A 72089-nucleotide genomic window follows, 5' to 3' on the forward strand; every position below is an offset into this window, starting at 1 on the left:
AAGTGTAAAAGTAGAACAATCATTCGTGTGATGTAAATTGTCATGACACGTGGCATTGATGACTCTTATGTGAGCCTCGATAATCTCAGACAACGTAACATGTACACACATCTAAATAACAAATTAAATTAACGTTACAAATCTAAAAACTGTTATTTCTTTTTTTCATATTTGCGCATAACGATTGGTATATGTGAACGAGCAGATGTTTTTTCTAATATGTAATAATCCTAGCGGGTTATTCAATATCGAGATTTCCGTATTCAGAATGGCATGTTATTTTCATTGCACAAAGTCGCATTGTTATATTAGAAATCATTCTTTGCGTTCTACTTAGCCTATAATTCTACTGTCAGAAATGTTTACTTAGTAAAAAAATGTTTGTATTTAAACAAAGTAATAAATTTAGAACAATCAACTAGTGAATTGCATATTTTACGTTAAAATTATCTCTAACATAGTTTGGAACTTGCAATTGCTGTGAAAAACAAAAAAAAAACCACTCTCTGTAAAAAGAATTGTTTTCCGGCAATGATAGAAGTAATGTCGTGTGCTAGTAATAGTTGCTACGCGACGCTTTATTTTAAGCTATCTTTTGAAGCAAAAATATTGAAAGGAAGTTTTGTTCCAATAAAAGCAACTTCATTTGATAACTTACCAATAATATAAAAGAACATAGTCGTGACATATAGTGATATAACATGGCTGGTTAAAATTAATATCCTATATTGCAGTGTTGTATATCCATCAATTACATATATATCGGATGAATCACAAGTAATTTGACTACCTGAAAAATGCACTTCTGGTGCATAAAAAAGATATCGTTTATTCTATAGATACAGATTTATGACATTTATATAGTCACACAAGTTCTTAGATTTTTCACTACTTGTACTGTTTTGTAAATAAATTTTAAATCAAATAAAGCAATGACATAGACATATGCATACAATCGTGTATACTATTCTCAAAACAAACAAAACATTTCTGTTCCCTATAGTGCTTATTACACAGTATAACCAAGATATTTTAAAATGCCTTTCGATGACAAAGATTGCCAGAGCAAATATATTGCGCTACATGCGTTTTGTTATTCCAGTCACACATTAACGTTAGTGATGGCCGTAAACATGAATGACAGATTATTATATATAAACAGTATCTCGTCATGTCAACAATGATAACCTAACTGATATGGGAAAGATCATATACTAATATGTTTTATATTATCAGTAACGGTATGTGATACTGAATGCGTACAGCAAAAACTAACGATGAATATAAAGTGAGTGGAAACAAACGGATTTCCTGATCTGGTATCTTTCGCCTCTATTTAAATACGTTTTTCCTGCTATCAAAGATCCGAAACTATCTCTGTTGAAAATGAACCAATCGTTCTTAGAATCCAAAGACTTTTTATATTGTAAAAACAGCATATTTTCAGCGTTTTCTAGAACTAATTTACAAATTCCACAACTTGAAATTATCAATTTGAATGACAAATGTTCATGAACTCTAAAAGCAAGCAGTAAATTCGAATCAAGTCTAAAAATTGAAGGCTGTTTTTTGTATATCAACTCTTTAAGTTCTACAGGTCAGATTGCTTTACAACTTTTCTAGACAAGATTCAATTTAAACAATTGATATGTTACATGTATATTAAAATTGGGAGATGTTCACATTGTCACAAGTATTGAAATTCAGTAACTTTCTGACTTAATTGCTTACCTAACTTGAACCAGTCATGTTAGCATGCGACAAGTGCAAACAAATCACATGATTGAGTACTAAGTCCTTTCATTATTATCTTGATATGTAAAGATATCGTGAACAGTCAATAAAGCAGTATATATGAATAAACTATTTTACGTTCAATCATATCAGTATAGCATGTAATTTGATATAGATGTCCGTCAACAATGATAATCTCTAAGTGATGCTCTCCAGGCCAAAATATAACAAAATTATAAAAACTTAAAACGTGTCTACATTTTACAGTACATATCGATTTTTTGTTAAATTATGAAAACTACACTTTATAAATTTTAATATATGCATCCGAATCGTTTTATTTTTTTTTTATTTTACCTGCATACGGAATGCGCAAAGCCGAATATGGTAAAGCCAACGATGTATAAGTACTGAAATAGTTGAAAAGCTGACAAAAAGGACCGTAACAATAATAAAATGTTTTAATCATAAATAAATTATATTTTCGTTCAGACGAATCGTTGATATTGAATTTCATTTTTAGACGGAATTGGTTAAACAATTATGATGAGCAAGTCAATTTTGCCTTTCCAGCTGAACAAGGCATTTCTGTCATCTATAGTAAACATCATGACTATTATGAAGATCGCTAATGGGCTATAGATTGTTAACGTACTGGTGGACAACGCTCTCAATCTTGTTTGACAAGTAAATGTCTAACATCTTATTAATCAACAAGTCTAAAGCAGACATAATATTTTATTTCATTAACAAGCATGTTTCAGTTTTGCCATGGTATATAGGGTCGAGTTTTCAATAAAGTTGACCGAGATCTATACCAAGGCAAATACAAAAACTGCCAGTTAATAGCAAGTTTATTAGGGGATTTAAATACTTAAAAAAAAACTAAGAAACTTATTGCGAAGAAGGTAAAAGAAATTATAAGTAAACTGTTTTCCCAATACAAAATATGACATATGCACAAAAAAAAATGTTCAAAGTTTAATTAGGCGTAAAAATATAGAAACCGATTCCGAATAGAATATCATGTAGAGCCAATGCAAATGGCTAACACGTTTCTTTTTGTAAACGGATGGAAATACTGCTTTCAATAACAGGTACGAAAATGGGCTTTCATCACTGATTTTTTATAACACTTTGTTTTCAACTAACACAAGAAGAACTGCGTATGAAAATAGAAAACATATGTAAGCAACTTGTATAAAAATACATTTCACACGATTCAGAAGTCTCAACTGTCAGTACTACAACTGGATTGCGAGAACTGATAATTGAAAGTCAAAGTTTCTGTCATCTATACTTCTGTACATCTATTTTTTCTAAATATCAAATTTGCTATATCTTGAAAAGTATAAAACTTTCGCATATGCTATTTTCGATTTATATATGCAGTTCATCATGCTTTGTTTGCATGCATAATTGTTTAAAAACACCCACAAGATCGCCCAGGCCATTAACGTACTTGTCATAACTAGTTACAAAAGGGCGTCGACATTAGTATTTCACATGTTGATTAATCCTTATAGCGGCTGAATTGATCATATCATATTTAATGAAGTATACAAAGTATTTGAAATGCATTGTATCGTTTTCTTGTACCTCTGTAAGATGGTTTGGTGTTGTGTTCTTTATTTTGTTTTTACTGCACATTTATGGAGTTTGATGTTAAATGGACACCTATTGAAAAAAAATCAGTTTATATGAATAATGCATTTATAACATTTTATATATTAGAGTTAATTATGTGAACGACTGGGATAAATTCTTCAACTTTCGATGCAGCAATAACGGATTCATAAGTGGAATGGTGAGAAAACATGATAATGACTATGAAGACAGAAGGTTCAAGTTTAAATGTTGTTAAATGTCTGGTAAATACTTATAAGATTGATTATAGCTTCGGTTCTAGCATGATTTAAACAATGCATTTTCAATCAGAATTGTTATTTTGAATTTATGATAATAGCAAACAGCTACTTTTGCATGCGGAAGTTCTTAGTACTATAATTTTATAATACTTGAAAGGTACCTTAATAATGCAGTGGTGATTTAGGACTTATTTTTTAAGTTTTTGAACGATGATTTTACAATCCTAGATATAGATAACTATGGATATGTATACAAAAGATAGATGGTGCATCTTTTTTACTTAAATTTGATTGGAAGACTGATACTTTAATAGTTTAAAAGTATTGGATTGGTACGAAAAATTGTATGTACCTAAAATATACTACGCAATAAAAGTCTTAACTCACTGAAATAGTTAATTAATTTCCAATTAATGAAAAAGAACTACATTATTTATGACCATGTTTTATTACTTTATATTCATAGTACACGTGCATACGTAGCTGTGTATAACTGAAATGTAAAACTTTTGGTAAAAAATAAGATTATCGGTACCGGTTGTACTGAACCAGATCCACATTTCGACAATAATTGTCTTGTCAGTTATGCCTTTTCTATATAAAGATTACCATATGCCTTGTGCTATAGCTTTTATTTAAAAAAAAAACTAGAGTCTTTTTCAAGATTCACACCTTCACATATTGTTTATGAAACCATTATGGTGGAGGGGGAGGCTATGGGCTGCTTAAATATATTTTTCATATTTAGGAAAGGAACTAAGTCAATATTGGGAAACCTCTAAGAATGATCTTGACAAACCAAATAAAGTTTAGTTTTTTTAAGAGTATGTACCAAATAGTTTCTTTCCTAGAGATGTTGTTACTACTCACAACGGTCACTATGAGTAAGTTTTGATATTTTTAAAGAGTATGTATCAAATTGTTTCTTTCCTAGAGATGTTGTCAATACACACACAGTTAATATGATTAAGAATAATATTGCCATAAGTATGTACCAAATGGGACCGTTTTTCAAGTTGTTGTAAGGACACACAACAATTTCTTATTGTAAATTTAGATATTTCACGAGTATGTACCGAGTTGCGTCATTAATACAGGTGTTGTCAATACTAACAACAGTAAACTGTTACTATGATTTTGCTATGAATGATTGTGTCATACATTATTAAGTACGATATGTATAATATTAAAATTTGAATTGATTTCCAAGATCGGCAATTCAGTTGGAAAATCTGCAAGTTGCAAAATGGGCATAAATTGTCAGCTGTGCTCTGGAAATCCAATAACAACAAATCACAGGAAAACATTCAATAGTATATTAATGTACGTTTTTTGATTGAGTTAAGTCTGCCAATTGATATTTTACCGTGTGTTTTTCTATGTTGTGAAGTTATGCTATTGTTTCAGAAAAAGGGAGAAGGTTTGGATCCATTAAAACGTTTAATCCCGCTTCAAATGTTTGCACCTGTCCTAAGTCAGAAATATGATGTACAGTAGTTGTCGTTTGTTTATGTAATGTATACGTGTTTCTCGTTTCTCGTTTTTTTTTAAATTTTATATATATTAGACCGTTGGTTTACCCGTTTGAATGATTTTACACTAGTAATTTTGGGGCCTTTTATAGCTTGTTGTTCGGTGTAAGCCAAGGCTCCGTGTTGAAGGCCTTACATTGACCTATAATGATTTACTTTTTTAAAATTGTTATTTGGATGGAGAGTTGTCTCATTGGCACTCACACCACATCTTCCTATATATAAATCGTCAGCTGTACCTACTGGAAATCCAGTAATAACATATCGCAGGAGAACAGTCAAATCATCAGCCGTTACTGTAGTTAATCCAGTGATATACACATCTAATCCTGCGGATAACTTCCCCAAGAATCAGCATGAATTGTTTGTGGTTGTGGCATTGTATGTCTCATCATTTTGTTGACACTATTTAATACATTCTCTCAAAATAACCGATGTTTAACTGTTCATTAGTTTTATATATATATTTTACGGTAATTCTTCATTAACCTGAACAGACACTTCTATTTATTCGTTATATACACGTGAAGACTATTTTTTTTATGCTAAAAATTCTGTTCAAGATATGTTTTTACATATTTGACGCAAAAATGAAAGCTTTAAAAGATCATTGTAACAAATTTCAATGTAATTTTCTTAGTAAAAATAATAAATTGACGATTTAACTTTGTTTGTATATCTTAAAAAAAACCAAACAGCATAACACATGTAACAGTAAATAAAAAAAGTTACACAATTTTTATACAGAAAATCAATGTAACTACCGACGGATAAACACTGTAAATAAGTTTTATCGTTGCCAATTCAACAGATTTTGTAATGGTTTGAACATTTCATTTAAGGAATCATAAAACAACTCCTTATAACTTTGGTTGAAAAAGACAAAACGCTGTAAACAATTCAAGTTTGTACATTGTAGAAACTATTTTCCATATTTTAAGATCCTGACATGAATGTTAAAACTTAGATAATATCCTATATCATATAATATACTGATATATAAAAACAAGAAGATCTGGTATAATTGACATTGAGACAACCCACCACCAGAAACTAAATGACATAGGAGTTAACACCTGTAGATCACCGTACAGCCTTCAGCAATACGCAAAACCCACACCACTTACAATAGTAAGCTATAAAAGGCCATGAAATGACAAATGAAAAACAATTTAGATGGGAAATAAAACGGCCTGATTACACAACATCAGATTGATACATATCACATAAATACCCTAACAAAAACTCAAAAGACACAAAGTACAGATCGAAGAGTACAGCAATTGCTCAATATACGTAAATCATTTGGTGTAGGCGATAATGGTAGTCTTTTCTTCAATCCATCTGTCCATATTGTAAATTAAAATATATTTGATGGATTGTTTCAAAACTGAGACATTATCACAAATGTGATTCAATTTTCGTGATACGAAGTAAAATTTATTTTTTGACAAATTTGGAAACCACAAAAGGACCCATGCGATGCGGCTTCAGCAAGGACAAACTCATTATTGTCACACAGTTTAAATCTTTAAGAAGTCAGTTCAGTTTATAGTTCCTTCTTATGTTGTACTGTTACACCATTGTCCCAGGTTAGAGGGAGCGTTGAGATTCCGCTAACATGTTTAACCCCGTCACATTTTGTATGTATGTGCCTGTCCCAGGTCAAGAGCCTGTTATTCAGTGGTTGTCGTTTGTTGCTGTGTTACATATTTGTTTTTCATTCATTTTTTAGTACATAGATTAGGATGTGTTTTTTTTTTCGTTTGAATTTTTCTACATTTGTCATTTCGGGGCCTTCTATAGCTGATTTGGCGGTATGGGCTTTGCTCACTGTTGAAGGCCGTACGATAACCTATAGTTGTTGATTTGTATGTCATTTTGTCTCTTGAGAAGAGTTGTCTCATTGGCAATCATACCACATCTGCTTTTTTTATATTGAAGGTAAAGTAAAACAAATGTTGTGTCGATTTATCTCGTAATTCGTCATAACCCTGTTGAATTATGCGTAATATGCACAACCCTCTTAATAAAATCCATATAAAGTTGACATGCATGTGAGCAGTGTATAAATGAAGATATGTAAATGTTATACGATTCTGCAATGGATACTAGTATGTTTCTACTGAGAGAAAGAAATATACAATGAGGAAAATAATCGTCATTCGTGTCATAAATGTTAGTTTTAAGTCACCAATCTATGTCAATTTAAAGACAAATATGAAACGATTTTTTTAGACTAATTTTTGTCCTGAATGTCAAGTTCGTTGAGATTGCTGGGATGCACGCACTTATATAATGGTTGGTTATTTGACAACATGACCTCTTCAACACTGTATTCACTGGTACGATACTAAACCCCTCACGGGGAAGATTGTGCCTGCTATTAATATGATGAAGACATAATTTTTCAATCAGTTTAATTGAAGTCCGGAGCTGGCATGTCAGTTAAGTGCTATTAGTCTGATGTTATTTGTGTATTATTGTCATTTTGTTTATTTTCTTTGGTTACATCTTCTGACATCAGACTCGGACTTCTCTTGAACTGAATTTTAATGTGCCTATTGTTATGCGTTTACTTTTCTGCATTGGCTAGAGGAATAGGGGAAGGGTTGAGATCTCACAAACATGTTTAACCCCGCCGCATTTTTGCGCCTGTCCCAAGTCAGGAGTCTCTGGCCTTTGTTAGTCTTGTATTATTTTAACTTTTAGTTTCTTATGTACAATTTGGAGTTTAGTATGGTGTTCATTATTACTGAACCAGTATATATTTGTTTGGGGGTCAGCTGAAGGACGCCTGCGGGTGCGAGAATTTCTCGTTGCATTTAAGACCGTTGGTGGCCTTCTGCTGTTGTCTGCTCTGTGGTTGGGTTGTTGTCTCTTTGGCACATTCCCCATTTCCATTCTCAATTTTACTGTAATAAAAGGGCATTAGCCACGAAATATAAAAAAAATTAAAAATATGATTTTTTCAATCATAAATGAAAGTGAAATAGTGAAGTAATAATTCATGTGACCTTCAATTTAATCCCTTGGGTAGAGATAGGTTGCACATTAAGTAGGCGTGTTCAGCTATTAAAAGGAAATAATATCAACATTGAAAGTGAAACAAGGATAAACCATTCGGTTTACATATTCCATCCACATAAACGCATTTTTTACAGGCAAAAACGATGACTTACATATTGTTTTTAACATATAACATGTAATCAAACAGAGCTAGAAAAATCCAATTGCACGAGTTCGCTATCTATTTATATATGATCCAGTCTATGCGAAAAGGTACAAAAAGTCCTTTTGATAACCTTTACAGGACACGTTATCAAAGTTTGTTATGATATTTTCGATAAATGATTTTATCCGAAAAAAATTACATAAATGTAAACATTCATAAGACTGTCAATTCTATCCCGATTTTGTCAATTAAAACAGCAAAAGACGTAGAAATATCTGAATTTTTTGGTATTTGAGCAAGTGTGAAATCATTTGTTCCCCGGACTAATGCTATACCGACTAGAAACTTTAAATTTTACGACACTAGAGAGACAAAAGTCAATAATTTTCTTCAGTTTTACCGGTGGAAGGAAAGTATGACAACATTAAAACATGAGGGAACATACAAAAACTATGACCTCTTGTGTTTTAGAAATTGAAATTTAAGTTAAGTTAAGTTATTTAATATTATATAAATCAACCGTCGATGCACGGGATTCGAACCGTTGCCCGGTCTGATTGCATTGATATCAGCATCGTAAGCGAGAACCTTATCCCCACTGCTACCGGGGTTAACATTATCAATTGGCAAATCAAGCCATTTAAACTGTACTTTGAAAATGATTGAAATATATGAAATAATTCATTAAAAATCTTGATAGAACTAAAAGTGTGTGTGTTGGGGGGGGGGGGGGGTCTCAACACTTGCAGGTGCGTGTAGCTCACAGCTTAAGGATATGAGGAAAAGTAAATGTGTTTTATAAATAACAAGTCTACTACCTATAATTATGCACACTTTTTAGAATTTCGTAAAATTTTCGTTTTTGTACCTTTTCGCATGGACTGGCTCGTATATAAATATGAATGTTTATATCGGTTTATATGACCGTCGGCAGGCTTCGTAGGTCACCTTGATTGTTATTTAGATGGCGTCTAGACTAAAAATTTAATACACACGAAATGCTTTTATGCTATATTCTTTTTCATTGTGCATATATAGCAAACGAAGTTATTTAAAAATCTGTACAGATAAAGCGTTTTAGTATAAAAATAGTGAGACAACTATCCTCCAAAGTTTAAATGAAGTGGATGTAAGCAATTATGAACAACTGTATGACCTTCAACAATGAAAAACTCATACCTTGTAGTCAACTATAGAAGGCCCCGACATGACAAATATGGAACAATTCAATAGAGAAAACTAATGGCCTAATAATTACCTAAACATTTTACAAAATACGCATATGAAAGGCATGAACCAACGACAACCACCGAACTACAGGCTCATGATTTGGGGCAGGCACAATAAGAATGTGGCCGAGGTGAAGCATTTTATAAGGCGCCAACACTCCTCAAACCTGGCCATTGGACAGTGGTGTAGCGACACAACACAATAACAAGCTTATTTTTTCAACTGATGTTTCACTACTTACTGCATTACAATCATACTTAGCAAAATGTACATATTATAATATAATTAAGGAGCTTCATATTGCAAATAATTGCTGTTCTCCTCTTATATTTGATGTGTTTCCCTCAGTTTTACTTTGTAACCCGGATTTGTTGTTAATTCAATCGATTTATGAATTTCGAACAGCGGTATACTACTGTTGCCTTTCCTTATCGACACATTGAACCAATTCTGGCGGAAATCTTTGAGGCCATGCATTTTTGTGCATTTGTTCTGCGAGAGGTGGTGTTCCTGTTAAGCAGTCTTTAGTTTTCTATGTTGAGTTTCGTGTACTATTGTTTGTCTGTTGGTCTTTTTCTTTTTCGGCCATGCCTTTGTCAGTTTTTTTTTCGACTTATGAGTTTGAATGTCCCGTTGGAATTTTTCGCCTCTCGTTTATAGTTTCTAAATTGCAACAACCGGACCATGGTCAGGATGGAGGTCATATGTTGACATTAAGGTGTCGCTTGGTTTCTTATTTCAATAGGTTGCTCTCTCACTAAAAATAACCCTTGCATGTCATTGTGTTTATATTTTCAATATAAAGCAATACTTTTTAATATAACGCTATCAAGTATGCAATACTTAAAGATTAATAATGCATAGTTTACTCTATTTTACGTTTTTTGTATACTGAATCGCCCTATATTGTTTCAAAATAGGTATTGATGTCAAATTCAATAATTATATACCAAGTTGTTCCTTGTTATAAGTCAAATGTTGAATAATTGATAGTTTATGATGACTTGAAATTTTTCTTTTGATCTACACCTTGAGGACATTGCTACAAGTAAAATAAAGAAACAGATACATTTTGTAAATGAAAGCTGTAAAATAACGAACAGGATTAAAATAAAAACATGTACGAAAATCAGATGTTTAATGCAGATTTACAAGTAAGAGCTAATATCATGTATTCATACCCTTGACTTTTAATGAATGGTATATTGATCTGTAACTACGTGTGTGCTTTAAGCTGTCACTTTGAAATTTCATGTGAACAATTTTAATAATATGTACTTTTTATAGATATTAACTATGATATTATATGTTATTCGGGATCTTCACATGGAATATAGGCTCAAATTAAGTTTCCTTTATATGACCCGTGTACCATAAGTGTGATTTCGTTACTTTTCATGTATTTTTACGACAAAACAAGGGTCCGAGACCCACAGGTTTTTAATTGAAACCCTAGGTACATTGAACTAGAAGTCATTTACAGAAGTTTAAAAAAAATCTATGGTCGAACATTTGGACACCCCAGCTACCTTAATCGTTTGACATAAATCACATTTTTTGGTACACTTACTAACCTTAAATTACAGTTTACCAGCATTATTTAGCCGATTCGTATTTTATTTTCATGTAAAATGTTTCATCTTCTGCTTGCCCCTCGATGTCCTTTTATCTTTTATACACAAACTTATATATATGACATTATATTACACAACTTTTTTAATAGCAGATCACTTGATTTATGTAGCAAAACTATGGTGTAAGATACATACATCAGAATGAGTGTCTTGGCATGGAACGGACATGGTCCTCTTTTCTCTGAATGCTTTTGCCTTCTGCGATGGCGTTAATGGGATATCAGAACTGTCTTGATGTTCTGCATAGTACACTGCTGTTTGTCGCTTTAATGGAGCGTGTTGAGGTAAAGCTTCAGAGTTTGCTTTCCTTAGTGGTGCATGGTCATGATGCCTTACTTGTTCTCCACTCTGGAATTCGAAAACATCCATAAGGCAATTATCAATATTTGTAACAATAAAACTTTTGATGTAAGGTAGATATGATACTGTCGATTTAAATCTAACAGCTGATGTTCGATAGTCTATATTCCATGTATACATTTCTTTTTGAGACCTAGGATGATAAACTGTTCGACATATTGCATAGACAACTGTCTATTGCTTGATTTTGTTTTGACCTACTGGTCATAATGCATTGGTTGTGTGTTTTGTAGTACATTGTTCGGTTGTTGTTTTATTAACACAATCTCAGGTCTCATTTTACTCATACGATAAATCAACTGCAATGCCTAAACAAAATTCTGAGTAAGACAAAAATGAAATGCGTTTTATGATCTAGTAAAACCTTTGTAATTGCAACAAAAAAAAAATCATTTGAAAAGTTCAAATTATTGAAAACACAAACAATGACCTGTACCTTAAGTATAGTAATGTTAATTGTATTTCAACCAGTAATTTTGTTTGAAAAAGCAACAGACAAATCATCATGATCATTGTTAAACGTTGTCTTCACCTTATAACGTTTTGGTTTAGTTTGTTATTAATTTGTTATTGATTTGATGTGGAAAATGGATCTTTTGAATGAAATGGAGCAGTTCCTTATTTATCAAATTACCAACGTTTGGCACTATTCATCGAGAAACTTATGAAAAAGTATCCAATACGAGATAATAAAAATCATTTGTGCATTTTTACATGAGGGTAAACATTCCGAATGGTTTAACATTTAATCTGGAGTCAAGCAAGCTTAAGTACGTGTTATGTCAGGAGTTTTGTCTAACTGGTAATAGATTTGACAATGAAAGAAACAACACAGAAAGGCCGGGTATAAACACGAAAAGATTAGGTGTGAAATAAGATCTTGATTATGCAGATGAAATAACTCTCCTTTCAGCAACAATGCCTATTTGCAAACCAAAACAAATAATATATAAATGAAAGCTGCAACAACTGGAATAATTAAAAATAAACAAAAAGAAAACTAAAGAATGTATGAAAAAGGTACACAATATCGAGTCCATTACTTTTGAAAACGAAGGAATAGAGTTGAATGTCAGTTTCACATACCTTGAGCAGTGTTGTTATATGTGGCAGAATGTTAGAAGATAAGCCAGAGAGATGGAGAAAGGCTAAGTACCAGTAACACCAGAAACCGGTTTAGAATTTTAGGATATTTTGAACAGCTACGATTTCCAACACAGACCTACTGCAAAGATACAACATTTGCAGCATTATAAACACCATTACGAACAAGAGAAAGGAGTTGGATATGTAACATACTGCAGATGGACCCAAGGAACGATTGTTGAATCGCCTTGACGTGGTCACTACAAGGGAAAAAATGACAGAAACCAAAGAAAACATGGAGACGAGTTCAGAAAGATGAGACATGGGAAGAAGTTGAACTACAAGCAGTAGACAGACTTAGACGAAAGGCTTCCGTTTGGCACAATGCGACACAAGGCGCAAATATGAGTTGTAAATTGTAGGTAATGGATCATTTGAAGTCTATGGGGGACTGTATTGAGTTAACAAATTATAGATAGTTGATAAAGACTAAAGCAAAATAGACAACACATAGGAAAAATAGAAAAAATAAGCAAAAAAACCCTAAAAATAGAGAATAAATAGAGAATAATGGGGTGCCTCAATATAAAGAATAAAGTATAATGGGTAAAGTAAATTAAGAATTGAACAAAATGGCATTACATATTTAACAAAAAAGGAATGAAGACCCATCCCGTCTATAGTTCATTTATATACAACTTATTAGAATAGAAAGGATATGGGGTATCAATCCATGAGTCAAAATCAGTATATGCACAAAATACACAAAAGCAAAGGAACTTTGCTTGTATGGCTTTAATTTCAATGGTACATTTATACCTTCAACACAGTGCAAAAAACCCTATCACTATAAGTTAAAGATGATATCTAGCATTGGGTTGAGTGGAATTCTCTGCAAACAGACTATCACGCCATAAATGTGAATTGAAGAACAAAGTCATGGAGTAATATCAATAAGATAAATCTGGCAAAGAAATCGAACTTGTATCTTTTCTAGTTCTCGGTCTATTTCAATTGTGAGAAATTTTTATAGACATTTAATATCCGTGTAGTTTAGGTGCTTTGTAGAGGATGAGACATTTACTGAAGACAATTAAGACCTTTCGATGTTTTAAGCTTAAAAGAAGATGACCTAGTTTTATAGATATGTAAGACATGCCTAGAATCTGCGCTGTTTATAGGTTGACACATTGGTATAGACATGCGAGACCTGTCTAGATTCCGAACAATGGATTTGGTGATACATTCTTTTAAACTTTATGCATATTTTGTATTTATTTTTCCGGCTTCTTTTCTCTCCAACTTTGTTCCTCTTTATTTTCATTGAAATATAGCTATAGAATAGATAAATGCCATTTGACATTGCTATGGTAGTTGTATCGTTAATATTCATGTGTTTTATGTATTTAGTTTTTGTACGAATCGTACTTACAAACGTATTACGAAGTATTGCTTTTACATCCATAGTGTCGCCAGGAATTGTATCGTAATCCTGTAATAAAATTGTAAAGGATTTCATATATTAACATGCGGTCCTTCAATAAATATGTTTATTGAATTAACCAGATAGTGAATAAATTTACATTACACTTAGCTTGACCCTAATTGATATTGTTTTTTTTTTGTAAAGGTCAAATACATTCAAAATAAATAGTTATGTGTAGGTTTTTTCATCAAATATTCAATTCATTTATGCTCCTCAAATGAGTTAACCAGAAAATTAGTTTAAGTCCTAAACTATGATTTTGATATTAACATTATCTGAAAAGTCGGAAACCAAAATCTTAAAGTTTTGTTAAAATTTTAAGTAGATATTTTCCTGTAATAAATTATGTTTAGACATTTTGCTTGTGCATTACATTATGCTGTTGTTCTGTAGAGGTAATTTTCAGCTAACAGTCTAAACATACAGTGAACACATCGTAACTGACTGCAAGGGAATTATCTGACCTGTATTGAATTTACCGCAGTAGATATATGTCGTGTACAAGTTTTGAAATATTTTACATATTATTACTTGTACATTGCACAAATACAAGTTATAACAGTAACACAAGTACCTCGTACATGTTATAACATGTTCAAAATATTGTGTATGCAGGCAGCAATAGATCACCTTGTGCTCTTCAACAATACTATGCATTATTTGTACATATTGTTGGCATGTCATTCTCCGTACCTTTGATTCTATTGGTTTGTAGAGAATAAAACATTGGTATTTATATTAACAATGAGTAAAACTAGTATCCTAGTATAGTTAGCTACTAAAGACAGCTGCACCATTATAAAAAGCGATAAAAAGATTAAAAAAAAAAGAAGATAGAGGCTCTGAAGAGCCTGTGTCGCACATCTATGTGCATATCAAACTCTCCGACATTGTAAGCGAAAATAGACTTCATGACAAAAATCTCTATTTTGTTGATCTTCTATTACTGATCTTTAAAAAAAACTTGGCCCAAAATCAGAAATCTAAAAATATGTTAATAGACAATATAAGCTTAGTTTTTAAAGGAGTTCACGTCATCAAAAAAATATAATATATATATAGCATTCAGAAAATTAGTATATACACCATAAGAAACATACCTACCACAAAATTCTTCAAACAATTTACCAAAAAAGAGAAAAACAAATCCAAATGTCAATTATCATTAATAGTTGTAATGTCTTTTTGAAAATCTATAAAACTAATCTGTGTAATCAGACTGTATATAGATAATTAACCATTTCTGTTTAAAGGGAAACAACTCAATCACATAATAAGTACCACATTTGACTATTGGAAAGGGATATAACTCAACAACGAGAAAAGCTAAAATTATGAAAATTGAACTTGACCTTCATTTAGTCAGAGAAAACAACATATTTAAATCTGACAAAAATTCGTCAAAACATTTTCATGTTTATGAACGGACACACTGTTTGGCAGCCGCCCGACCGATATACATCCTTAAATCATTAACCGATTTTTTTTCCTTCGAAAATCCAGTTAAAAACTGCAAAATTTCCTTAAAATTACAAATTCAGGGGCAGCAACCCAACAACGAGTTGTCTGATTAGTCTAAAAATTTCAGGGCAGTTGATCATTATCTGATGAACATTTTTATCTAAATGCTTTAGTTTCAGAGATATAAGCCAAACACTGCATTTTACCCCTATGTTCTATTGTCAGCCGTGTCGGCCATGTTGGTTGGCAGGCGGCGTCATCGGACACATTTTTAACTAATGATGATTGTGGCCAAGTTTGGTTAAATTTGTCTCAGTAGTATCAGAGGAGAAGTTTTTTGTAAAAGATGCTGTTTACAGTTTATCTCTATCTATAATAGTATTGAAGATAATAACCAATTACCAATTCAAGGGCAGCAACCAAACAACGAGTTGTCTGATTTGTCTGATAGATCTAGACCTGATGTACAATTTTTACCCCATCTCAGATTTTCTGTAAATCTTTTGGTTTCAGATATGTAAGCCAAAATTTACATTTTATCCCTATGTTCTATATTAGTTGGTGGGCTGGATCATCGGACACATTTTTTAAACTAGATACCCCAATGATGATTGTGGCCAAGTTTGGTAAATTTGGTCCAGTAGTTTCAGAGGAACAACGACGGACGTTGGACGCCAAGTGATGAGAAAAGCTCACTTGGCCCATTTGGCCAGGTGAGCTAAAAAAAAAACAAGCGCCGGATTCATACTAAAACAATAAACGAAAAAAACTATGACAGCCAGTATAAACAAACGACTTTTAATGATTTACAGTTATCTAGCTTTTGTAAGGTTCATTAAGCCTGCAAATGGTTTAAAACTCTTTGTCAATTTTATACCCTCTACTAACCCAGTGAAGTGTTGCACTTGACTCTTTAGGTTGCAATGAAACACTTGTCAATTATTGAGATCCGTAGGTGTGCCTGGGGGTTGCTATTATTGAGAACCGTTAAGTGTGTCAATGTGGTAGTTATTATTGACGTATGTCTCTCCTTTCTATTCATATCGCATCATCATAATACTGTTAGTTTAAACAATGTCGGTTGGTTGGTATTCAATCTTTATGATGATTTTCTAATATAAACATTCACCTATAACAATCGATTGTTCAACTAAAACACAATAAACGTCATTCTCATGTCTCTTTATTTCCGGAATATATTTATCCTGTCAAAATACTTACAGGTTCTGGGACTTCGGAATCGGCTCCACTCAATAGCTCAACACCACCTGCATAATTCTTTTGAACTGCTGTAGACGACAATGCATGTCTAGAACTGAGTTTTCGAACAGGTGATAAAACATGTCCCGGAGTAATAATCTCGGCATATTCCGACTTCACAAAGAACGATGGTCCGGGAGTATCAGTAATCTCCCACCAATCACCCACTTGTTTTATCAAGTAGTAAATCTTATCTTTCTTCATCATGGCAACTTGCTGTTTATCAACCGTATGAGTATAATTGGTTAAGGCTTTTATTTTGATAAGAGGAAATTCTGCATATAAAATTTCCGTTTCGTCAACTTTTTCATAAAAAGTTTGCTGAAATTATTAAAATCTAATTACAACTGATTTATATTAACATAGTTTTCAATCCAGTTTATTCTTTTTCATTTAGATTATGTAATAATGGTCATAATAACTATAATAACTATAATACAAAAAATAATAATAACAATAACAACAAAAATTAAAAAAAGCCACAATGTTAATAATAATAATTATAGTTATTATAAATAATGTTATAAGGATAATACTATAATACAAATGAACGGAATTTTGAAATGTAAAAATTAAAAATTGATAAAGTTTTCAAATAAAAAAATCGTCTTGCAAATGATATTAAAGGAACAGTCGTCATCTCATTTAAAACTGAAATTAATTCTGCAACTTCATTCGGTACACGTTTTGTTCTGTTCTGTTTTTGTCTTTTAGGTTTAAAATGTCAAATAAAGGCAATATAATTATACCGCTGTTCAATAGTCATAAATCGATTAGGCAAAAACAAATCCGGGTAACAAACTAAAATCCAGAGAAACACATCAACTATCAGAGGAAAACAACAGGACAATAGAAACAACTGCCATATTCCTGACTTGGTACAGGACATTTTATTTCATACCATAGATGTAAAGCGAAATGTCCACATAATGTTATTCACATATCTAAATCGCATCAGTGAACATCAATTAAACACAACTGAATACGTATATATAAATGCTATAAACGCTGGAAGAAAACTATGATAATAATTATATAGTATGATTTAAAGGAGGAGATTTTCATTTATACAATAATGACAGATGTTCAGTACTTCAGTAACCAGCAATTATACACAAACACTTATAAATGCAGGGTGTCTATTGCATATGTAAACGATGCCAATTTACTATGATGTATCCTGTGGTTATCTAAACTTTAGTATGTTGGCTGTGTTTTTCGCTGAGATCGTTGGACAATTTTGTTTACATTAATTATTTTTTTAGCACGGCTTAGTTTTTACCCTGCAGAGTTTTGATGCATAGATGTAGAAGTTGTGTTTCTGGGTTCATCTTTGAAGTGCTGTTTTGCATTTTGTGAGGAATTCCGTTAAAATTCGGGTCGTCTTGGACTTACGTTTAGTAAGGTGTTAAGTACATTTCCACGGCAATACAATCACTGTATTTTATAAAAATAAGGACACGTGGTATGATTGCCAATGAGACAACTATCCATCAAAGTAAAAATGAAGTATATGTTATCAATTACAGGCAACATTACGGCCTTCAACAGGCAGAAAAACCCAAACAGTATTGTCTCCTATTAAAGGCCTCAAAATAAAATAAAAAAATATTCAAATGAGAAAAGTACCAACTTTTTTATAACAAAACAATTTACAAAGAACAAATATGATAGACATGAACAAACGACAACCACTGAACAAAAAACTCTTGACTTCAAACAGGCAAATATAGAATTGGCGTGGCTAAACATGCTTGCGTCTGACAACCCTCCCATAACCTGGGACAGTGATGTAACAGCACAACATATGAGCAAACCTTAACAATCAGTTGAAAATGACTTAACGGGTCTGATATTTATACATCCACACAATCAAAACAAGTCACTAAGTACAGATCGGAGATTACTCTCAGTTACTGACATCTTCTTTAAAGCTCATAACAAATTAAAAAAAATCATGGCTTTGTTTGTTATTGTTTGGAAGGTAAAATGTATGTAGTGAATTTTTGCTATTTTGAACGTTCAATACCACATACAATTTGTTCATCATATGAAAAATGATAAAGGGAATGTAAGCTATACCTACTCATTGGTAGAAAAATCAATATAAGTAGATAAAATTAATATTTTAGACCAATAACCAGATCGCTTTTTTCTGCATATTTATTACATTGCCGTTTAAAATCTACTCTAAAAAGTGTACATCTGGCTATTTTTCAATGCAAGACGTCATATGTTACTATCATTATGTATAAACTTTTAGATTGCTTTCAATTACACCAATCATTCATTCATCGTTTTCATATTGTATGAATAATTTTTTGTTTGATTGAATTTTTCTTTGTATTATACCAGTTTTAGATAATTTACTCTGAAATATCAACTGAAATATATTTTACATTATGCTGTAAATTTTTGTTCGTGAAATAAATTCAAGGTGGCACTTTTTGATGGCTGTTTAAACTCGATCAAACATCGATGGTTGTTTTCCTTATTTCATAATTATTTTGTCTTCCTCTTTTTCTTGTTTTACAGGAATTAAGTTGGTGAGTTCAACTATACATGTTGAATGTTTTCACTACTTCTCGATTTAGTGCTTTTCCTATTTGCATTAATATTTGTTTGATGTTAAAGACCGTATGTGGAATTCAAGTTTACGTTTGCTTATATTGTATTTTTCATTTTAGATTTTTATAAAGTTGCTATCCCCAACGAATAAGGTTAGAATATCTTAATTAAATATTCATTGAAATAGCATTTTGTATCCAAAGTATTGAACCATCTGATCATTTTTATATTTTAAGTTAGTTAATGAAGTATATCTCAGTTTATACACATATAATGTGCAACAACCAAGGTCTTACGTTTCCAATTGAATCAACTTTTAAAGACATCATGTAATCCTTTACAGTCGATGCACTTGAAAACATCTTCACATAAGCTGTAAAAAAATTACTTTAATGTGAAAATGCAGGTGCTAAAAAATTAAACAAATCAATCAAACTAATATCATCTGCGATCTTGTTAACTCTATGATACCTTTGTTAAAACTATATCTTACTAATTTGATTGGTTGGACATTCCTAATTCAACCTAGTTATCAGTAATAAAGTCAAACTATGACTGATTCGCCTTTTCTAAACATACAAAGTCGATTTGATAATTTTAGTGCCAGATTGGTCCATATCACACAATTTTGATAGGTCATTTAGCAAATTTAGTAATATTGAGAGACGCAAAAAAATAATAGTGTTATTTACATTTACAATCGGATATCACTGGTTTCTATCTGAAGTAATACCTACCACTCCTTTTGGATTCCGAACCATACGTCTGAGTGCGCTTCTCGTCACTTTTCATGACTCCAGTAGATGGAGACGATATTTCTTGTCGTACTTTCTTAATCGACAATTCAGTATCTTCAATGATTTAATAATGATAGTTAATTCGAAAAAGATGAAAAGGTACCTCAGAGTAAATTGCAATAAATCATTCTTCCATTTAATGATAAAAAGGCTAGATAATATTATGTTTTGATATCTTATCATAATGACCAAAACGTGATGCATAATTCCAACGACACAACTTAGGGTAAAAATAAACAAATTTTGAAACATTGGTCGAATGTAAAGCAATACGGTAAACGAAAAGATATATGTTTAGGCATCGACACATTCAAATAAAAACAAATAACTTGGGAATCTGATTATGAAGTCTTACAACATCTAAAAGACAAGACTATGTTAGTTTCCTTGATCATGTCCAAGTTTATTTTTTTTTTAAATCTATAGTTACTAAATGAACAGTTCAAATTTGTACTAAGAAACATGTTAATTAATGTTAATTTTATCATAAAGACTTAGTAATGATGTATGTGCTCGAAGGAAAAATTGACTCGTTAGATTCTTTCTCTCTCCTAGTTTTTTTTACTCTTTTGATCTGTATGTTTATTTTAAATTATGATGTAGTAAATCTGTGACTTTCCATACCATACATTAATTCTCAAAGTTATCTTTTAAGGCAAGATATAACAGAATTTTTATAGTAAAACACGTTTTATACCAAGGATGAATATAGCTCCATCTGTGCATCTGATTCTCTGTCATCCATGTAAGCTAATTCATTGGCATGTTGTACATTTTCCCTTTGATCTTACTGATTAATATTTTCAAGATCATGAGACAATGTTTTAAGTCTATCCGCGTCAATTTATCAGCGAAATGCACGCAACTTTATTCTTACAACCGAACAACTATTCCAACGTTTTTTACGCGTAAAAAGTAGTTTTACGAACTATTCGAATTTACTTCAAATTCTCAACAAAAACAGCAGTTATATTTTTTTTATTAAATTGTCGATAAACAGAATAATGGCATTTTATTTTTTGATACTGACTTCATCGGCCTCGCTTGATATTCTTGCTGATAAAGTCAGTATCAAATACAAAAATACCCTTATTTTATATGTATCATCGATGTCATATAAAGAGCGCACATAAATCGGTTTTAGAGGATGTGTTAACTTTTGAGGTTCAATCCTAATTGTTCCTTTGAGAACGAAATAAAACATGTTCATTTGATTTGCAGTTTGCAAATAAAGCATTCGTAATTTTGATATCACTCCCGGTTTTTTGTGGGGTTCCTGTTGCTCTTTCCTAAGTTGTTTATGTTGTGTTCGTTTGTCTTTTGATCTTCGTCTGTTTTTTGACAGGGAGTTTTCAGTTAATTTTTGACTTAAGTATAAACCAAGTGACACGGAAATTAACAATTATAGGTCACCATACAGATTTCAACCATGAGCAAAGCCCATACCGCATATAAAGTCAGCTATAAAAGGCAAAACAATTCAAAAGAGAAAAATAACGGTCTAATTGTTTGCATGTTCTTTCGTCTCTCTTTTACTCACCTGAATTAATTAACCAACTATATTGTTACTTTTTCATTAAATGAAACGCTTCAAATAGCATAAATCGCTCACCTGTTAAATTTTACCCCTAGTAGCTAAAGAAAAGAGATAATTTTGATTTTTTTTATAAATCCAAACGGTTTACTTAAAACATTTTGCGATGAAGTTATACAGGGAAATAACTTGAAAACGGTATGGATTTTCTTATTCCAGGCATAGATTACCTTAGCCGTATTTGGCACAACTTTTTGGAATTTTGGATCCTCAATGCTCTTCAACTTTGTACTTGTTTGGCTTTATAAATATTTTGAAATGAGCGTCACTGATGAGTCTTATGTAGACGAAACGCGCGTCTGGCGTACTAAATTATAATCCTGGTACCTTTGATAACTATTTACACCACTGGGTCGATGCCACTGCTGTGGACGTTTCGTCCCCGAGGGTATCACCAGCCCAGTAGTCAACACATCGGTGTTAACATGAATATCAATAATGTGGTCATTTTAATAAATTTCCTGTTTACCAAACTTTGAAATTTTCGAAAAACTAAGGATTTTCTTATTCCAGGCATAGATTACCTCAGCCGTATTTGGCACAACTTTTTGGAATTTTGGATCCTCAATGCTCTTCAACTTTGTACTTGTTTGGCTTTATAAATATTTTGAAATGAGCGTCACTGATGAGTCTTATGTAGACGAAACGCGCGTCTGGCGTACTAAATTATAATCCTGGTACCTTTGATAACTATTTACACCACTGGGTCGATGCCACTGCTGGTGGACGTTTCGTCCCCGAGGGTATCACCAGCCCAGTAGTCAACACTTCGGTGTTAACATGAATATCAATAATGTGGTCATTTTAATAAATTTCCTGTTTACCAAACTTTGAAATTTTCGAAAAACTAAGGATTTTCTTATTCCAGGCATAGATTACCTCAGCCGTATTTAGCACAACTTTTTGGAATTTTGGATCCTCAATGCTCTTCAACTTTGTACTTGTTTGGCTTTATAAATATTTTGAAATGAGCGTCACTGATGAGTCTTATGTAGACGAAACGCGCGTCTGGCGTACTAAATTATAATCCTTGTACCTTTGATAACTATTTACACCACTGGTTCGATGCCACTGCTGGTGGACGTTTCGTCCCCGAGGGTATCACCAGCCCAGTAGTCAACACTTCGGTGTTGACATGAATATCAATAATGTGGTCATTTTTATAAATTTCCTGTTTACCAAACTTTGAAATTTTTGAAAAACTAAGGATTTTCTTATTCCAGGCATAGATTACCTTAGCCGTATTTGGCACAACTTTTTGGAATTTTGGATCCTCAATGCTCTTCAACTTTGTACTTGTTTGGCTTTATAAATATTTTGATATGAGCGTCACTGATGAGTCTTATGTAGACGAAACGCGCGTCTGGCGTACTAAATTATAATCCTGGTACCTTTGATAACTATTTACACCACTGGTTCGATGCCACTGCTGGTGGACGTTTCGTCCCCGAGGGTATCACCAGCCCAGTAGTCAACACTTCGGTGTTGACATGAATATCAATAATGTGGTCATTTTTATAAATTTCCTGTTTACCAAACTTTGAAATTTTTGAAAAACTAAGGATTTTCTTATTCCAGGCATAGATTACCTTAGCCGTATTTGGCACAACTTTTTGGAATTTTGGATCCTCAATGCTCTTCAACTTTGTACTTGTTTGGCTTTATAAATATTTTGATTTGAGCGTCACTGATGAGTCTTATGTAGACGAAACGCGCGTCTGGCGTACTAAATTATAATCCTGGTACCTTTGATAACTATTTACCTTAGCAATATTTGGCACAACTTTTTGGAATTTTGAATCCTCAATGCTCTTCAACTTTGTACTTGTTTGGCTTTATAAATATTTTGAAATGAGCGTCACTGATGAGTCTTATGTAGACGAAACGCGCGTCTGGCGTACTAAATTATAATCCTGGTACCTTTGATAACTATTTACACCACTGGTTCGATGCCACTGCTGGTGGACGTTTCGTCCCCGAGGGTATCACCAGCCCAGTAGTCAACACATCGGTGTTAACATGAATATCAATAATGTGGTCATTTTAATAAATTTCCTGTTTACCAAACTTTGAAATTTTCGAAAAACTAAGGATTTTCTTATTCCAGGCATAGATTACCTTAGCCGTATTTGGCACAACTTTTTGGAATTTTGGATCCTCAATGCTCTTCAACTTTGTACTTGTTTGGCTTTATAAATATTTTGAAATGAGCGTCACTGATGAGTCTTATGTAGACGAAACGCGCGTCTGTCGTACTAAATTATAATCCTGGTACCTTTGATAACTATTAAAGAGTAGCTTAGGTTGCCTTTGATGGTTATGCGTCCAACCGAATAAATCCAAATTAAGTGCATGTGCAGCGCACATTATGTAACAAAAAAGGGATATTCTAACTCATAATTCGAAAATAAACAGACAACACTTTGACCAAAAAAGAAACAAAACTAACAGACACCCAACAGTGCACAAAAACCAACATAAAAGACTTAAGACTGACCATCAAGAATCCCAACAAAAACTTGCAGTGATCTCAGGTGATCCTTAATAAGGGTAAGCAGACCCTTCTCAACATGTGGCACCCGTCGTGTTACTCATGTTATTACAACTCAGTTATAAGTCGAATTCGTAAGGTCACATTTGGGAAAGTGGGCGGGATTGCAGTTACGTCAGATTTGAACATATTTGTTGTCATCTGTGAAACGAATACTCCAGAACATTCGACCAACTCATGATGGCGTCCGTAAAATTTTCAAAGAAATGAATTCAATTTCATCACTTTGGATCTTGGATAAAAAGCTTCCTTGTGAGCAGCTACTCTTCATCAAGGAAATCTTGATTGGAAATACAAGCCATTAGAAATAAGATGTGGTATGAGTGCCAATGAGACAACTTTCCATCCAAGTCACAATTGGTAAAAAGTAAACAATCTAGGTCAAAGAACGGCTTTCATTAAATATCGTATCAACTGCGAGATATAAACTCCGTATGCAGGCTTTGCTTGATTGTTGCTACTGTGATATAGAAACAAAATTTCACAATTTGGAAGTTGAAATCATCTCTTTTGTTTTAACCTACAATCATTGTCAACATCTAAATGTAAACAATATATGAGGCAGATTGAACTGTATCTGTTGTATTTTCATGGTAAAATCTGATTAAATTTTCCATGTCTTTTCAAGAAGAAGATTAAAAAGATAATGCGCCACATGGTTTCTATTTGTAGGGTTTTTTTTGTAAGGCGACTAACATTAATTTAGGAACAGAGGAGAGATATTTTAGAATAGAAAGCCTCTAACTGACCTTATATTATCTGATCGAACACAGTGGTGACGTACGTAAGCGGTCCTTCTTACGCTAATTGCTGTTAATAAAACATACATATGCAATGATTATTCCTTGTCAGATAAAGATGAACATATGAATTCCCGAAACTAGGTGCCAAAAATTGAGCCTCGTTTGTCACCCGATCAACATTAAAGTGTTATAACCAGAATCACAATTGCATCCGGCAACCATGCTAACCATTTGATCAAAACAAAAAGGGGGTTATATGATTGAAATATTTCAAATAACAGTCATGCAACAATTGGTTCGACTTTGTTATGAGATAAAAAAGAAGATGTTATTACATAAGTGTCATTGAAGTTGACCACAACGGACGCCAACGGATGACCATAGGGAAAACGATAAACAAGCTTAAAACTAAATAAGCGAACCTGATTTTTTCAACTTGACTTTTTACATCTACTTACATTCTATTGATGGCTTGAAAGTAACATCAACTTCCAAAACGTGTTCATATGAAGTGTCAACACTACACTTATCAACTATCATCCGTATAAACCGTCGAACTATTTGATTGAAGAAATCGGAATTATCTACAGTATTTGCGGAAATTAACGTCCCAATTACAATTGAACCAATTCGAACAAATTTTATCGTAACATTTCCATCAAGCACTCTTTCTAGCTCAATAGATTTTGCTATTTTTTCTAGTTCCTCTTCATCTGCGTCGTCTGGTGTTTTTATTTTCCATTCAACGAAGTAATATTTCTGCTCTGAAATAAGAGATGATTCGGCTTCGATATATATTATAACGTTATTTGGCGACAAGACCTTAATAAGAGACAGAGTATACAGCGATTATTTCTTTTCCCTTTTTTAAACATGTATGTAGACTTTTGTTTTGACATGTTAAGAATAAAATATTTGTGAAAAATAGTTAGATTAAATTTGGCAAAAGCAGTCCATTTTCATGTATCATTTTCGGGTAGTTTGAAATGAAAATCGAATAGTTTTTGACATTTTTATAAGAACTCAGCATTCGTGTACAATATGTTAAAAGATAAGAATTAAAGAGTTTGAAAATGTTGCGTCTTATGTGAAGCAATATGAACAATATATAACATTCCCATCCCAAAAAATCAATAGAAGGTATTTTGGTTACCTTTTGTTTCATCTGATCTTTGTGTTGCCCCTTGCCCTGTATCCATACCATTATCATGTCTATCTGTCTTGAAAGATTGATCTAAACGAGATATTTAATTATAGTTGAATTAATTTCAAAAGTAAATCTTGTTCTTTTATATGTACAATGCCTTGTTCTTGTGCAAATAATTATAAACATTATCGGCGGTACAAGTAGTGCACTAGCTGTTTAATACCGCATAGTTTTTATTCTCAACTAAGGCTTTCAAAAAGGGATTCAATAAAAAAAATTATACCAATTGATTTGGTTCATCCGAAGCGCTAAAAAAAATAAAAAAATTAGGTTAACTATTACACGACGAATATTGAATGAAACTATGATTGAAATGGAAAGGATACAAACGAATTAAACAAAACAAATAATGAATAAAACGGTCATCAATGGTATTAGAGAAAACTGACGACATTTGAGAGGGACCGTTGAATTTATGTTCAAAATGCTAAGGCGTTACTACATTCGAACAACAAGAGGTTGAAAAACAAGATCATTTGTTTTTTATTGAATATACAAGTGACCTTTATAGCAGATTTGTCGATATATTTTTTTTTCTTTTTTAAACATACCCTCGGTCCCTGTCATATGTTTGATGTTTGTAATCACACACAACTGTTCAACTTTCTCTACCAGTACTCCTTAAATGAAATAATGAAAATATTATGTTTCTCTAAGAATTTGTATATTTCCGGTATTTCTATTATGACTTTTTTTTGGTAAATTAAAAAAATATGAAGATGTGAATAATTGCCAATGAAACGTCGATAGCAATTAGAGGTGAATTTTCGACCTTGAACAGCGAGAAACCCATACCGCTTCACAAACTATAAAATGTCATGAATGACAAATGTTATCAATTTAAACGAAAAAACTTATGGCCTGATGTACAGAAAAAACCGGAACACCAACATATGAATGATAGTCTTAGACACAAATATTCCATAACGGACAAGCAAATCAGGATGGCGGCTTTACATATTTCATAGCGACTTCAATTTTACCATTGAAAAAAAAATACAATTATTTCCTTGTAGGCAGTTACTTTTTATCAAAGCAATCATAAATGTATATATAAAATGTCATATATTTTACTTAACATTGTGCCAGTTACTCGTATGGTATACAAGATTATCAGTTTGTTAACGTTGACGACTTTTAATAAAACTGTTAAACTATTGTTTTAAGAAATAGATGCAATTTACAAAATTAAAAATTCTAGCCATTATTATACGGACTTTCGTGCTGTCTCTGTAAACTTTCACGCTGCTGTCTTTCTAGTCGATCACGCTGTTGACCTTCCAAAATGTCTATAATTAGTCGTTTAACAGTCGGATCTGTAATGCTGTTAATGACCTTGTTATTATCTCCGACAAAAATATTGTCTGTTTGTACATTAACTGTTACTTCTTTTTTATGATTGTTTTTTATTTCATCTATGTTAGTAGGATGATTCTTGCAAGGTGTAGATACAGTGGTGCCAGGATGAGGTATTAACTAAAAAACAGAAATAACAATAATAACTATTTTTGCAAGCGAGTTAAACTTTTGCAAATAATCATTTAAAAAATATGATTGTTAATCATAAATTTCATGTTATACAAAATACAAAATTGTCAATGAAAATAATCCATACAATTCAGATATTCAAATGTCGTTTTTTTAATTGTCATTCTTCATATTTAGCTTTTTCTGTAATGCATTAAAGTTTAATTTTTAGAAAATGAAAGTAACGCTTTATAAATTGCATGCGTCCGAATCGCTTTTCTAGTTTAAATAGGCCTTGAAGATTGGTTGACCGTTATGGAATAACCGTTTCACAAATGATATCGGATATGTTCCTTACGTCGTAACTACAATCCCCTTCCCTTTCATGAATATGACCTACCGAATTAGACTATTTACCGGATTTGTAATCACATAAGCAACACGACGGGTGCCACATGTGGAGCAGGATCTGCTTACCCTTCCGGAGCACCTGAGATCACCCCTAGTTTTTGGTGGGGTTCGTGTTGTTTATTCTTTAGTTTTCTATGTTGTGTCGTGTGTACTATTGTTTTTCTGTTTGTCTTTTTCATTTTTAACCATGGAGTTGTCAGTTTGTTTTAGATTTATGAGTTTGACTGTCCCTCTTTTTTTAAACCATGGCATTTTAAAGCCAGAAATATAAATACACGTAGAAACGTGAGAAGCTGAATCATCTAAGGGTAAAAAATGTAAAATAACAAAAATACCGAACTCCGAGGAAAATAAACGGAAATTCCCTAAGCAAATGGCAAAATCAAAAGCTCAGACACGAAGTTTAAATCATGTGACCTACCGAATACGATTATCATCGGGTGTTTACTTACACGAGCAACCTTACAGGTGCCACATGTAGAGCAGAATTTGCTTACCAGTCCGAACCACCCGAGAACATCCCCGGGTTCTGGTGGGGTTCGTGTTGCTCAGTCTGCTGGTGGACGTTTCGTCCCCGAGGGTATCACTAGCCCAGTAGTCAACATTTCGGTGTTGACATGAATATCAATCATGTGGTCATTTTTATAAATTTCCTGTTTACAAAGCTTTTAATTTTTCGAAAAACTAAGGATTTTCTTATCCCAGGCATAGACTACCTTAGCCGTATTTGGCACAACTTTTTGGAATTTTGGATCCTCAATGCTCTTTAACTTTGTACTTGTTTGGCTTCATAAATATTTTGATATGAGCGTCACTGATGAGTCTTATGTACTAAATTATAATCCTGGTACCTTTGATAATTATTTGATTGTTGGTTTTTAAACAGTGATAGCACTGGAAATATTTTAAAGAATTTCATACCATACTATCATGAGTATGGTAGATCTGCAAACTTTCAGTATTGGATTTTGGTCTTTCTCTCTCTTGGACGGCGTGACAATTAAACCTACTGTGTGTTAAGCGCCTTTGACCACTCCGCCAACAACATTACAAAGCCTACCTTTTGTAATTTAATTCGTGCCTTCCTTGTCTTCATTGAATTTTGAAACAAACCCGATACATACTTCATTGTGGCATGTTGATGAAATATTTAGGAAATAAGTTTTTTGTTGGTGTACGTGTGGTAGTGTGTTGTAAAAATAAATAACTTTATGAAAGAAATTACCCCTCTGATGACATATGATCAAATAGGGCTGACAACTCACAACGTGTATTTGTCTAAAAAAAAGGTAGGAAAATATTTCCTAGTTTGACTTCACACCGAAACCATTTTCAAAAAGTCTCTCAATACTTACTAAAATTTAAGGTTTCACTGGATAATGTGTGTAATTGAAATTCCTAATAAAATTTATCAATTATTGACTTTTGACGAGGTCAATACGTTATATATAAACCTGTTCAGATTATATTGACTGAGGACGAAGTCCGAGGTTCAATATAATCTAACAGGTTCATATATAACGTATTGACTGATTGAAAGTCCTTAATTTATGAATTAAATATGTAAATCAGATAAATCTGAAAATGATATTGACTCTATGTCACCATTTTTGGATATAATATTTACTAAATGCTGCTATGTTTAGTAACATGGATTCAATATCTATTTTAAAACTAGTAACGTCGAGTCAGTATTTCACTTCGGGGTATTTTATAGCTGATTATAAAAGTAAGGCGAAATGTTCCAGAAGGACATCCAAACTTATATGTCGAAAATGAACCGACATCTACATGGCCTAAAAAAGAAAAAGAACAAACAAACAACAGTATACAAAACACATCATAGTAAACTAAAGACTGAGCAACACAAACCATACAAAAAAACAGGGGCTGTTTATAAAGAATTGGTTTTGATCATAGCTAAAGGCATCTACGTCATTAGAGTTCTTGTCGATATCTAAAAGACAAACAAGATACACATCTTCTTTATTCCAAATGATGGAAAATACTTAATTGTACCGCATCATTTACTTATCTCCCTCATGCAAAGCTCTGATTCCTTTCACGGATTTGGCTATACTTTTTGGACCTTTTGGATTATAGCTCTTCATCTTTTATATAAGCTTTGGATTTCAAATATTCTGGCCACGAGCATCACTGAAGAGACATGTATTATTAAAATGCGCATCTGGTGCAAGAAAATTGGTACCGTTAATTTTATTACTTAAGCTAAAGACAATGAATGAAGTGCAATGCCTTGAAAGAGGAATTTAAAATAGCAAGTTTCTTTATTTTGTATTTAGCGCTCTTTAAATAGTAGGGTGTTTTTAGCTGTAAAAGCAGTAGTGTGGGGCATATAATTATCGAACGTTATGCTATAGCTACAAAAATTGAAAATAGTGTCATTGAATATTTTAATGCCCCACACGCAACGAAATTGCGGAGGGTATAATGTTTTTAACCCGTCCGTCTATCCGTCCTTCCGTCAGTTCGTCAGTCCTGTTTCTTGTCATCGCAACTCCTCTCAAACCACACAACAGAATTTCAAAAAACCTTTTTAGATAATAAGGACAAATTCATACTATGTAGCTGTGCATATCGGCAGGAAATTTCGATTCAATTTTTTTCTAGGAGTTACGCCCCTTTGAACTCATTTTCTTCAATATACTCCTCCAACAGTTTGTCATCGCAACTCCTCTGAAACCACACAACAGAATTTCATGAAACCTTTTTAGATAATAAGGACATACTCTGCAGATGTGCATATCGACAGGATTTTACGATTCAATTTTTTTCTAGGAGTTACGCCCCTTTGAACTTATTTGCTTCAATATACTATTGCAACAGTTTGTCATCGCAACTCCTCTGAAACCACACAACAGAATTTAATGAAACTTTGTAGATAATAAGGACATAATACATAGATATGCAAATCGACAGAAAATTATGATTCATTTTTTTTCTAGGAGTTACGCCCCTTTGAACTTATTTGCTTCAATATACGTCTGCGACAGTTTGTCATCGCAACTCCTCTGAAACCACACAAAGAACTTCATGAAAAACTTTGTAGATAATAAGGACATACTATGTAGATGTGCAAATCGAGAGGAAATTATAATTATTTTTTTTTTCTTTTACATTTTTTTTTCTTACAGTTATTTTATTTCTCCAGTGACAATGTGGGGACGTGGGGTATGTGAGCACTCTCACTAAGGTTCTTTAATTAAGTTGATCTTTAGAATGTTTAAAACTTCACTTCTGACTGACACATTTGGTAACTGAAACCATAATCATTGTAAAATGAATAAATTAGAGCTTAACAATGATATTCGAAACTTCTGTAAGTTTCTACTTTTCATTATTCTCTATATAGAAAAGACAGTTTGATAGATCATATACGATTGTTACTTACATCTTCAATGAACTCCTGTTGCATCATACACCAATATGACTTATAGCTAACAAATGGAGGATCTGTGATTTTTAGAAATGTAAGTTGTTTTACAACAGCCTTTTCGTACTGTGGATTTTTTAACAACCGTACAAAGTTTAAAATTATTTCCCTTGTTGAACTCCATATACTATTAAACTTTTCATCACTTATTGTTTCAAAGCGTACATAAGAAACTTCTTTTCTTTTTTCGTATAATGTCCAGATCCAATTATGTTGGTTATACTCTAACTCGTATGCTAATAACAAATACTGAATTGTCCATATGTCGAGATTGTCTAATTTAATGTCCTTCAAAGAAACACTGCTTATATCTGCCATTGAACGATCTTCTGGCAATGTAAACAGAGATTTAAATAATCGTTTTCTTCCTTTGGCGCAGTTGTATATGTTGTTTAAAGCAGAACACTTGTGGCAGATGGAATATTTCATATGATAATATAGTTTAACTTTGTTATCCACCAAATATGTTGTTAATTTGTCATCTGTTGGATCATTGCCTAAACATTTGTACTTGAAGAATTCTTCCATACTTTCTTTACACACATCATATAATAGGCACAGCAGCTGTAATATTTTTCTATCTGCCATTTTCCTAAACATAAATTTTGAATTATAGATATTCCTGTAGTGTAAGATGTCACTCTATTCGAATCATTAAAACTTAATCAAGATTTGACGAAATGATGTTATAAAATAATAAAATAATATCCTTACATTGTAGTAAGAAAACAAAAGTATGGTGGAGAAAATAAAATAGAAGTGGGGGTTCTGGATACTTTCTGCTTATGTTAACCCTATGGAGAAAAGGTAGCCTCCTGAGACTGAGGTAGCCTTCCGAGGTGAGGCTAATTTCTATGACGTCATTTTAGGTTTTTATGTCATTAATTAATTAAACTAATTAATTTCTTTGGATATAAGGTCATTATAAAGTGTTACAAATTACGTTTGTTTTTATTATGGATACGTATATATCTACTTTTTCTTTAAATTTGATGAAAATTTCCCGTCTAATAATAGATATACAGGAAAACCCCACCTTAGTGTGTATTACACATCTTTTTTTGTATTAAATGTCCTTGATATTAATATTTATTTACCTAAGGCTTTATTAATCTGTGATAACAGTTCCCTCAGTTTTAGTTTGTAATATCACGATTTTACATGAAGTAGCTAGAAAGTTTTTTTTTTCGTGCGAACAAGTCGTTGTGTTTTTATGAATGAAAACGCGCGAATTTCCTTTTTTAGTTGAAGCTGGATTGACATGAAAACAGGATATTTTCGAAAATCATGCCCAGTGTGTGATTTTAAAACATGATATAATAGGTTCAAATGGAAAATGTACAAATTGTCGAAACAAAACATATCGAATCTGTCGAGTATTGCAGTGAGTGTGGAATATCAAATGTTGATTCGTCAAACCTATGATGGGGGGGGGGGGGGGGTCCTTTGAATCCCTGGTTTTTGTAGATCATCTACTTTTGAGTAAAGAGGGTCTACAGAACAGTATAACTAAAGGAGTAGGTCTGGTGAGGACCGATTTTGGCTTCAAATTTCAGGTTCATCTGACGAAAGATTTTGATCACTTTTTAAACACTTAGGTGTCTATTTCATTTGAATCAAATAGTTTATGTGAAAGATTTTAATTGATTTAGTCATTAAAAACTATCCGATTCAAGCTCAAATATGAAAAATCTACCAAATATGCCGAAAAATGTCACTTTTCAGATGTTTTTTTTTTGTCAAAAATGAAAGTGGCCGCATCCGTGTTCATCCTCAACCTTTATATATGTTATGTATTATCATAAAATACAACTTACATTTCAATATAAAGGATGAACACGGATGCGGCCACTTTCGTTTTACACGAAAACCGTCTAAAATTTAACTAAAATGCTAGAAATGTGAAGATTTCAGTAATTTGGCATGACTTAATGTGCAAGTATCCGATATATGTGCATTGTATTGTCAAAAACAGCCCATATTTATGAAGCAGAAGCATTCTTCTGTGTAATAAATAACTAAAAGTTTACATTTTAACAATTTTGTAAAACCTCTATATTTTCGGGCGGAAAAGGGGTCTTACTGGACCTACTCCTTTAGTAGTTTCTGTGAAAATTGGCAACTTACTATAAATGTAAATAAAACTAAATCCATGATTTAAGAGCCACATATTGCCAAAAGTGTAGGTTCATTTCTTAACTACAATGGAAAACTATATATGTTTCCCTTGTGTTCATTTCTTTTGGAATTGTTATTTCTTTGCTATAGTATGTTTGTTTTTGTTTTTGTTTTTTGCACAAACTAATTATGTTTTAATATATGACAATTAAGATAGTATATGATATAATGGCCATATGTTTTCCTTTTTGTAATATTAAGAATTGTTTGAAATAAATTTTTATGTATGAGGATACAGGGAACATTATCCCCATATATACATGTAAATCAAAATCGAACAATTCTTAATATTACAAAAAGGAGAATATATGGTCAGGAATATCTGATCAGGGTAGGCATAAGTCCATACTACCTTAACAGAAACACCTTTTTAAACAGAGTTGAGTCTGTATTCCGTATTGCATAAATTTTAAACAATAAGGAACACAGACTCAGCTCTGTGATTCTTTTCTGAGAATACACATACTATTTAAATTACAAGCATGCATGAGTTTTTTTAAAAACACCCCAAAAAATGATGAAAAAAGTATTCCATAAGAAAAAATAATTATATATTGAGCAAAGCAATTCTAGGTAACTCTAAATACATGTTCATCGAAAATAAAATTTATTACAAAGGATTATAGTAAGATATACTGGAATGGTGCTGGACCCGACTGATTTTGATATGTTTATATGATGTGTATGTAACTGGAATCCTCCGAATAAGGACACACCAGTGGTAAGACCGAAATGTTCAACAAGTTTCAATTTCTACCGAAGATTGGTTGTCAACATTCCAATTTTCAATAACAGTTAACAGCAAATACATTCTCACAATAATAGACAACAACAAAAAATAATAGTCCTATAACAGCTAACAAGAAATAAGACAATAACAGCTAACAGCAAATATATTCAGAATAACAGATAACAAAGAATTAAATTGCCCCAAAACAGCATAAGAGTTAAACCCCTTGCCCCCTATGATTTTACACGCGGAAGCCGGTCATACTCTATTTAATTCAGATATAAAAAATAGAAAATGTTATTCGGGAGAAAATTAAACATCTAGACAACGTATATTAATTATCATTTCGCTGTTAGACTGTTCCCTGTTGTTGCGTATGGTGCTTTGGTTTACATAATATTCCAAAGTCAGTTTTATTAGTAAAAGAAAAAAACCAAAATGAACAATATCAAAATTCTGTAAAATCTTAAAAGATGCATTCACTTTCAAAATATAACACTTAGTTGTTTTGCCTTTGCAATAATAATAAAATCTAGTCTCACCTTTTAGTCATTTTACTTCATTATCAAATACCAAACACATGAGTATCACTTTACCACTTAAACAAGATTAATGTCGTTGTATCCTTACCTGTAAAAGCTAACTAGAGTGCAAAATATTTAAATGGTAGCATTAAATGTATGCATAGATACAGTAATAACACGCAAATTTAAAGTTCAACTATGTACCATACGATAAAATAATAAAATAAGTGTGAGGAAAGATTCATTAAAAAGATCAATATCTGTAAGACTTTAAAAGTACTATATTATGCAAGAATAATTCATGCGTGCTGCCATATTTTTAACACGTTAAATATGTCTACATGCTTTCATCATCCTGGTATCGTAATAGAATGGTAATATTTGCGAACCAGGTGTATAGTGTTGCCAGTTTATTCTGCATGTTGCAATAAACACCATTTGAAAAGTCCGACCATGTTAAATGTTAAGTCTGGTTAAGTTATTTTAGAAAATATTTTCCTGTTGTAATTTCGTTAATGTTAAGACATTTTGCTGTCGACCCTGAAATGTTCCGTGGTATGTTTTACTGTACATGCAAATATCAACTAGTAATTTGTCTAAAATACACTGAATTGATCTAAATTGATTCCGAATGAATTGTCTAAACAGAACCAAATATAACGCAGTGGATAATAATGAAAATTGACTGAGAGACTGAACAGAACTAAATAATTCATTGTTCAGTCGTTTCGTATCTGTTCAGCTCAAAATGACTGTTTCATTACAAAACTGATCCTTCAAAAAATAATGACAAGAACTCATAGCTTTTGTAGGGGTTTAGTCCATGTCTGTCGTAAACTAGTTTAATATTCGGTATAATAACTGTGCTGTGTATTTATTCGCTAATACGGATAATTCTTGTAAGATACAAAAGCTCTGTAATATCGTATCAAATTTTGTGATTATATAGTATCAACATATCAACGGAGTAGAACTGGATAGATTAATCTTTAATATATGAACCAACGTAGTTAATGTTTCCTTATTTCGTGTTCGACGAAAACAAATGTCAGCATTTTATAGCATATTCAACAAGGATTTGATAAGTACATATTTTTTAATTAAAAAAAAAACCTTTTTAAACAAAATACTTGAAATAAAAGCAATGATAGGTCCATCAGGATCACCGATTGTCAAATTACAGATAAATCTATCAAATATTCCATTTGTGACGATATTTAATATCAAGAATCTTGATATATTAAAAATATATAATATTATTGGTTTGTGAGTTATACTCGTATTGTTATTTTACAAAGTAAACACTTCAATCTAACTTGGCTATATGCTTTCTGTTACGAGTATAAAATTAATAAAGATTCTTGTGAAAAGAGTGCCTGTTCAAAACACCCTTACAGTAGGAAGTTCCATATATTCATGGTAATATAACATTTTGATTACTGATAACATGAAAGATAATCGTTTAGCATGTTTAGCAGAGAGATAATATGATATTTTATAAAGGGTCAAATAAGAATTGATAACAATCACATGATGAGTGCTTATAATACAAGTTTTTTATTGGACCATAACACTCTGCGGTAGAGAAAAGCATGCTTCAAGGAGTTTGTAGGACTTGACGTTGATCTTCAAAGTTTGTGTTTCCGGTAGCAAACACATACTGCTACATTTATAAATACTGTGAGACCAAATGGTTGATCATCTTTGTATTGCAATACAATATTGAACATAGCATGATAACTAAAACATGTTAAATAGTTGAAAAACCTTATGTTGGGAGATGAGAACATTGCTTTCGTTTTTATTGAATTGGTTGATTTAAAATCTCTTGAAAAATACAATTGTATCAGAATAGAATTGAAAATACAGGAAAGAATAAAATCAAGATTAATTGAAAGGACTTTCATTTACAAGGAAATCATCATGTACGTACATTTTTCGAATGACAAATCTAACATTCAGGAGACCATCTATAATAGAATTTACGGTGTCCTCTTAAAACTTTAACTGTAAATCTATAATTGTCTATTAATGTGGTTCTCGGTATCCAAAAATACAGGCTTCAAACTGCTCCAATAGTACTTATCACGTTTTCTGTAACACCGAATTAATAGATAATACATTACATTCTGTTTCTTCAGTAAATTGCTGAATTTATTTCAGAGCTTTTATTATAAAAAGAAGATGTGGTATGATTGCCAATGAGACAACTGTCCACATGAGACCAAAATGACACAGAAATAAACAACTTTAGGTCACCGTACGGCCTTCGACAATGCGCAAAGTCCATACCGCATAGTCAGCTATAAAAGGCCCTGAAATGACAATGTAAAACAATTCAAACGAGAAAACTAACGGCCTAATTTATGTACAATGAACGAAAACCAGATGTGTAACACATAAACAAACGACAATCACTGAATTACAGTCTCCTGACTTGGGACAGGCACATACATAGAGAATGTGGCGGGGTTAAACATGTTAGCAGGATCACAACCCTCCCCTAACCGGGGACAGTGGTGTAACAGTACAACAAAAGAACGAACTATAAAAATCAATTGAAATAGGCTACACTCATCAGATCGATAAAAATACAAATACTACAAATACAAGTGGACGTGGCCAGTACATTGACATTTTTTTGTGTGGTAATTGTGTTGTTTTTATAATAAATTGTTATTCCTCCTAAACTGAGTTGTTGTTACTCTTTTAAAACAGAGAGGTGTAGTTATAGTCTCCGATGCCTTTCTAATCATGCGCTATTAAAATTGCACAGTCTATTTAAAGATTAGACGAGTAGTGTTTTTTAATAAGATCTAAAATAAGGTAGTTACTTACTGCAAGTTATTTATTTTCAATCGATGAGAATAGGGACCCCTCTTCTTCAAAATCTATAAATAGGTGTACGTCATATATAATTGTTATTTGGTAGTTTTACATTTTACACTATGTTAACATACTTTTCGCAGATATAAACAACAAATATGATACAAGTATGCACTGGGTGATATTCGAAAGCCATTCATTGTTTAAATAAAACTGATCTCTTTTTAGACATGTAGATATATTTTTACCTTTGAAAATTGATATTTGAATAAAATTTTTCATTTATCTAACTATGTATTGCTACCAACAATCATAACACAGTTATGTATGACAGTCTTTTAAGCTTTTTCTATCATAATTTTTGGTTGTTTTTTAGTGATGGTCTGTTTTCCTAACATATCAAGAAACAAGTTGTTCAGATCAATGGGGTGATATGTTGATTGTCTTGGTTGGTTTAATTGGCTGATAAACTGAATGGCTGACTGTTTGCATAACGTAAAGACGTATATGTCATGATGAATAAATGTTTTTTTTTAGAGGCAACAGCAGTTTACCGCTGTTCAATAATCATAAATCGATTAATCGAAAACAACTCAGGGTCAGAAACCAACACCGAGGAAAAACATCAACTTTAAGAGAAAAAAAACGGATCAACAGAAACACTGCTACAAAAACACACACCGACATACATAGAAAAGAACTATTTGCTAACAACTGCCATATTCCTGATTTGGTGTCGTACATTTTATGAAAAATTGGTGATAGACCTGGTTTTATGACTAACTTCCCGCTTATATGGCATTGTTAAAATTCTGCTAAAATGATAACACTACGTGACAGTACAAACAAACGTCAGAACACTTAGAACAGAGAAAGACATAAATAAATAGAATAATAGTACATTACAACATGTAAACTGCAGAATAACAACAGACACCTCCCATTAATTTACGCCACCAAGACACCACAAACGAAATATAAACTGCGCGTCAAATGAATGGATCAACGTCACAAAAAGTGACGTATTTTTGTGACGTTTATATTATCACAGGTACATTTTTAAAACTTAGATTTGTTTTATTTATAGACACGTATACGAATATTGAATTGGGAATGAGTTTTTAAAGGTGTTATTTCATGTATTTTCTAATCGTGACCAAAATATTAAAATGAAACTTTGTTTGTAATGGTGTTATTACTTGTATTTTCAGGAACAGTTTCTATGTCGTAAACATGATAATAGGCAAAAATCCTGTTTAGATAATTTGATATATATGAACGTCAAATATTGCCATTATAAAAGTTTTACGTCAATCTAAGAGGTAAAAGTGAAGTTGCTATGAGAACAATATATCAACGGAGTTATTCAAATAAAAACATAAAGATGGAAGTGCAAATATTATCAGTTATATCAACAAATATGCGAAGTTTATATGAATAAATATATGAAGCTTGTGAACTGTTGTATGATAATTTTTGTTAAAGATATTATGTATTGAGAATTACATAAAAGGTATCTCCCTTTTTCCAAAGTCCGATATATGTTTCCTTTCTGTTAAATTCAATTATATTCGTGTTTCTGGCCTACGACCACAATTACTCTTCTCCTTTGCTACATTGCTTCTTTTGGTAAAAGTTAAATCAAATTAAAAGTTTGCACCGTTTCAAACATGAAATAAATGTAACTGCTTATATATAGAACATTATTAGTCTAAAAAATATGCTTCTATGACAATCCATCAGTTCTTTTTTTGAGAGCCTTTTTAACATGCCAATGGTAGGATTTGAATCATGTATAAATGACTAATACCGACTAAGGCTAATTTGAGAGGTTGTCGATCGGAGGGGTCCTGATCCCGAAATCCCGTGCTTAAAACCATGAAATCCCGAGATGCAGAATTTAAAGAAATTCTTATCCCGAAATCGAAAAATATATTCCCGGATCCCGTAAGGATCAATCCCCTAATCCCAAGCTTAAAAACACCCGATCCCGACGCCCCGAAAAAGCTCCTGCCTACCTCTAATCTCTACCTTACTTTCATTTTTGCCAAAATCACTATTTTCCCTTTTAACAATAAATTGTTATGCCCCAATTATGGGCACTATGTATTCTAGTCTGTGCATCCGTGCGTTCGGTCGTCCGTTCGTCCGTCTCGTCCGTCTGTCCCACTTCAGGTAAAAGTTTTTGGTCGAGGTAGTTTTAGATGAAGTTGAGCATGTTTTACTTATTTTAATATATATGCAAGTGGTATGACCCCTTCAACATTGTTCAATAGTAAACATTTCAAAGAAAACAGTAAACAGAATCAGGGACTTTCTATACTAACATAGAAATGGTCTGTCAGAATACCGATAGTCTCTATATATTAAAGTAGTATAATCGTAGTTTACATGTAGATAAACCCGAAAAATATTTGTCCTCACTAAGGAGGTATAATATATGTGATTTTTGCGATCTAAACACCATGATATGGAGAACGCTCTACGATTGGTTGTACTTGTGTCACATGTTTTACTTATTTTGATATAAATGCAACTGGAATGACCCCTTAAATAGTAAACATTTAAAAAAAAAAACAATAGACAGAATACAGAGAGTCTCTATATATTAAAGTAGTATAATCGTAGTTTACATGTAGATAAACGCAAAAAATAATTGTCCTCTCTAAGGAGGTATAATAGTTGTGGTTCTTGCGATCTAAACACCACGATATGGAGAACGCTCTAATTGGCTTATCTATTTTTCATTTTTGTTATCTATCATACGATTGGTTGTATTTGTGCAAGTTTCAAACCGGAAGTCTTATCTATGACTAAAAGTCAGTCTGATGACGGAATCATATCCGCACTCCTTTTTGTCGTTTTTCTCCAAAAATAACTCAATCTGAATAATCATAAGAATGGATGACAAATGCGACTATTCATGTTACCTATAGGACACAGAGGCATGATGATTAATTTATTGTGGAAGGAAGAGAAGCGACACACAAAATGAGGTCTTCTCGTTTAATAGTAAAGATAAGTGACGCCGACATCATTTATACATACAGACAAAGTTGCCACGATAACAACATGCCAAATCAATTGGCATTATATCGACATCTAAGGGAAATGCCTAAGATTTTTATGTGTTTGAAGTTCCACGACTTTCATTTAAAAGATTAGAAAGATTAAATTTTACTAGGCAATCAGATGTGAAGTAGCCAGAATCTGAATAATAAAAAAAACAAAGGATATGACATCAAACCAGTATATGCACATAAAAAACACAAAAAGCAAAGGAACAGTTCATGTACTGCTGTTATTCATCTCAAAGTCACAGTGATGCCTTCAACACGACGCAAAAAAAAATACACCGTACTGCAAGTTTAAAACGTTTAATAAAATATTTATTTGACTATGACTAAATCAGAATATGCTAGTTTGTAAATTAATGTGACAGTGCCCCAATTTAGATCATCTGTTAGATTATATACATATATATGTGATTTATAATATATATCTAACATTATTTAGGTTATCAGAAACAAACATCACCAAGATCACATCTCTGTCGATAGAAGAAGAAAACAATGTCAGAATGGGCTTGCTACCTACAGGAATATGTCCACGTGCGGCACGAACTTTGTCCGATGGCGAATTTGTCCAATCATGCTTGGATGCCTCACTGAAGAAAGAACTTAACAAACTGAATAACATGAACAAGGAAAAAGTCACAAACCAGCATCAGTGGAATCTGTTGTTCTCTTGATTGCCCGGTTAAGTTTCCAGGTATTTAGACATATAATGCACAATTAACACAATAGAAACCTGATTAATATCGATATACTGATACATGTAATATTTTACCAGCTTCAATACATCTCAATACAATTCTTAAGACACAGTTCTCCTTTTAAATTTCCTGTAACAGCATATATCTTCAGAGATGTTAAATTAAAAAGGATCCATAAGCAATACAAACATCTCAATATTATCTCTAAGACACTAAATCTTTTATTTTGAAACAGTATATATCTTTAGAAAATCAAAGTAAAATATCATGATCTCATCACTTAATACATACATTGTATATTTTGATATTCTTAAATATTTGAAATCGACGGTCAATTTTACTATCAGTTTCGCTTCGAATCTATGTAGGCAAATAATTATTATTACTTAAATATCTAAATAATACACACATAGATGTATTGGAAAGAAATAATTTATTTGATGATGTAGTTGCATGCTAAAACAAAACGTATGGTTATCATAAAAAAAAATGTAATTAAACTTTTTTTAAATCCAGTACACAGGGCATTTATACTAACGTTAATTTCTCGTGAATTTAGATTCATTTGAATGACTGGTTTTGCTAGATTGTTACGTAATTAACCTATATTTTCAAATAATAATTATTATGAGAGCGCATGTTTATAGTTATCTTTATTTCATATAAAATTTGTTTGCACACTAGTACTGTAAAACAGCTCATTAAAACTATTTGCAGTCACGAAATGTTTGTTCTTTTTCTTAAATCATTGGATTTCTTTTTTATTTGTATTTTATGCTTAAATTTTATAATGTTTAAAATTTTAACCATTTATTGAGAACTTTTGTATTGTCTTTTTTTATATATAGTCCTTGATTACCTGCTTCCAGTGTTGATATTAATGTTATACACCTGTTTTGTATCAACTACTTTCCCTTTTAAGCATACTTCACTCTGCAACATGTCATAAAAACATAAAACGTGTATTTAAAGAAATATCTAACTCCAAGTTTAATTGACAAATTTAAGCGCTCAAGTTTATCAACAAATAGAATCATTGGTTAAGTGTCCATATCTAAATGTTTGGAAGTTTAATGTTACCTACTTTTATCATCTTAAAACAGTGTTTACGAGAAAGAATATATGATGCAACCTCATGTTTTATTATCAAATAACTGATAATTTTCATTGGGTGTAAAAAGAGGAAATTATGATCTCATCGATTGTGTTTATAAAGAAATATGTTTATTTGTGAAAGACCTCTGCTGTGTTTGGAAATATGTTTATATATTTATTGTTTTAGTCACCATCACTACATTTGTTTTGATGTACCATGATGTTTGATATTCATCACTGCTATTATTCAGAACTATTCTTTAGTTTTAATCGCGTGTTTAATTACTGTCTTAAGTTTAGTTTTATTTAGCTATATATTTTTATTCAAGCAAGCGTTTATTCAATCATTACTTTCAATATAAATATATTGACAGATAAACCAGGATATTCTCATGTATTCATAGTATCACTGTGTTAAATTAGAAAGGTATATCTTAATTTAACCTTTTGTTTAATTATTGTGAGTATGTTTATATAACAAAATGATTTATTAGGTATATGAATCATAACTGCCAATATATTTATATTGACTTATAATTTGAAATGACAGTTTAAATAAATAATATTACTGTTACGTAAATTTATTAGAATATATTTTGTATTATTTTCCTAAAGTTTTATTCGTGTCATTGTGTTTTCATAAAAAATATCTATGTAATATGTATTTAATGACTGTCACCGTCTTTTCAAATACAGCAAGCTATATTCGTTTAAGCGTGCGTTTAATGAAGATCAATATGTTTATATTGACATTTTTAAAAATTAACTTTTGTTTAAATATTATTATTGTTTGTAATCACAAATTGTTAATTTTATTTTACTTTATTTCTAATGAAAAAAGTAAAAAATACATAAATACTGAACTCCATGGAAAATTTAATCGGAAAGTCCGTAATCAGATGGCAAAATAAATGACAAAACACATCAAAAACAAATGGACAACAACTGTCATACTTCTGACTTGGTACATGCATTTTCAAATGTAGAAAATGGTGGATGAACCTAGTTCTACAGCGCTAAGCCGCTCACTTGTACGACAGTCGCGTCAAATTTATTAATATTGATAATGATGCGTGAACAAAACAAACAGACACAATCGGTAAAAATGTCACAAATAAAGGTAAAGAGTCTAATTCGGTAGGTCACATTTTTGTTTATAGAAACATCACTAATGTAACTTTATATTTCATGACTGTCATTGTGTTTATATTGCGAAATATTTTATTCAACCATATATATAATGACTGTCAACATATTCCAATGACTGTAAATATGTATGACTCCTTCTGTTAAAATACTGTCAAGGTATTTAGATATTTGTATAGTTTTATCCAAACAAAGGGCTGTCAATAAGGGTTTTGATGTTACTATTTTAATTAAATTTAGTATTGTTTGCTGTCAAAATGTTTTACAACAATTTATATAAAGTCTATCTAAGGTTGAATTTTAACTATCCTGACTTCTGTTTTATTATCATAATTGAGTTTTTTTATTCAATTTTGAACTTTAGAGAGCGATTTTATAAATTCAGCAACTCATTGCTACAACCTTGGTAGAAATTATAGAAACAAATATTGATTGGACTGCATTGGCTTATCCATAGAACTTTAAATTGTGTAAAAGAAGATTGAGTCTGTGGTGAAAATCAAACAAAAGATAATTCAGGTGACAAAATAAAGGTCCGTTAATGACTAATCTGAATATTTTTCGTGCAACTTACTGAAATATGTACATTCTACTTTCATAGATAATGCAAATTATCTCCAAGTTAATACAATATTAAAGAGCTTACATTTCCTATCATAATTTTCATGATAGACGGCTGTTGCTACAAGGACGCTTATAAATGCCTGTACCAAGTCAGGAATATGACAGTTGTTTTTCATTCGTTAGATGAGCTTTTTATTTTGCCGTTCCATAAAAGGCTTTCCGTTTTGAATTTCCCTTGGAGTTCTGTATTTTTGTTTTTTTTTACTTTGAATATGGAGTTTAAAGTGATAAAGTTGAAATGGTCATTTTCACAATTTAACTACTGACGCCATTACAAGTTAGTTGAACGTTATGGAATATCTGCTTCACAATTGACGACGGGTGTGTTTGAATTATAACCGCAATCCCGTCTTCTCTTCCTCGAATTTGATCTACCAAATTAGTCTTATTATCGGGTGTGGGCAACACGATTGGTGCCAAATGAGGAGCAGATCTATTCACCATTCCGGTGCACCTTAGAACACGCTCGGTTCTTGGTGGGATTCTTGTTGCACAGTCTAATTTATTTGTTGTGTTTTATAGACTATTTCTGTGTCATTTGGTCTCTTGTGAAAAGTTGTCTCATAGGCAATCATATCTCATCTTTTTTTTTTATATTGTTTCTTTTCTGATTGTTTGATTTTTAAAATTTTTTTTTTTTTTTTTTTGCATTGTCAATTCATATTCGACTTTTGACTTTGATTATCCTTTTAGTATCTGTCGACTCTCTTTTACAATTGAACGCAAAGAAAATGTTTGCACTTATGGTTTATATGATATTTCGAGCACATCCTTCACAAATATATATCTTCCAAGTGAGCCTCCCATTTACATGAAAATCCGGCAAATTCGTTCTTTATTATTATTGAGGTATGCATTTTTCTGTTTTCCCGCTGTTTTTTCGAGCAAGTAGTTATTTTCAAATTATAATTAACATATCATTTTAGTGCATTCCTCAAGATACACTCACTAAGCTATCTTTTTTCATGCATAAAAAAGGAAGAAATGATGCGAAAGAAATGTATTCGTGGTATTCTCGGTGGTATTATATCTTTATACACTTAAACAGTGGTCAGATGCTATTCCTTTAGGTTTTTATAAATATGTATTCATAAAATTTAGAACATTTGAGAACTACTATCGCGTTTGATTGAATTCGAGTAGGTATCTCATAATTAAAATGTTGTGATACATTTGAAAAAGACTAATGCACTGTACTTGCATATGTATCAATTGCATCGAATGAGTCCACGAGTGAGTATCTTTTATTATGCTCCGGAAATGATTCAACATGGCAAGATCGTCTCTGGTAAAATGAAATAGTGTATGTATGAGCGTAGGTTAAAAAAATGTACCTCTAGAGTATTTCTAGTAAAGTGAGTTTAATATTGAAGGCCTCACAACATTAAAACATGTTTTTATTAAACGTCGATAAAACGTTTTATATAAATAGCATTCCTATAATGGAAAAAATAACTCAATCTTTGTTTTGCCATTACGGTGTGAATTAAACAAAATGTTGGATACACATCAATGATCAGGCCAAAGACATTTAATGATTAACATACAATTTTCAACAATTGAAAATAAAATTTGCGACAATTGACTATACAATATGTCAACAATTGACTATACAACATTTCAATCTCTAAATTGAGTCTAAAACAGTTGTAAATAAATTAGCAGATACTACGAAAACTTTACTTTTAACAACACATTATCAAACTTGCAAATAAATGCATATTACAAAAAAAGTAAAATAACAAAAATACCGAACATAGAGGGAAATAGAAAACGGAAAGTCCTTTATAGAACGGCAAAATCATAAGTTCAAACACATCTAACGAATGGAAAACAAATGTCATATTCCTGACATGGTACAGGTATTTCCTGAGGTAGAAAATCGTGGATTGTGTCTGTTTTATGGCTAGCTAAACCTCTCACTTTTATAACAGTTGCATAGAATTCCATTATATTGACAAGTGTGAGCGAAGCAAACAGGCTTTGCTCATTGTTGAAAGCCGTACAGTTACCTAAAGCTGATAATTTCTTTGTCATTTGGTCGTTGTGGAGAATTGTCTCATTGGCAATCATAACACATCTTCTTTTTTATATATAATAGATAAAAACGTAAACAATTCGGGGGACAGCAGTCAACTTGTAATATAATCTTAACTGCGAGTACTCTCAGATCTGTACCTTGCGTCTTTTTGTTGTTGGGATGTACAAAACCCGACTACGTCCACTTGTATCATTGTCCATCTGTTGAGTTAAGCCTTTTTCAATTGATTTTTATAGTTCGTTCTTATGTTGTACTGTTATACCACTGTCCCAGGTTAGTGGGAGGGTTGGGATCCTGCTAACATGTTTAACCCCGCCACATTCTGTATGTATGTGCCTGTCTCAAGTCAGGAGACTGTAATTCAGTGGTTGTCGTTTATTTATGTGTTACATATATATGTTCCAGACCATATGAATATTTGGACCGTACGCGTACGGTCCGGACCGTATACGTATACTCGTACGGTCCGACCATACGCGTACGGTCGGACCGTATGAGTATACGCGTACGGTCCAGTACGAGCTGACCATACATGTTATTTGATCATATGGGTTAAATTGAAGCAAGCATTTATCACAATCTTTATTTTTAGTTTTACAAATTGTTATTGATAATTTATTACAATTAGATCATGATATAAAATGAACAAACGAACAATTGAAATTTAAAAGTATTTGTTTAATTTTATATCTGAATCCCATTTTGGTACTCTCGCTCAAGGTGACACAATTCAAGTAACGTAATAATTTTTACATTTTCATGTATGCAGTTCATGCATGTTCCTTGCATTTGTATTTTTGGTAAAGTTGCTAAATATTCTAAAACAATTGACCTCCCACATTATGTTTACTTCCGATATCTTCAATTTCAGTGATCATAATTCAATTAATGTGTTACTGATCGACATGCTTAATACAAGAGACTAACAGATTTAATTAGCGTGAATTTAAAAAATGTTAAAATATAAAGTTTTTGTTTCAATTACAATTGAACTTTTTTAGATTAATTTGATAGTTAAGTTATGTTGATCTGCTATTTGCATTTGTAACTGATAAACTTGACCAACTTTTTAATATTAGTCAGACCGTACCCGTACGGTCCGACCGTATGAGTATTTTGAAAAAGTACGCATACGGTCCAGACCGTACGCGTACGGTCCAAATACTCATACGGTCTGGAACATATACACGTTAATTATGCTCATTGGGGTATGCTAAACTTTAAAGGTTTTGAGCATTACAAATATCCATGTAAACAATGGTAAAGGTGATTTGTTTGTATTCTATTTTTTATATTAAATGTCTATTGTTTGAGTTATACAATCGATCGTCCATCATAAACATCTGATTACGGTGTTGTCAAAAGGAGTGACACATATGTTAATCCAACTTAATTATTATAAAAACAGGTATTTTAATTGCTTACGATCATTCTTGTGATCTGTCGAACAACACAAAAGACTCAAATGGGGTCAAATTTTCGCGTTTCTTTACCTTCGGCAAAAATTAAACACACGCGAAAAAAAACCGATATACGGGTATTTCTTGGCGATACTTTCTTGAAATTTAATTTCCAGTTAAGATTTTTCCAATTAGGCATACTCATCTCCCGTTATTGATTTGATTTATAGAAAATGAAAAAGATAACAGCGTAATCTACCAGAAAACAACTTTATTGGAACACTATTTTCAAAGTTTGTCAGGTTAAGAAAGCATGCAACGAACATGATGGACTAAAAATATTGTGAATTCAATATATTTCCCACACAGACTCCTAGGGATTACGAGAACAATATAACATAATTAGCCTTGTAGCCAAGCCAGTAGGTTTGGCCTTATAACTTTTTATTTTTATTTTTTATATTTACTAGTATACTGATGAGTCTTTTATATAAGAAACATGCGTATGGCGTTCAAATTATAAGCATAGTATCTTAATGAGTTTTGTTGGTTACTGTACTGCTTTTAATGATACGTTTCCTCTCTAATTTCCTGTTAAAAAATATGTAATTGTTCTTAAACCAAAGACACCATTCATTCATTCATGCGTGTCTTTATTTCCTTATAATTAAGATATACTGAATTTGCAACATTAATTACATATCACACAACAAAAGAAATAAAAGAAATGAAAAAAGAAAAAAAAGAGCTTTATGTATATACAATATGCTATATAACAGTTAAGTTATTCGGCATAAAGTCCCTATGCAATCATTTGATATCATTTTTGAATGGTTACTTTGGAAATGAGTTACAAACTCCTTTGATCCAGGACGGTGCTATGTCTTTTGGATAACCTGCAATAACCCGTCGTTTTCTTGGATCCATTTTACTATACCTGAAATTATATTACATATGATTTAGTTAACGATTGATGTGACATAACTTATATTTTTATATCATTTTAAGTCCATTACTCATCGTCTTCCTATTGAACAAATGATTATAGCAGGGGTGTTATTTGTAAGCTAACTGTTCAACCTGTTTATTTTAATATTTAAGAACGAAAATACAAAGAAGGCGATATAAAACGATAGTCGAAGAATTGCAGACAACGCAATTGGTCAAAAGAAAATAGATGAGCAGAAAAAAACATTCCACAAAGCACTATACAAAAACTAAACATTTAACAAAATGATCCGGTTAAAATTCGGGCTGAACTCAGACGCTCTTGAAATGATGATTGAACATTGAACTTCTAAAATGTATGTAACTGACAAAATACTTTTATACATGTAGTAATTTATTGTGGATTGTGACACGTGCGCTATAACATCTTTTTCTCTCTATGTTTTTGGAAACAAATAACAGAATTCAGTATGATGGTTTCATTTACACAACAAATACATGCGATTCTTATAAAAATTTCTCTGTAGAAAGAAATCCTTTACTTACTTTGATCCTTTGAATAAATAGATATAATTGTCGTTCCATTGTATCCCAGATGAAATTGGCAACTGATATCTTAGCAACACATCATCCGTATATTTATTGAATTCCCAGAAGTGTGTATCCTATAAATATGTGCATGTACATCCATTATTTAATATACGAACATTAATAAATGCTAAACACTATAAAAGCCAGTTTACAATCTTCGGCTAGCGTTACAGTTAAATCTAATTTAGCCATTAAGAAAGATTAGAAAAAAGGATAATACCAGTGCAAAGTGGGTCAGATGTTAAAATGTTCACGGTCAAACGAAAAATAATATACAATCACATGAAAGCTAAGACGGTTATTTAGCTCTGTACTTTAAGGTGTCCGACACAAACGTTTACTGTATATGTACGATCAACTACAAAAAAAAACTTTTTGTTGAGGTCTTTGTCAGATTTATTTCTATATTTTTTGAAAATTTAAGTCAGTTGTGTTGTATGTCTTTGATGTATGTTTACAAAGTTTTGGTTGTTGGATACCAAGTATTGTCACATTGTCCTATTATTTATTTTTGGGTTGCTATAACGGAACTAAAAACAACTACCATACACTTGGGATGATTAGCTAGCTAATCCACAATTTTTTTCTGAAAATGACTGTACATACCATGACAGTTGTTTTCCGAATCTGTACCATGACAGTTGTTTTCCGAATCTGTACCAGGGCAGTTGTTTTCCATTCTGATTTTGTCAGGTTTTACGGACTACCCCTTTTTGAATTTAACTTGTGTTTGATATTGGTGTTAATGTGTTTTTGGTTATTAAACTCAAACTAGTCTCAGTTCCCGGTAATATGACTAGCCCAGTAGCAAGTTCTTGGTACTGGCATGAAAATACGGACATTGTTTTATCGAAATATGCAGTATTAATGCTGTATCAAGCACTACTGAAAAGCCATTAATTGTCAAAATGCGCATATGGTGCACTTAAATTGATGCCGTTAATATTATCATTTCTAGAAATAGATATACTTACACCAAAAATGTAAATCTGTTCGTCTCCCCAGTGGTTTTTATTTGTGAATGCAAAGTTAATATGTTGACGTGAAGGCATGTTTCTCATTTCTTTTGGGTATTGATCATCCAACTTGAAATTAGTATACCTCCATAGACGTCTTCCTATATTATTCTTTCCCTTTCTTATCAGTACAACAATGCACGTCTTTGGGACAGCTGAAATGTTAGTTTACAAAATTATATGTACAAAGATTACTCCCTTGAGCCCTCTTTTACGTAGGAGGTCAAGGATTGCTCTGACGTCTGTCTTGCTAGGGATAAGGACAGTCCTAAATTAGACCGTAAGACGTCAGATCAACTCGAGTTAGTTCAGTGGGTACATATAAGAAAACAGGAAGTGATTTAGACGTTTATTATACTCCTGAGTAAATATATAATCCAGAATATGATTATCCTGACGTAAAGGTCAAGTATTTTTTTCGTAAAATGTCAATTTCTGATTTCTATTAAAAATTCAATGGTTTCTTTAACAGAAAATACTTTTTCCATCCAAATATGCTCTCAGAAATTCCAGTTGCACTTGCTACAGGTGAAAGAACCTTAATCACAACTCGTAAATGTGAATGTCCGTCATTTCAGTCAGTCATAGATTGTGTATATATATAGGGAAAACGGTAGTATTACATTTTCCCAGCATTAGGTTGGCCTTTTGTGTACCCAAGACAGGTGAAGGAAGTTAACTTAGGAGCGCTGTGATTTGATGCAAGGGTACAATATATTTTTTTATTTAACTATGAATAACTGCAGTGTGCAAATTTACAATATAAATTTTAAAACCTATTGAAATATTTTCTAGAGAATTATTCGAAAAGGCTTCCAAAATTTCATAAATTTGGTGCAAAATGACGCCATAGCCAGAAATTAGTAGTGGTTTTGCTAATTAATATTCATAATATGTAAATGAGAATTGTACCACGTGATAGTAGTTTGAACTGGACTGGCTTGATAGGCTTGATATCATTAAAATCTTTAAAACACGGATATTATAAGTTGCCCGTCACAGAGTCCTTATTTACAATCCCTTTGATATTTCCGTAAAGTTGTCAGGCGGTCAAAATCAAAACAATGAACGCAAATTTAGTGAATTTTTCGTGCTTTCGTGAGTTTATTCTTCTTAAAATAGTGACATTTTAATTTTACGTGGGAACCTAAAGTTCAACGACTACACATACAAGGTTTGGACTTGCTTATTCTTTGGAAATTCAAGTTTCAAATTTCACCCCGGCAAACACAGGCACTTGTTTCTATCCATACGAAGGTCGACTATCCATATAAATAGAAGAAGGTGGCTAACGAATTTTTTTTTAGGTCACGACAGTCTCCGCTTGGGACGCTTTTTCTACCCTTCAACTTAATGCTAAAAATCCCTACCTTATATGAATCGATTCAGTGAATATTTTCCTTTAACACTAAACTAATTTCATAATCCCCACGGTGTTCCTCTTCACGGTAATCTACTCTCAATTCACTAAACCATGTCCAAAAGTTCAACTACCATCTTTCCAATGTATCTACTTCCGGTTGTGGGCAGAATGCTATCTTTTTAAAAACGAAATGATTCTGTAAAATTACCAGTTTATTATTTTCATTATCAATATATTTTTAAAGATGAAATTTCACCGAAACAAGTACATTTATTGTTGTTATTAAAAAAATCAGAAAGTCAGAAACTAATTTCAATGAATTCGATAATACTAGAGAATTCCGAATGTATATGGTAACTCTAAAGAATTTCATCGATCTTTTATTTTGGAGGTAAAAAACGTATCAGAATAAGGGGAAAGAAACTGAGTCAATGAAAACAAAATAAATTTACTGCGATGTCAACCGGAAGTAGATACATTGGAAAGATGGTAGTTGAACTTTTGGACATGGTTTAGTGAATTGAGAGTAGATTACCGTGAAGAGGAACACTGTGGGGATTATGAAATTAGTTTAGTGTTAAAGGAAAATATTCACTGAATCGATTCATATAAGGTAGGGATTTTTAGCATTAAGTTGAAGGGTAGAAAAAGCGTCCCAAGCGGAGACTGTCGTGACCTAAAAAAAATTTCGTTAGCCACCTTCTTCTATTTATATGGATAGTCGACCTTCGTATGGATAGAAAAAGTGCCTGTGCCGGCAAACCTGTTTTTATAAAGACCTTGTAAGCCAATTTTCAACACGAAGTTTGCAAATTTGACGTTTCAGCCATTTTAGCCTGTTTTTTACACTGCAATATTAAAAGCCTCTCGCTTCGATTTTTAAAATAGCTCAGGAACCTGTATTTTTGCAACAACAGTCATTATGTTTCGTTTAAATGGTGTATATTGTTGTGTATATTCATTTTCTGCCTCGGCAACCTGTCTATCACTTAAATTAAAATTAAAACACACATTTTTTCAAAATTCCCTATCATTTTAATGTAATTTCCGTGACCCGTATCCGATTTCTTTAGTATAATATTCAAATAAGCAAAGTGGCCAATCACACATATAGTCGCTGTCGTTTCAACCATTCCGGCTAACATACATGCATCATTCATGTGTTACCTGTCGTTTCACCAAGTCAAAGATCGTACATGTTTTGCCCGTCGTTTAAGTTAGTACAAAGTAAAATAAAAAGCAAGCTCAAAATGGAAAGTCCCTTATCAAATGGCAATATCAAAAACTCGATTAAACCTGGTTTTACTAGCTAAACCTCTCACTTGTATGACCATGATGACAGTCGCATAGAATTCCATTATATTGACAAAAATGTGCGAACATAACAAACAGAGGAGCCTGTTGTTCAGTGGTTGTCACTTGTTGGTTTGGTTCATAAGTGTTTCTCGTTTCTCCTTTTTTATATAGATTAGACCGGTGTTTGTCATGTTTAAATTGTTTTATACTAGTCATTTTGTGGCCTTTGTAGCGTACTGTTCGGTGTGAGCCAAGGCTCCGTGTTGAAGGCCTTACTTTGACCTATAATTGTTAACCTTTTATACATTGTGACTTGGATGGAGAGTTGTCTCATCGGCACTCATACATGGCCACATCTTCTTATTTATATATATAATAGGTAAAAATGTCACAAATTGGGGTACAGCAGTCAACGTTGTATTATAATCTTAATCACTTTAAAAACAAAGAAGTATGTCAAAAAAGAAAAACAAAATGGTATATAGGCAAAGCACATAAGCAAAAATGAAAGACAAGAATACAAAAAATGACCATAGCACAACAACAGAATGGCGGTATGTATACATACCCAGCCACGCCAAAATGCTAGTACCAAAAATGGACTAAACAGTAAAGGTTAATAATATACAAAGACAAATAAAAGAACACTATACCACGTAATTAAGATGATAAACAACGTCAGTACCTAGAATCTATACTTCAAGACCATCATGTATTATTTGTGAAGTTGATACTGAATATTGATCAACAAGGTTTTGGTATCTTCCGGTGAACTGTTTTTAGAAAAAGGACGAGACGGTCTTTGACATAACCCTGGTTCATCAACTTTCTGCTCAGATGCTGGTGACGTTTTATAAAGTATGAGTAGCGTAGCAGGTGCAAGCACTTGAATACCGAATGAGTTGGGAAACATATAACCCATATGAAGGTGAATCTGGTATATTGCTGCTAAGGTGGGGAAAATTGATAATTTCAAAATTAAAATCGTCTTATTTGTCATAGATTCTGGTACTGTGATGACCGAGTACTTTAGTATGTCAAATTTGAGGTATAAGTATAAAAATGAGGCGGAGGAAGCCCTGTCTGTTGTTTCTTTAATTTCTAGTTCTGGAAGATACTTTAATGGAACCCAATCAGAAAGGTTTGGATACTTTTCGATAACGTAACCGATATTTTCCCCCCGTCATTTCAGTATAGTCACAGACTGTCAATACAGAGCTCGCCGTTTTAGCCAATTCGCAGAAAGTACATGCACAGCTCGCCTTAACATCCAAATCGCAGATTGCATATATGCATTTCCCGCCGATTCAGCAAGTAACACACCGTACATGCATGCATTAGACTGTCGTTCAAGCCATGTCACTCTTTGTACGTAATAGATTTATTGAAAATAATGCACTATAATGACCCCAATGGGGTTGATGGCATAAATGAAAACAAAATAACACATTACATAATACATCACAAAATAGACAAAAATGATAAAAAAAAAAGATATGAATTCGTATATGTCATGCAGTTGTTGAATCCACTCTCCTCAGTGACCAGGACTTTTAAATAAATGGAGCCGCATACCGCATAACTGACGGACATGAAAGTCATAAAAGTAATTTATCCAATTTATCCATCTCATTTATATTTGAATAGATATTTTTACTTTTTCTTAAGAATTCAAGTCTCAAGTTTTCATTTTGTTTACATTTAAAAAAGAAATGATCTACGACATCTTATTTATTTAAAGAACAATATTGACATAAACATTCTTCTCTTTTTATGTTTCTGTACCTCCCCCTTTCAATTTCAAAAATATGGTTACTTACCCTTTATTTAGTAAAGCATTTCCTGGTTTCAAAGTTATTTTCTTTTTAAGTAAAAATGGTTCAATTTCATAAATCTTTTAAACTTTACTATAGATATATAATTTATTATTTTCCGTTAAAGAGTTAAATTTCGCAAAGAACAACTTTTTATCGTTTTCTTGTATAAACTCCTTCGTGTGTTTTTTTATTTTATATTTTTCTTGTATAAAGTTTATATTTTCGATCTCTGATCATGAATTCTTTATTATTTTCATGAATTATTTTTTGACAAAATGTATACCAAGAATAAGTTCCTGCTTCATCCAATAGTTTTGTTGTGCAATATGTATCATATAACAAAGGATTAACTTTTATTAATGTTAGATATTCTTGCTAAATATTTTAGTGCTTGTACTTTTACATCTACATCTATTGGATATCGTCCTAACTCTGAACTTAACGCAATGTTTACTGCTTTTTTACTTTAACCTAGAATTGATTTGCAAAATTTTGAATTTACTTTTTCAATAAAGCTATTATCAATTGTGGTTAGTAAATCAAAATCTTTATCATTATTAGCTGCTCTACTCTCAGATTTTAATATTTTTCACAGTAGTCCATATACCAAATTTCTGAATTGTACATAAAATTGGCCTAACTAAAGATTCAAAAAGTTTTTATATATATTTATAGGTACATGTATATTTTCTATATTGTTCAAAGATTTAAACATACTGAATAGAACTTGTGTACCTTTTTTTTTATATAGAGTTCCAAATGAGAGCTGTGGAATTTACAGTCAATTAACTTTGAGAATGGAAATGGGGTCGAATGTGTGAAAGAGACCACAATCCCACAAAAGAGCAGAAAACAAGCAGGTATCTTCAAAAATTTGATGAGGGGTATACGTCAATGAGTCAGAAACATTACGAGACAAAAACCAAAAGCCATCAAGAAGGTAAAAGCTTTTAAACGAACCGAGTCTAAAAGGGAGTTGAAATTAATAGATAGATTGATTGAATGGTTGGAGTTAAACGCCACTTCATATTATCAAGATGCTTGATTTCTTGATTGACAACATATTTGTTACGTTCGGAGGACGTGTTTTTCAACAGACTGTCGGCATTCCAATGGGAACAAACTGTGCCCCTCTACTCGCCGACTTGTTTCTTTATTATTATGAGGCTGACTTCATGCAGGAACTTCTTAGGAAGAAAGATAAGAAGTTAGCAATATCCTTTAGCTCTACTTTCCGCTATATAGATGATGTTCTTTCACTAAACAATTCAAAATTTGGTGACTATGTGGAACGCATCTATCCAATCGAACTAGAGATAAAGGATACTACAGATACAGTTAAGTCGGCTTCATATCTTGACTTACATCTAGAAATTGACAATGAGGGTCGGTTGAAAACAAAACTTTACGACAAAAGAGATGATTTCAGCTTTCCAATTGTGAACTTTCCATTTCTAAGTAGCAACATTCCAGCAGCACCTGCATACGGGGTATATATCTCCCAATTGATACGATATTCCCGTGCTTGCATTTCCTATCATGATTTTCTTGATAGAGGTTTGCTGCTCACAAGGAAGCTATTAAACCAAGAGTTCCAAATGGTGAAGTTGAAATCATCCCTTCGTAAATTTTACGGACGCCATCACGAGTTGGTTGACCGTTATGGAATAACCGTTTCACAAATGATATCGGATATGTTCCTTACGTCGTAACTACAATCCCCTTCCCTTTCATGAATATGACCTACCGAATTAGACTATTTACCGGATTTGTAATCACTTAAGCAACACGACGGGTGCCACATGTGGAGCAGGATCTGCTTACCCTTCCGGAGCACCTGAGATCACTCCTAGTTTTTGGTGGGGTTCGTGTTGTTTATTCTTTAGTTTTCTATGTTGTGTCGTGTGTACTATTGTTTTTCTGTTTGTCTTTTTTATTTTTAGCCATGGCGTTGTCAGTTTGTTTTAGATTTAGGAGTTTGACTGTCCCTTTGGTATCTTTCGCCCCTCTTTCAGCACTATAATAATTATGTTATTTCGTGGTGGTCAGTTTTTATTGGTGGAAGCCGGGGTGCCCGGAGAAAATAGGAAACTGACAATCTAAGTCAATTAAGATTGGAGTCAAGCCCACCTCAGACTGACATCCAGTTGAAATAAACAAAAGAAATAGAACTCTTTATTAGAGAAGGTATCAAAGGTCAACTTGGTATATTTGAATTGTTTACATCTACTTCTATGGGCTTTAAAAGTGTTTTTTTTGCATTTTATATACGTTTTTTTACTTAAATTTTAGTATAGTACTTCGAGATATTTGTAAACTTTTAAAATTTTCACAAAACAGTCGATTGCGGTAGGTACGAATACATGTGAACCGTTTTTGTGCATAAGCATAAATTCCACCCAATCAAATTTCACAGAAAGATAAAAGAATGATCGTTTAAAAGCATTAATTTGCATCTCTGCCCTAAAAATGGGCAATATCTCATTTAAAAGAGAAAGTCGAGTACACCTTTTAATGTTCAGGCGTGTTTGAGTTGACTGTTTTGTCTCAAAAACGTATAAAGCAAACATATTTGATACATCATCTCATTTCAGATTCTATTATTTGTATAGGTACAGGTATATATGATAACATTAAAAATTCACAGTACTAAAAAATGAAATGTATGGGTCAAATATCTGATGACAGACTTTACAAGTTGATCTTAACTTAAAATCTTTCAACCACTGAAAATATTTAGTTTGCCCTTCCATGAAATATTTAATTATATTTTTTTTGTAGTATTTTTCCAACTTTCGATAATTCACCCTGATAACCGATCAGAAAATTGTTTTAAGTTTACAAAAGGCCTTAAAGTACATTAAATGATGCTTAATAACTAGTGGACACATTCGTCTTTTTAAAATACAACTGTCTTGCAAGAATCGTAATGAAGCGTTGTGGATAAATTTCTAGGTTTTCAAGAACTTAATTGACAGCGCGTCATACCTACAATGGCTTCCATTTTCACAATTAAAAAAATTAGGTGGCGTAATGGCGAGATAATTTTGACGAAATAGAATCCTGACTGCACCTGTCACGTGCGAGATTCGAAGTAACAATCCCAGTGTTGACAGTCTATTGATTCAGTAGTGCGACTAATTAAACCACTCGCCCACCGAACGCAGAGCTGAAAATAAATAAAATATATCAAAGACCTACCATTAACACCAAATTCTCCGAAAATTTGACATAAGACAACTACTGACGAAGTTCAAGACTTGATACAAACACGTCAATATGTGGCGATGTTCAAGACTTGATACAGACACATCAATATGTGGCGATGTTCAAGACTTGATTTAGACACGTCAATATGTGACGATGTTCAAGACTTGATACAGACACATCAATATGTAGCGATGTTCAAGACTTGATACAGACACGTCAATGTGTGGTGATGTTCAAAACTTGATATAGACACGTCAATATGTGGCGATGTTCAAGACTTGATACAGACACGTCAATATGTGACGATTTTCAAGACTTGATACAGACACGTTAATATGTGGCGATGTTCAAGACTTGATATAGACACGTCAATATGTGGCGATATTCAAGACTTGATACAGACACGTCAATATGTGACGATTTTCAAGACTTGATACAGACACGTCAATATGTGGCGATGTTCAAGACTTGATACAGACACGTCAATATGTGGCGATGTTCAAGACTTGATACAGACACGTCAATATGTGGCGATGTTTTCAACATTCGTGTTCGTTTAGATCTATAAGAGCGAGCCTCTTTTAATGTCCGGTCGTAGCAGACAGCAACAAGCGGCAAGTTAACAAAGTGCCGTCAAAACCATTTACCAATAAAAAAAATTATAGCAAAACTCATTCATAGATACAAAGACAATTAAAAAAAACGTTACAACTCAAAGTTTATACATATAAGATATAAGTTTCTGAATGAACAGGAGACTGTGCAAATAACAACGAAACATTAAAAAATGTAGAAAACAACTAAAACAATACTCTATACATAACGCGAATCAAGTCAACGCAATGATTCATAACAAAACAACATTCCATAGTTATGATCTTACAGTTATTGGTGTCTTACATCCGGTGTTTTGCATTTGCGCCGATCTGCATTTCATTTGCGCCGATTTTTTCTTTCATTTGCGCCGATTTTTCTTTTCATTTGCGCCGATTTTTTTACAGGTAAATAACAGGTAAATTACAGGTGAAATGATATACTAGTAAGAGGATGTGGTATGAGAGCCAATGAGACACCTCTCCATCCCAGTAATGTTATTTTCATTTATCATTAAAGACTTCTTCCGTTAGCCAGTTGTACATGTGTTATGAATTGTCAATCATAACATGTATATAACTGTTGTCTCCTGCTTAAAATCAAGAAGTAAAAGATTTGATACCTATAGAATTATATAGAAATGATATTCTTTTATATGTTTTACATAATTTATTTAATAAGTGTTTTAAATTTGGTAAAATCCCATCCATGTGGAGTAAAGGGATAATAACATCTATACCTAAGTGTTCTACAGCAGACACTAGGGATCCTTTGTCATATCGGGGCATTACATTGGCACCATGTAAATTATTTTGTAGCATTTTAAATAATAGACTAGTATCTTGGTTGGAAATATTTTACACGATGAGCAAAACGGCTTTCGTGGTGGTAGAAGTACTATTGATCATTTGAGTACGCTAACATCGATTATTGAAACCAGAAAATTACGAAAATTATCTACGTTTGCAGTGTTTGTAGATTTTAAAAAGGCATATGACACGGTTAATAGAAATTTATTGTTTAACGATCTTAATGATCTTGGTATAAGTAAACATTTTTTGTGTGTTATTAAAGCTATTTATTCTCAAGTTGAATGTGCTACTAAATTAAAAGGGCATATGACTGAATGGTTTAGTGTAAATTCAGGCCTAAAACAAGGCTGTGTTTTGTCGCCAATTTTATTCAATATTTTTATAAACAGCTTAGTTACAAATATTAAAGCATTAGATATTGGTATTGATATTGATGGTGAAAAAGTTGGCATTTTGTTATATGCAGACGACATTGTATTGATTGCAGAGAATGAAAGCGATTTGCAATTACTCTTAGATGTTTTAAATATATGGTGTAAAAATAAGTTATTAAATGTTAATCATGAGAAAACTAAAATTGTACATTTTAGAAATCCTTCTGTACAGCAGACAACAACATTGTTTTTATTCAATGATAAGCAGATATGTATTGTACAAAGCTATCAATATCTGGGTTTACTATTAACTGAATTTTTAAATTATGATGTAATGGCCAAAGCTGTAGCCAAATCAGCGAACAGGGCATTAAGTTTGATTATTGTAAAGAGTAAGGCCCATGGAGGTTTCCAGTACAGTACATTTACTAAATTATTTGATAGCCTGGTCTGGCCAGTAATAAGTTATGGTGCAGCCATTTGGGGCACCAGAGATTTTTCATGTATAAATGCTGTCCAGAACAGAGCTATCAGGTCTTTTATGGGTGTGGGTAAATATACCCCAAACGATGCAATTCAAGGGGATATGGGCTGGAGACCTCCAAGTGTTAAGCAGTGGACTTGTGTTTTTCGACACTGGGCTAGGTGTAACATAATGTGCACAGATAGATTAAATTATAGAATATTTAAATGGTGTTATAGAAATGCTCTTAATAAGAGAAGAAATTGGTGTTTTAGGATTATGTCTAAGTTTAAAGAATGTAATTTAGATTTGTATACTGATTTAAATAATGTACTGTGTAAACAAAGTATTATGCAGATAGAAGAATTTTTACTTGATAAGTATATAGAAAACTGGCAAAATAGAATATTAACACAAGATGTTGGTAAAAAATTGCGGACTTATAAATTGTTTAAAGACAGTTATGGAAGTGAATTATATTTATCAAAAAAATTATCTTATAGATATAGAAGTGCTTTTGCTAAATTTAGATGCGGAGTAGCTCCGTTGAGAATTGAAACAGGGCGGTATGAAAATAAAAATGTAGACGAAAGAGTGTGTTTTATGTGTAATGATAACATAGAAGACGAAAAACATGTAATACTATCATGTCCTTTATATGCAGATTTGCGCTTTTGTTTATATAGCGAAGCTAGGAAATATAATGTAGATTTTAATGATTTATCTGATGATGATAAATTTGTTTATTTATTTAAAAACATTAATTGTTATGATATGGTTGCCAAAACCTGCTTTGATATTTTAAGTAGAAGAAATACCTTTTTATATTCTTAAAATGAAATTATTTTAATAATCGTATGTATTTTAACTAGTTTTATATAGAAATTGTTTTATAGTCTCTCATAATTCTTAATAGAATGGTACTTGTAATCTATATTTGTGTATTGTCTGTTTTATAGTGTGTATATACTCTGTATGTACTGTATATTTATGTATTGCAAGTAGTGAGACTTTAATAAAATATTGAATCTGAATCTGTAACTTACCTGTAAATCCAATTAAGAAAAAATATAAAATCGGCGCAAATGAAAAAATGAAATCGGCGCAAATGAAAGAATGAAAATTTTCAAAATCGGCGCAAATGTCATACGCCCCTTACATCCCATCAATATGATTATGGATCAATAAAAGTATTGTATGTGTCAGGTCTCACTAGTTAATGTTCAGTCTGGTATATATCATTAAAAGTAACAAGTACTATGTGTTAAATTAAGTTGTTTTACGGCAAGTTTAAGGTTGAACACGTACATATACTGGGGTTGTACAACAGTCATCTTTCCGTTATTAATTTTGTTTATTTATTGTATTATATTTCCCCAATAATATAGTACAATTACCAGACTCAAGCTGGCAGCCACTTTTATCGGCCAATGAAGATAGCAGCCACTTTTTTTTCCAGCAGCTAATTTTGACGATATGTCTAAAAACCAAATACATTGTATATGCAAATTATAAATATTTTTATATCATGTATGAGGGGGGGGCGAGACCATTTTCGGGACGCCGGGATTGACTGATTTTAGCAACGGGAAATTGGGATTGCCTTTTTTAAAGATCGGGAATTCGGGATAGAAAAACATCGGGATACGGGAAACCCACGTTTTTAGCCATGGGAAATCGGGATTTTTATGTTGAAATATAACGGGATTGACAAAAAACTGTACCTTGGACAGATAAAAGTGCCATTTTCATAATACTTCAATCAGAATCGCATCTAGAAACAGAGTAGATCCAGATCTTATTGTTATTTTCTGTTCGGTTTTTTTTTTTTAAAGTAACCGTAGCCAGTGCCATATTTAATATCCACTGTACATGAATGAAATGCTAACCAAAATTCATGATAAATGTCTAATCTCCTTGGTTTTAGTGTCGCCCTGATTTAGAGGATCAGTATACCCAAAGAGGGTGGTAAAGGGTTTTTTTTGTTCAACATGTTTTGCCATTTTTAATTTCAACCTTCCGTGATAACAGTTCGTGCTTCACTGTGAAATTGGTAAAAACGGCAACGTGCAAGCATTTTTTTTTATTTTTCGTTCATCGTGAAATTTGAATTTTATTTCGCGTTTGTCCGTGAACATAACGCCTCTTTACAACCCTTCCCAAAAGTTAGACTTGATTTGGGTATTTTCAACAATAAGAGTAAGATTATGTAAGACCTAAAAGAAAACACATGTGTTTCCGGTACCCTTAAATATATCTACCCCAATTTTAAGTACCTATAATCTAACTCTACAACTAAAATTTTTTGGATGTTGTGGACAAGCACTTATAAATAAAGTCAGAATTTTTCTTCCATATGAACCAGTCAAAAACGTTTGAAAAAAAAATAATTTTGCTTTCCTACCTATCCTAATTTTTTAGGGGATGTTACCTGAAACACCTGTATTTTTTCTTGGCCTTACTACACAGATAATTTCACAGACACAGTCTTCTCTATAATCGAATATCATATAAAAATATTTATGACATTCTACAATTTTGAAGAAAACAAATACCCCAACTTGACGTGTTTAAAATGTACGTACTGAATATATTGTTCAAAATGCACAAATTCAGGAAAGCAAATAATTAAGAACAACATTACTCAGAGGTTTAATTTTCAAAGTTTACCAGGACGGCCTCCTTTAAAAGTTGTGTCAGATTTGTCTATTCGTTACCTAAAATAGTGCAGGACCTCTTTAATAAATAAATGGTGATTTCTTGTTTATCGGGATCGGGATTTTTAACAAAATATGTCCGGGATTTCGGGATTTTCTGATATTAAAACCGGGAAATCGGGATGAGACCCCCTCTAGCCCCCCCTCATGTATATTATATTAAATTAGTTCTTTGATGAATCTTTGATGTCGTTTTATTGATAAAAATCGGTATTACATATTAAAGACAAATACGCAACTTATATAAGGGTTTATATTCGAGGACAACGAGAATTTACGACAGCTTGAAGGGGTCATAAAACTATTTGCGGGCGTAATGTTTCACTCCTGTTAACTATGAAAATCATACTTTTTAATGATTTTCAACTTAATTTTAATATTGAACCGACTGCTAGCAGCCGGTAGGATATTGAATATCGAATATCGAATAACAAACCGGCAGCTAACTTCACATACATATTTAAAACGTAATGAAATGCTTTTAAATCAGTTCAAGCCGCGAAGTTTTCGAAACCCGCTGTTAAATTATATTTAACTAAGATTTAGCAATTTTTGGAACGTTTGAGTCTCATGCAGTGCCAGCTTGAGTCTAGTGTTTGAAATCATCTCATTAAAAGGGTCTAAATAACTCATCATAGGTACTACGATTGAAATTTCGTATTTTCGCCGGACGCGTGTTTCGTTTACAAAAGATCCATCAGTGACGTGCGATAAAAAAGGCAAAATGAAGTTCAAAGTTGAAGGGCATAGCAGACCAAAAATGTCCTAAATGTATTGCAAAATACAGCTAAGGTAATCAATTCCTGATGTAGAAAAGCTTTAGTATTTCAAAAATTCTACGTTTTGTAAATAGTTAATTTTATAGTTGTTACCAAATCAATTATAATTTATGTCGACACAGAAGAGCTGACTACTGCCGTACTGGGCCGGTATACCGTCGAGGAATAAAGACTCTACCTGAAGTGGCATCACCCCAGTGGTGGTAAATAAACTCATCATATAAACCAAGATTGAAACAACCACTAACGAAGTTCAATATAAAAGAATTGTTTAATCAGACATGGACACTGTACAAAAAACGTTTTTCTGTACAAGACCCTTTTCCGTTCAACAGTAAGGAAGCATATGAAAATAACATAAATGGTGTAATCAAGTTTACCAAATGTGGTTTGGAGACTACCTCTTATTATTATTGTTGTTGTTATTTTTCCTCATCCTCTTTAGCCGTTAGAATCAAATGGTTGGTTTTAAAGCCATTGTTGCTTATATCATTGTTGTTCCAAAATATATACTGATTTTGTCTCTATCAATTAAAGATGATATCGGATATATATATATTCCTTATATCGTAACAACAATCTTTTCACCACGAATGTGATCTGCCGAATTAGATTATTTACCGGGTTTGTAATAACATGGGCAACACGACGGCTGCCACGTGTAGAGCAGGATCTGCTTACCGGCCTTCCGAAGCACCTGATAATTATACAACTGTGTATTATTATTTGTCTGTTTTTATTTTTTAGCCATGACGTTGTCAGCTTATTTTTGATCTATGAGTTTGACTGTCCCTCTGATTATTGCAACTGTAATGTTTGGGATAATTTTGCTATGATCTTTAACGTTACGTATCCAGACAAATGAATGCACCAATACTCAACTTGAAAAAATAGTCCCACTACAAATAATTTGTCAAGTCAGACAAATAAGGCACAGTGCAATTAATAACTTACTTATTTACGAGCTTAGTTACTTATTATCAATCCGGCTAGCTGGCCAATTATCAAATGCTTAAATACCATCAAGGTAGTATGGTCTCTTTCGCGATCTTGGATTGTAAATTGTAAAGAAACATCAGAGAAGCTTGAGAGATCATGATTTTCAATCAAGTTAGCAAAAAAGGCAGAAGTGTAGATAATTATTGTGAATTTTCATTTAAAAGAGCATATTTATAAGATAAAAACTTATAAATATTGATATTTTTAAAAGTGTAAATTATTTTTGTTTCAATTTTATTTTATTTTTTGAATTTGCATATTATCATGATTATGGAAAGGTAACTTTAAAATAGTTGATTTTCTAACGGAATCTACATGGAATTTTGCTATTTTGAATTTTAGTCGGAAAAAACGTGCCGTGACCCTATCTTTTCTTTTATATTCTCAACGTATTTTCTAAAATCTAACCTCACGTATTTTGTTTTACAATTCTATATCATTTAGTTTACCTTCTAATCACATGACGATATTTCTTCCTGTATACTCTATACAAACTATCTCATTTTGTCATAACCTGTATCTCCAGAAAATGCGCGGTGACCCATCACTTTTATAATATTTTTGAACATTTGTCAATATATACTACGTTTTGGCAAAGTTTGAACAAATTCTATTATCTTTATTTCATACTCTCATACCACCTGAAGAAAATTTTTAAAAAATTGTTTTATTCACTTTCCGTTATTAAATATGCATTAGTCAATAGTATTAATACCAGATGGTGTCGTACAAAATCAATGGATTGTTCGAATGAATGTTTTTCCGAGTAAGGTAAATATACGTTAACACAGTTATAATCACACCTGCAGATTTTTTTTTAAAACTAAACACTCAACAAAGTTAGTTCATAGTTTATAATTTACGTTTCCGCTTAGTTGTCTAACCGTTCAACCTAACAACATATGCATATATGTATGTATCGTTCACATGAAGAACATTGTCCTTCATTGCTGTTCCTTAATGCTTTAGGGAACGTTCGGTGTAGGGTTTGTATATATATATATTTGACAGTTCGTGTTGCATTACACTCAATTTATTTTGATTGAGACTAGCTTGAAAAATAAAACAAAATATTCCTAGAAAAATACCGCCATCCCCACCCCCGCGTACAAAGGATGAGTGATCAGTGCTTAAAAAATAAATTAACAGTTTTTAAATTTTGATAAACTTGTCTATTCTCTACATTCCCCTGTGTATCTTAGCAACTTAAATTAACAGCTAGGCAGCCAGTCAGTAAATGCAGCTATCAGGAATATACATACTCTTGTTTTGATTGTGAAAGTTAAAATAAATTAAAGTAGAAATGATCAAAACGATGAACTTGATTGATCGACCATACAAATGTATATAAACCTAACAACATATGTATACAGCTAACATATTCTTCCATACAACAAATATAGTTGACCTATTGCTTACGGTTTATGAAAAACAGACCAACACACAAAAACTTAACACTGAGCAATGAACTGTGAAAATGAGGTCAAGGTCAAATAAAACCTGCACGTCTGACATATAGATCATAAAATATTTCCATATACCAAATATAGTTGACCTATTGCATATAGTATTAGAAAAATAACCATGAAAATGAGGTCAAGGTCAGACGACACCTGCCAACTAGACATGTACACCTAACAAACATTCCATAAAATAAATATAGTAGACCTATTGCATATAGTATAAGCAAAACAGACCAAAACACAAAAAATTAACTATAACCACTGAACCATGAAAATGAGGTCAATGTCAGATGATACCTGCCAGTTGGACATGTACACCTTACAGTCCTTCAGGTGAAAACTGTCTGACAGGTATGAGGACCTTGCAAGGTACGCACATACCAAATAAAGTTATCATATTACTTATGATAAGAGAGAATTTAACATAACAATAAATCTTAACTTTTTTTAAGTAGTCACTGAACCATGAAAATGAGGTCGAGGACATTGGACATGTGACTGACGGAAACTTCGTAACATGAGGCATCTATATACAAAGCATGAAGCATCCAGTTCTTCCACCTTCTAAAATATAAAGCTTTTAAGAAGTTAGCTAACACCGCCGCCGCCGGATCATTATCCCTATGTAGATCTAAAGCATTCTGCGACAAAAGTCGCAGGCTCGACAAAAAATGAGAAACTTCGTTAAAAAGTACAACAGATTTATTCAAACGATTTGATTTATTAACTTTACCATATCATACACACTTGACTTCTTATTTCACATATACACATATATATTGGGTAAAAAAAAAAACATAAGACAGGGGAAAAACGCACAATCAATATTTTCTAATACAACTATAAAGTAAAACTCAAAGGTTTATAGTAACATATAATAAGTTACTCAAGTTAGCGAGACACACCCATTCGCATGAATTTCTCATCATTCTGTAAACGTTCATCATGGTGGTCTATACTGTGATGTGAAGTGTCTGAACCATCAAGGAACTTCTGACCACTAAATAATTCACCGTTGCAGGTAATTTCTAATCCACATGTCCTGCATCCTTTATGGTGAGTTTTCTTGAACAATATATTGCCAGTGAGACTGTGAGTACGGTCAAACAGATGAAAAAGATGTAGAATGTTTCCTCATCAAAAATGTCTGTGAATGCAGGAATATGAGCCGACAGCTTACTTACTATCTTCTTAGTGCTACCATCTTTTGGCAACATGATGACTCTAGGCAGAACCTGTAAATGAAAACATTTGTTTCTGGAAATAAGAAAGCCTTGATGGTTTAAACCAAATTTATTACTAGTAATTAAATGCAATGCCATTAGTGTTTTCCCTTAAACAACTACAATACGGCCAAGTTACATGTATATTTAACATATATGTCATGTATGTGTAAATGTAAACGTACTGAGACAAATAAAAAAAGGTTGGCGGTATATAACAAAAGGGACATTGAAACGCGAAAACAGACTGATAGCAGCATGGCAAAAAAAACAGGGAAAAGGCCAAAATATACAATACATACCCTTAAACACTTGGCAAACTTGACGGAGCAACATAAAACCCCTCGGAACTCATGTGCTTTTTATTGAACTATCATTTTTATGCCGTAAATTATAGTTATGTCCTATTATATCAAGAATAGGTTTACCACATGTGCAACAATTGTTTATATTGTCCCAGGGTTTGTAACACGTTAATTAGCTATTAATCAGATTTCTCGTTTGATCGATAATTGGCAGCAATGTTTATTCATAATTTATCAATATATATATATACATAAGATGAGTCATTTGTTTTTTCCTCTAAACTTTCACTTATCAGTCTTATATTACGTTTGGATTGTGTATGTGTCACACCGTTTAATACAGTTTTAAAAATAATTCAATAAACGGAGTGAAGTCGTGTCCATTCGACACATTTTAACACTCTAAATTTAGAATATCAAACTGAATTCCGGGTATCAAATTTCTGTTAAAATATCTTTTTAAAAGTCAACAAACAAAAGAAAAAGAAATACCTTATCTGTCTCAATACCTGGGAATCAATCTACACACAATACAACTTCCCAAGCTATATTCTGAAATAAGATCTGTCCAATTGTTTGTTATTTCCAAATGAGAAATTCTTGATACGGATTATTCCTACTTTGATCTCACTTCGAGTTACTAGCGTGGATTCACTTTGTTATAACTGTAAACCAATCTGTCATAGTAAGAAAACAAATTAAAATACAATATTAACGTAGCACAATGGTTAAGTCCTATGTGTGTGTAATTCAATGGTAATGAATATTGATCTGAAATTGTATGTCTAAAAGAATAACAAATTCTGGTACGGATATGAATGAAATTCAGGCTGTAAAATTATGAATGATTACAGGAAAAAATACATTAATTCTGTATCTTGAAAAGTCTATGCATTAGCATGGGAAACAAGCAACAAGAATGTCCAAAGTACATGGATGCCCTACTAGAACTAGCATTTTCTATAGTCCGTGGAAGGTGAAATTGGGGTCAAAAACTCTAATTTGGCATCAAAATTAGAATTATCGGTATCAGGTTCGTTCGCGCCCAATACACTTTCGCACCCTACACGTTCGCACCTCGCACCTCGCACGTTCGCACCCAAGGTCCGTTCGCGCCCAATTTTAATCCAAATTCCAGTTGAATTTTTGGAAAATCATGATTGTTGTTATAAATTGCTTTGGTGTAAGTGAAACATTCAAGATTTTAAATGAACAACACAACAGATAATTGTTTTATTTTTCAGAGCTTGGTCCCTTTGATCTGAAACAATAAAATATAGCAATACACTATTATAACCAAAACTGCATGATAAAATTAATTCAACACACAAAAAAAAAACGTACTCAGAATCTCACTTTAATTTGAGACAAGTCAATGAAACAAAGTTATAGCAATACACTAACCAAAACATGATGAAGAGTTATTCAACACAAAATAAAACGTTGACAGAATCCCACTTTATTTAGCATGTTTAGAGAGGATTATTTATTTTTTTAACAATACACTATCCAAAACATGATTAAGATTTATTCAACACAAAAAAAAATGCTGTCTCACTTTATTATGAGACAATGACAACAAATATAAGAATACACTTGCCAAAACTTGATTACAAAGCTATAGTTATTGAACACAAAACCAATTAAAATTGGACGCGAATATGTAGGGTGCGAAGGTGAAAGGGGGCGAACTTGAGTGGGTGCGAACGTAAATGGGCGCGAACGGACCAGGATTCAGAATTATCATACATGCATCATAGGGAACATGTGTACTAAGTTTAAAATTGATCGAACTTTAACTTTATCAAAAACTCCCTTGACCTAAACTTTAACATGAAGCAGAACAGAGGGACGAATGGACGAACAAACACATACACAGTTAAAAAACATAATGCCCATAAATGTAGCATAAAAAAGTCAGTGTAACTGTTATTTTCACAAATTTTTCAAAGTCAAATCTGATATTTCTGACAAAACAGCCAAGCGGAACATAATCATGATAATCATGATAATGTACACACAATATGCAACTCATCTGAGTAGACTCACATTCTAAAAATCAGATCAATATCTGTAATATGCGTAGAAAAAAGTCAGTATGACTATTATTTTCAGGAAATTTTAAAAGTCCAAAGCCTTCATGTAATTTGAGCAAACATCAGGGGAGAAGAACAAACATACTTTTTAAATCTTAATCTGTAACTCATCCAATCAGACTCACATAATTAAAATCTTGATCTGTAACTCATCATAGTCACTAAGTCATATAGCAGTTATAGCTGCGGAACCCTACCTATTACTTTTGATAGTTTTGACAATTTGGGGACCATAGATTTGCGTAGGTGGGCAAAGGAAAAAAAATTGATAATGTCCAAAAGAGTTACAGTTCTACAGCTAAGTAGACACACATACTAAAATCAGCTCTATAATCCCCCTCCCCCTACAAATTATAATGAGAAAAACAAAATAATAATGACATATCAATATTCATGTTCTCTTTTGTTTTTGTAGCCTTAGAATTATAGGTTCTTGTCAATTAATATTTCATCCTCAAGTTTTTTACATTTTATCCACTTTCTTCTTCATGTCTTCATGGTCTTCATCCAAAGTATTTCAATTTGTAATTTAAAACAACCAACATCTTGTATTGACTAATCTAAACTGAACATAGTGTATATATTAAATTAGTGAGAAGAGATTTTGTTTTGATACTTTGCATTTCAGCATGATTCCTTAATGACCGAAAATGAAATTTTATTGTTTCAGATTTTTACGTGGAGTGTGGATCAAGAATCATGAGAAAACTACCAACAGTATTAGTCACTACATTAATCAGTATCGTTGATATGGCAACAATAACCATTTTATTTTGCCATGGAAACAAATTTAAGCATTATCTACAACAAGGACTTCACCATTTTTCATTCCAAAGATCTGTTTTTGATTTGTTTGTATTTGGATTTTTACGATTCTGTCTCACCATGGGGCTTTCACTATCTGTTTTCAGATATTCATATGATTCTATTTATAGAATAAGAAAAATTAAAACTGTGATATTTATAGCTTCTTTAGCAACAAGTATATATACAATTATAAAACTCCTAATACGATCAGAAGTTCCAGGAACGTTGACAGATAAGTGGTTTTGGTTGATATTTTCCTGGACACACCTATCTTGTTTATGGATGTCTCTTCATTGCTTATTTCTCAGTAAAATTCACTTAAACATTGAGGTGAATAATATGAGTATAAACCAAGAAGATGGAGATGAAGTAGAAAGAGAACCTTTGATTGGATCCAGTGATGAACAATGTGACCAATCACCAAAGACGTCTGCCAAAGTTACAATATTTAGACTATTTTCTCACTCAAAGCCAGACATACCATTTATAATCATGGGATTTATATTTTTGACCATATCATCTACAGGTACAGCATATATATTTTGAATGTCGGTTTATCATGTTTATATGGTTAACTTCAGACTGTTCATGCTGTTTACAATTTCTTAGTGAAATTTTTGCCTCCTGTTTGTCTTATATTTTTACTAATCTACTTCATTGTACATGTATATATGCAATAGGAATCTGAGAATTCAGATGACAAAATTTAGAATTAGTAACCATGATCTAGAAATAGAAAGAGGTAGATACAGGGGACTTCAGGCAATTGATAGAATTTGTACATGTTGTAATCTTTGTAAAAAAGAAGTGGAATATGAACTCCATGTTTTACTAAAATGTTCATCTTTAGAAAGTGAGACAGTTTTCATTATTTCCAACATAGTTAAAAGTTACAAAAAGTTTCACAATTTAGATTATCAATCACAATTTATTTGGCCAATGTCCAATGAAGGTAGTCACATTTTTAATCAAGTGAGCAATTTAATTTATAATTTAAATGTTGTTCAAAAACATTTATTAGAAACTAATACCGTGTTCACACTATAAAATCTGCAAACCTGAATTAATTACCCCGGTTCACACTTGATAAAAAAATAAACCGGTTTGGGATTTTCCCTCTCAACAAAAATAGAAATGTTAGCGCCATAATTGTATCCCGCATCTGTCCACTGTCCACTGTACATATTTACATTTTTGTTCATCACAGATGCATTGTTGTACTTGGAAAATGATTATTTTCTTTGTAAAATATTAATTGA

The 72089-nt window shown here is 32.3% G+C and overlaps 3 protein-coding genes and 1 long non-coding RNA gene across 6 annotated transcripts in view; 1 reads left to right on the top strand and 3 right to left on the bottom strand.

Annotated features, from left to right (window-relative positions):
• The window catches only part of LOC139528831 (uncharacterized), a 12232-nt gene extending 11406 nt beyond the window's left edge, over positions 1–826 (bottom strand). For 2 of the 3 annotated variants that reach the window (XM_071325053.1, XM_071325052.1), the window contains exons 1-2: positions 659–826; positions 1–111 (exon numbers count right to left, since the gene is read on the bottom strand). The exon at positions 1–111 is cut by the window's left edge and continues 17 nt beyond it. In XM_071325053.1, coding sequence (XP_071181154.1) covers positions 1–111; positions 659–703 — 156 coding nt within the window. In that variant the 5' untranslated portion in view covers positions 704–826. The remainder of the gene's footprint in view (positions 112–658) is intronic. The other variant, XM_071325051.1, reaches the window with a different exon arrangement.
• An 8606-nt stretch (positions 827–9432) lies between these two features.
• Positions 9433–35155, bottom strand: LOC139526863 (uncharacterized). Its single transcript, XM_071322001.1, has 12 exons — positions 35069–35155; positions 31577–32210; positions 27504–27762; positions 26838–26906; positions 26233–26313; positions 25538–25843; positions 20132–20245; positions 19691–19767; positions 16788–17147; positions 14052–14111; positions 11309–11521; positions 9433–10581 (listed from the first exon to the last, which is right to left on the bottom strand). The coding sequence occupies exons 1-12, from the start codon at positions 35077–35079 to the stop codon at positions 10534–10536; spliced, it is 2232 nt and encodes a 743-aa protein (XP_071178102.1). The 5' UTR covers positions 35080–35155; the 3' UTR covers positions 9433–10533.
• Positions 35156–67083: 31928 nt separating this feature from the next.
• Positions 67084–68714, bottom strand: LOC139528842 (uncharacterized). The gene is made up of 2 exons (XR_011665691.1): positions 68420–68714; positions 67084–67634 (listed from the first exon to the last, which is right to left on the bottom strand). It is a non-coding gene; the product is annotated as an uncharacterized lncRNA (long non-coding RNA).
• A 1834-nt stretch (positions 68715–70548) lies between these two features.
• The window catches only part of LOC139528843 (ABC-type oligopeptide transporter ABCB9-like), an 18243-nt gene continuing 16702 nt past the window's right edge, over positions 70549–72089 (top strand). The window contains exon 1 of the mRNA XM_071325061.1: positions 70549–71356. Within this exon, the coding sequence (XP_071181162.1) occupies positions 70723–71356 (634 nt within the window). The 5' untranslated portion in view covers positions 70549–70722. The remainder of the gene's footprint in view (positions 71357–72089) is intronic.

This window comes from Mytilus edulis, chromosome 6 (assembly GCF_963676685.1).
Source record: "Mytilus edulis chromosome 6, xbMytEdul2.2, whole genome shotgun sequence".
NCBI classification, from domain to species: domain Eukaryota; kingdom Metazoa; phylum Mollusca; class Bivalvia; order Mytilida; family Mytilidae; genus Mytilus; species Mytilus edulis.

Bases quoted from the DNA above. Each gene is read 5' to 3' on its own strand.
- LOC139526863 (XM_071322001.1), bottom strand. The intron at 26,314-26,837 runs GTATGTTTAAAA...TATCTCGTTTAG, and splicing joins ACATATGACAGGGACCGAGG to ATCAATCTTTCAAGACAGAT. The intron at 17,148-19,690 runs GTAAGACCTTGG...TAATAATTTCAG, and splicing joins AAGTTGATTCAATTGGAAAC to CAAACTTTTTATGAAAAAGT.